The sequence below is a fragment of the Sus scrofa genome, chromosome 17, assembly GCF_054392235.1.
Source record: "Sus scrofa isolate SSC_HxYL_T2T_F1_AM1 chromosome 17, Sscrofa_HxYL_maternal_Yorkshire_Landrace_v2.0, whole genome shotgun sequence".
Taxonomy (NCBI): Eukaryota; Metazoa; Chordata; class Mammalia; order Artiodactyla; family Suidae; genus Sus; species Sus scrofa.
In genome coordinates, this window is record NC_139399.1 from 43,582,367 (window position 1) to 43,643,314 (window position 60,948).

General features: G+C 45.1%; 1 protein-coding gene across 16 annotated transcripts; it reads left to right on the forward strand.

Moving 5' to 3' along the window:
• The first annotated feature begins 7,411 nt into the window (after positions 1–7,411).
• On the forward strand, positions 7,412–58,015 carry KIF3B (kinesin family member 3B). Of its 16 annotated transcripts, XM_085003534.1 has the most exons (11): positions 7,412–7,546; positions 19,017–19,147; positions 22,897–22,969; positions 34,909–36,377; positions 39,618–39,719; positions 39,906–40,028; positions 40,134–40,252; positions 45,294–45,407; positions 46,079–46,184; positions 49,459–49,637; positions 51,225–54,694. In XM_085003534.1, exons 4-11 carry the CDS (start codon positions 34,974–34,976, stop codon positions 51,319–51,321), a joined length of 2,244 nt encoding a protein of 747 aa, XP_084859660.1. In that variant the 5' UTR covers positions 7,412–7,546; positions 19,017–19,147; positions 22,897–22,969; positions 34,909–34,973; the 3' UTR covers positions 51,322–54,694. The 16 variants fall into 16 exon arrangements, 5 of the variants coding, with proteins under 5 accessions (XP_084859660.1, XP_020933082.1, XP_020933083.1 ...); XR_014832152.1 differs by lacking the exons at positions 19,017–19,147; positions 51,225–54,694 and adding an exon at positions 57,451–58,015 and having other exon boundaries at positions 49,459–49,975; XM_021077423.2 differs by lacking the exon at positions 19,017–19,147.
• Positions 58,016–60,948: the final 2,933 nt, after the last annotated feature.

Below are 60,948 nucleotides of genomic sequence, written 5' to 3' on the forward strand. Positions count from 1 at the left end.
GGCATTACTAGCCCCATTTTGCAGATAAAGAAACTGAGTCCCAGAGAAATAATATGACTTGCACTGGCTCACTCGGCTATCTGGTGAGGGGGTGGGGCTGGGATTCAAACCCAAGACCACCTGGACCCCACAGTTAAGCTTGTCATTTTTTTGATAGCCCAGAGCTGTACTGTCCTACATGGAAACAACTAGCCACACGAGGCCACGTAAACTTAATTCAAATCAAATAAATAAAATTCGGTCCCTCAGTAGCACCAGCCACATTTCCAGTATTTAATAGCCATACATGGCTGGTGGCTGTTGTATTGCTGCCATTTGCCAACCCTTTGAGGAGTCCATCAGAAGTTATCTTACCTCGGTGAGATCAAGATACAATTATCCATAGGTTTCAGGGCTGTGTTTTGTTTTTCTCCCAGTTTGGGAGGAGACTGCAAGCTTGATCCCCTCAGTCCCACCCATCACAGGTGACACATTGCTTTTCTTCCCTCCTGCCCCAAACCCCTCTGTGCCCAGTGCCCTCCTCCATCACAGGGAATTTGCGATGTTCCTGACTGTTAAAATGGGATGTCTTCACAGGATAAGTGAGATGGGGACTGAGCAAAATTTCATGACACAGTAGGCTTTGTTCCAACTTCTTGGTCACTGGGTGACATGTTTACTGCTGAGGAGAGGTGTCTTCACTGAGTGACAAAAGATGAGGAGGACTGATGGAGCTCCTTGACAAAGGGATGTCTGGTTTTAGTGGGATTTTTTTCCCCTCCCTGTCTAATAATAGAACCCCCTTCCTTGGGAGTTCTCTGTTAGTCTGGTGGTTAGGACTTGGTGCTTTCACTGCTGCACCTGGGTTTGGTCCCTTGTCTGATCCCACATCTGAGTTCCAAATAAATGAAAAACTCCTTTTCTCTCTTCAAAGAATTATCTCTCTCTCCTTTTTTTTTTTAAGCTTTTTAGGGCTGCCCCCGCAGCATATGGAAGTTTCCAGGCTAGGGGTCAAACTGGAGCTATAGCTGCTGGCTGCTATAGCAACACAGGATCTGAGCCACGTCTGTGACATACATCACAGCTCACGGCAATGCCAGATCCTTAACCCACTGAACGAAGCCAGGGATCATACCTGCATCTTTATGATCCTAGTCAGTTTCGTTACCACTGAGCCATGACAGGAACTCCTGGAATTCTCAGTTTGTATTTTTCTGGCTTTTTTTTTTTTTTTTTTTTTTTTTTGCCACACCCGCAGCATGTGGAAGTTCCTGGGTCAGAGATCGAACCTGTGCCACAGCATCAACCCAAGCCACTGCAGTGACAACACTTGATTCTTAACCTGCTGCACCACAAGCGAACTCCAGAATTCTCATTTTGTAAATGAAGGCAGAGTCTTCCTCCCACTTTAGAAGCCAAAAATGTTTGCCTTGATAGCTCCCACTGCAGGTATGAGATGGGCATGTAATCAAGACTCGACCAATCAGAGCTTGGGTTGTGAAGAAGCTGGGACTGCTGGGAAGCCTCCTGGGAAGGATGGGTGAGGATGGTGTTGAGACGGTGCTCATGGCCAGATGTCCATGGCGGAAAGCTGGACATCCTCACTAGACAGGCTCAGCAGTACATGGTCTCACACGACCTGGTCTCCCTCATTTCTGGCCACTTCCAGAAACTTTCTGATGATTTTTGAACTTCCCATTACCCTTTTAATAAATTCTGTTTCTGCTATCAACAGTCAGAGTTGGTTACTATCACTTATGATCAGCTGACACTATGGTGCTCACTGGAATTAGACCAGATCATTTCTAGGCTGGAGTTTGCTCTGGGGAAGCTGGAGGGGAGGGCTCTCTGCTGTGGGACCACATGGTCTCTCCATATTGGGACCCCTTGTCCCAACTCCAGTGGCCTCTTTCCCCACTGTTGCATTCTCATCCTCTCTCATCTCCCTCAATCTTAGTGAATCTCCAGAATCAGGAGGTTGGAAGCCCTGCTCTGACTTGTCAAGACTTCTTCCATGCCCTGGGTCCTCTCTCTCTAAAATTTTAAAACTCAGAAAATCCCAACTCAGAAAGTTGTTTCAGTCCAACAACTCTTTCTTGGGCAATAAATGTCTCAAGGTCTAAGTTGGGTGGGAAAAGGGTCACAGTGTGATAAGGAAATGGAAATATACTAGTATTAGATCAAAATACTACGCCACCATGCTAGGGTGGCCAAGCATGACATTTTGCCCAGCTGAGGGTTTCCTTGGGAGATGGGATTTTTGATGCTCACACAGGGAATGTTTTGTGCAAACAAGGATGAGATGGTCACATTACACTTTAGTACTACTTCTACTAATCCTGGCTCTCCACAGTGTCATATAGCTTACCGGGGACGGGTCAAGACCAGACTTTCATCGACAGTAACTTATCGAAGTTTTTTCCTTCCTGCTAAGTGAAAAAAATCTCAATGTTATTTCAATTTTCATTTCTTCTTCTTCTTCTTTTTTTTTTTTTTTTTTGGTCTTTTCTAGGGCCTCACCCGTGGCATATGGAGAGTCCCAGGCTAGGGATCTAATCGGAGCCATAGCCACTGGCCTAAGCCACAGCTCACAGGCAACACTGGATCCTTAACCCACTGAGCGAGGCCAGGGGTCAAACCCTCAACTTCATGGTTCCTAGTCAGACTTGTTAACCCCTGAGCCACGATGGGAACTTCACTTCTTCTAATCTGAGTAAACAGAGCATCTTCTCATGTGTTTTTATTTTATTTTGTCTTTTTTTTTTAGGGCCACACCTGGGACATATGGAGTTTCCTAGGCCAGGGGTTGAATCAGAGCTGCAGCTGCCAGCCTATACCACAGCCACAGCAATGCCAGATCTGAGCCACGTCTGCGACCTACACCACAGCTCATGGTAACGCCAGATCCTTAACCCACTGAGTGAGGCCAGGGATCGAACCTGTGTCCTCATGACTACTACTCAGATTTGTTTCCGCTGTGCCTTGACAGGAACTCCTCCTCATATGTTTAAAAGCCATGTTTTCCAGGAGTTCCCGTCGTGGTGCAGTGATTAATGAATCCCACTAGGAAGGAAGCATGAGGTTTCAGGTTCCATCCCTGGCCTTGCTCAGTGGGTTAAGGATCCGGTGTTGCTGTGAGCTGTGGTGTAGGTTGCAGATGCAGAGGATCTGCGTTGCTGTGGCTCTGGCGTAGGCCGGTGGCCACAGCTCCGATTAGACCCCTAGCCTGGGAATCTCCATATGCCTCGGTAGCGGCCCTAGAAGAGGCAAAAAGACAAAAAAAAAAAAAAAAAAGCCATGTTTTCTAAAGTTTCCCTCGTGGCTCTTTGGGTTAAGCATCCAGTGTTCTTGTTATTGTGGATCCAGTTACAGCTGTGGCATTAGTTTGATCTCTGGTTTGGGAACTTCTGCATGCTGCAGACATGGCCAAAAAAAAAAAAAGCCACATTTTCTATACTTTTCTCTAAACTAGTTATTTATACTCCTTTATCTACCTGTTTAAAAAAATTATAAAGTAATAAAAACATCTAGTTAAACATGGTTATTGATTGACCTGGAAGATGTGATATGTATTTATTTTTTTTCCTTGAATCCTGCTTATATGTTAGTAAGGAATAAAAAATGCATTAGCCCACAATGCAGATAGAACAGGAGGGAGACATTAGTGATCCAGAAATTTCAGCAAACTTTTGGCAGATGGAGACAGAAGGGGAGGTAGTAACTGACTTACCAAGAGGAGGGACTCAGGACCTAACATCTGCAGAGAGGAATAGTGATCCCTGAGAGGTGAGCCTAGAAGAAATGAGTGCTAATGTTGAGGAAATCTCTCAGAGAGTAGAACAAAAAAGCCAAAAAGAGGGCAGATAAGGAAAAACAACGAGAAAATTAGCTTGGTCGATGAAGTACAATTTCTTTTTTTCTTTTTTCTTTTTCTGTCTATCTTTTCTAGTGCCACAACTGCGGCATGTGGAGGTTCCCAGGCTAGGAGAATAATCGGAGCTGTAGCCACTGGCCTTCGCCAGAGCCACAGCAACACAGGATCTGAGCCGCATCTGCGACCTACACCACAGCTCATGGCAACGCCGGATCCTTAACCCACTGAGCAAGGGCAGGGATAGAACCTGCAACCTCATGGTTCCTAGTCAGATTCGTTAACCACTGAGCCATGACGGGAACTCCCATGAAGTACAATTTCTAAAAGAAGTTCAAGACAGAATGATTTATTGACCATATAGAAAAAAAAATAGCTACAAAGAAAACTCTAATGAGAATGAAAAAAAAAAAAATGAAGCAATCATTAACCTGCAAAACTACCAAAAGGAGAGTTCCTGTTGTGGCTCAGTGGGTAAAGAACCAGACACAGTATCCCTGAGAATTTGGGTTCAATCCCTGGCCTCACTCAGTGAGTTAAGGATCTGGTGTTTCCACAAGCTGGGAGTAGGTAAAAAATGTGACTCTGATTCGGCATAGCTGTGGCTGTGGCATAGGCCGGCAGCTGTGGCTCCAATTCAACCCCTAGCCTGGAAACTTCCATATGCCACAGGTGCGACTGTAAAAAAAAAGGAAAAAAAAAAGTGTGGAAGAAGTGAAGCAGAAATACACATGATTTTGTTCAGTTAGAAAACAATATTTGTAGTCATTACAGGATAAACATGATTCACTGTCTTGACTGTATTGAATAACACTGGGTAGGGAAGTGGGGCGGGTTAACCAGGTGAAGGGAAGTAAGTTAGGACCCAAGGGATGTTTCAGATTCAGGTATCAGAGTTGGGACCAGCTAACTGCTATAACAAAAAGCCTCCTCATCTCAGTAGCAGAATTCAATAAAAGTTTATTCTCTTGTCCAGCTTGGACAGCTGTCCTCTAGGGGGTGCCTCATTGATCCTGGCTCCTTTTGTGTTGCAACTCAACCGACCCCTAGGGCCTTGGAGTCCTTCACTTTATTTTCTATTTATTTATTTCTTTCGTGATCCTATGTCAGTTTTTTTTTTTTAATGTATAGTTGATTTACAATATTAATATCAGATTTAAAACGTAGTGTTTCAAAATTTTTGTGTTGGAGTTCCCGTCATGGCTCAGTGGTTAACAAATGCAACTAGGAACCATGAGGTTTCGAGTTTGATCCCTGGCCTTGCTTAGTGGGTTAAGGATCCAGCGTTGCCGTGAACTGTGGTTTAGGTTGCAGACGCGGCTCGGATCCCGCGTTGCTGTGGCTCTGGTGTAGGCCAGTGGCTACAGCTCCGATTCGACCCCTAGCCTAGGAACCTCCATATGCTGTGGGAGTGGCCCAAGAAAATGGCGAAAAGACAAAAAAAAAAAATTTGTGTTATATTCCATTTATAGTTATTATTAGACTATTAACTATATTCATGATGCTCTAAGCTATCCTTGTAGCTTATTTATTTTACTGTATTTTTTTATGAAAGTGTACTTGATTTACAGTGTTGGGCCAGTTTGTGCCCATTAAATTCCTTCACATTAAAGTAGAGAAAGGATGAACAATTGGATGGGAGGTTTCTACCAGCCAGGCCTGAGAATGGTACCTCTCATATTCAGTTGGCCAGAACTTGGTCTGAGCCATGGAGAAGGCTGGAGAATATAGTCCAGTTGTGTGTTAAGGAGCCAGGAAAAAAATGCAGGGGAAGTAAGTAGCAATACCTCCCACGCTAGGGTATGGGGTGCGGAAGAGTATCCCAGACATTCATTCTTTCATTCAATATTCAATGTATATTTACTACTATGGACCAAGCAGGCATGGTTTTAGGCAAAACAGATATAACAGTGAATGAAGGAGTTCCTGTTGTGGCTCAGTGGTTAACGAATCTGACTAGCATCCATGAGGACCCAGGTTCGATCCTGGCCTTGCTCAGTGCGTTAAGGATCCGGCGTTGCCGTGAGCTGTGGTGTAAGTCGAATATGAGGCTTGGATCCTGCATTGCTGTGGTATAAGCCAGGAGCTACAGTTCCAATTTGACCCCTAGCCTGGGAACCTCCATATGTGGCAGGTGCAGCCCTAAAAAGCAAAAAACAAAACAAAACAGTGAATGAAGGGACCCTGCTCTCAGGAGCTTCTACAGAGTGTGTAACAGCAGGTTGAGTTCCTGCAGAAAAGGAATATGGAACTGGCCTTCCAGGCCATTCTAGCTGGAACAGAGTTGTATCGATTTTAAAAGCAGTGGGAGTACATGAATGATGTTAAGTGGAATGTGCCATGCTGTGTTTCATGTTTGTTTTTATTATTATTGTTATTGTCTTTTCTAGGGCCCCACCCACAGCATATGGAGGTTCCCAGGCTAGGGGTCTAATCGGAGCTGTAGCTGCCAGCCTACACCAGAGCCACAGCAACGCAGATCCTCTGCGTCTGCAACCTACACCACAGCTCACAGCAACGCTGGATCTTTAACCCACTGATCGAGGCCAGGGATGGAACCCGAAAACTCATGGTTCCTAGTGGGATTCGTTAACCACTGCGCCACGATGAGAACTCCTTCATGTTTTAAAATGATCACTTGGGGAGTTGGGCAACTCCCACTGTGGCTCAGCAGATTAATTATAGGACTAGTATCCATGAGGATTTGGGTTTGATTCCTGGCCTCACTCAGAGGATTAAGGATCCAGTGTTGCCGTGAGCTGTGGTGTAGGTTGCAGATGCAGCTCAGATCTGGCATTGCAGTGACTGTGGGTAGGCTGGCAGCTGCAGCTCTGATTCGACCCCTTAGCCTGGGAACTTCCATAAGCTGCAGGTGTGGCCCTAAAAAGACACCCCCCCCAAAAAAAAATCACCTTGGCCACCTTGTGGAAAATAATTGTCAGGTCAGGACTAGACAAAAAAGTAGAAGAAGAGATCAGATATGGCAGGCACACTAGACACAGGAAGAACTCCACCTGGCCTGGTGGGGTGGCACTGAGATGGAGAACGGTGGAGGCAGAAATATTTGAGAGGTACACTAAGGGACGTGGTGACTGGATGTGGGGGAGAGTGAAGGATAAGGAAGAGATAAGAATGATTCCTAAATTTTTGGCTTGAGTGACCGGCCAGACCCTAAATATGAACTATCTCAGTAGCCGTTTGAGATGCAAGGCAGATAATGGATGCGAAAGCGCTTTAGGAAAGGTCAAATGGAGAGATCAAGCCATTGCGTTCCATTTTACAGATGGGCAAACTGAGGCACGAGATACTAGCAAGTAGAGTTAGGCCATGTCGCGCCCTCTCACACCCTTTAAATGCGTGAAAAGTCTCAAGGATGTTGAGACAAGGTACCTACAAAGAGCCGGTACCTTGCCGCCCCAGCCCTCCTCTCCCTGTCTCGCCCCGCCCCACCTCGCCAGACAAGCTTTCCATGTCCGCCACTCGTGTCCCAATAAAGTTATTGAAATTGACACTGGTTGCTAAGGAAGTGGGTCGCCTTGCCGGGTTGCTAAGGAAGTGAGCGGCCGCCGTCTCTCCCCATCCGGGGCAGCGGGGAATGGCTGAGCCTCACGGTTCGCCACCGCCCCCGCCGCCGCCGCCGCCACTACTGCCGCCGCCGCAGCCGCCGCCGCTGCCCGCTTTCGGCTCGGGCCGCAGGTGAGTCAGGGGAGATGTTCGATCAACTGCCGGGCAGGGCCAATCCTTCCGCCGCCTGGGATCTTCCGGGAGTACCGCGGGGCAGCAACACCGACTATGCTGCTCCGGGAACGGGAGCATCCTCAGCCCTGCCTCCCGGGCATCTTCTGGCAGTGCGGGCGGTCTCGCCCCTCCTCCTCCGGGCGGAGGTGTGCTGCCTGACCCCAAACCCGGCCGCGAGGGGTCGAGGTCACGGACCCAGCTCTAGAGGGAGGCGGGCAAGCGAAAGCCTGGGGTCAGAACCTAGGCGCTGCCCCTGGCTCACCTGTGACCTTGGGCAAGTACCTTCCCATCTTGGTCTCAGTTGACCTGTTTGTCCAATGAGGTCCTAACAGTTGCGGCTCAGAGTGGTTAAGATGAGAATTCTTAGGGCACCCTGGCTTGGGGGCCAAGAGTCCAGCTTGAAGTCTGAGTGTCTGGATTTGTGACTCTGCATCTCCACTGAGTAACTTTGTGGCCTTGGGCACATTAATCTCTGTGAGCCTTTTCTTTATTTGTAAAATGCATTAATGAACCACTGTGAGAGTCCATTGAGACAGGTATATCAGGTAGCTTGGCATAGTAAGTGCTCAGCAAGCTGTTCTGAGGCATGTGGGGTGGTTTGGGCAAGGCTTCCTGGAGGCCATGACTTTGAGACAGGTAGGCTTTAGGTGTGTAGTGCACCAGCTCATGTGGATATCCGCCCCCCACTTCTTACCGTTTGACATCCCTCCACTCTCAGCTTTACTTCTCCATTCTGCTCAGAGCAAGAGAGGTGGTGTGGACCAAGTAGCCCTGGTGGGGGACCAAGTCCTTGTAGATTCCTGGGGTTATGGTTTTATTTTCTACTTATACCTTTTTGACTCTTACAAAAGAAAAAGTTATCTTTGGGGAGTTCCCATCGTGGCTCGGTGAAACGAATCTGACTAGTATCCATGAGGATGCATGTTCAATCCCTGGCCTCGCTCAGTGGGTTAAGGATCTGACATTGCCTCGAGCTGTGGCGTAGGCCAGTAGCTGCAGCTCCAAGTGGACCCTTAGCCTGGGAACCTCCATATGCCTTGGGCGTGGCCCTAAAAAGACGAAGGAAAGAAAAAAGAAAGGAAGGAAGAAAAAAAAGTTATCTTCATGTCTTTTGAGAAGTGCTTGAAACAGTAATAGCTATTTACAGGTGTGATTGGCCCTTAGCCTGGGTTTGAACCGCATCAGTCTACGGGATACATGGGTTTTTTCAATGAAGATACACCTACTTCACCTTTATATATAAGGGACTTGAGCATCTGTGGATTTGGTATGCATGGGGGTTCCTGCAACCATTCCCCCACAAGTATTGAGAATGAACTATATATGATTAAGAAGTACTTTTCAGGTGTATTATCTCACTTAATCTTCACATAGACTTTGCCAGGTAGGTGGTGATGTCATCCCTATTTTGAAGATAAGAAAACTGAGGCTAAGAAAAGTGAATGACTTGCCTAAAAATCTTATACATATTAAATGGTGGAGCTGAACATGTTTCCAGGTAAATCCTGTATTTTCTCCCCCTCACCAGGATGTCTCTGATTTCTCAGCTGTAGCTGTTACAAAGCCACAAGGGTATTCTTTTGTTGCTTCTGACTGCTATGGTTAGAGGCTTTTCCTCCACTGGCAAGGAAACAAGATCTTACATAAAGCTTCATTTAAATAGATACCATCCATAGTGTGGACTTCAAAAAAGAGCTGGAATGTTTAAAAGAGGCTTCTCTCTCCTCTAGTTCCCTCCTCTTTCAAGTGGGAGGAGTATTTTGTAGGCCCTTTCAGTGGTACCATGCAATTCCAATTGTGGGCTAGTGTTTTAAGCATGGAATCAGGCTGCCTGGATTCAAAACTTGGCTCTGCCACTTCCAAGTTATGTGCTGCTGAGCAGTATACTTTACCTCTTTGTGCTACAGTTTCATCATCTGTAAAAGGGGGATGATAATTGTATCCACCATATATCACTGTTGTGAGGATTTATTGGTGCCTGATACATGTAAAGTGCCTGGTGTGTTTGGTAAACATTAGCTATTGTTATTTGGGCTTAACATAGCACTGATATTGTTCTTTATATTCTATTTATGGTTGGTGAATGAATAAATTAAAGCATGTGCTGATGATACCAGGTCGGTCAACCTTACAAAGTCATTGCATGCATGAAACAGTCACTGTCATAGTATTATATAAATGTCAGGTGGCACAGTAGGTTAAGGATTTGGCTTTTTCACTGCTGTGGCTTGGGTTCCATCCCTGGCCCCAGAACTTCTGCATACTGTGGGTGAGGCCTAAAAAAATGTCATTATTACAGGGTTGCCCCAGGAACCTGCAATTCCATGCCAGAATGGGTTGCAAAGAAAGATGCCAGGTTTAGTAGCCTGCATCCCAATTCAGTCAATGTTTACTAAATCTCTTTATGCCAAGTGCAATGGCGCAATCCCAACTCTACATTCTTTAAGGACCTCAGAGCTTACTTTGCATATTGCTGACATTTAAAATGAATTTGACGTCTTTAAATGAATTTATATCTTGTGTTTGCCCCTCCTCAGAGTAAAGCTGTGGATTCATATTGCTCGTGTCCTTATGCTTCTTTTGGGTGCCTAGGCTAAGCCTCGGCTTGCTCTCTAAGCCCTTTCATCCACTGATTTATGGGTCCCTGAGAAAGAGCCTTCTCTTGTGCTGGTTAATAATACAGTGCTCTCTTTATGGTGCCTAATAGTTTGCAAAAATGATTAAGCATTCACTGCTTCACTGCTTTGGTCTATCAGTAACCCCGTGAGGAAGGGAAGGTGCAGATTGAGATTTCTATTTTACAGTCGAGGAACCTGAGGTCCAGAAGCCAGGCTGCTGGTAAGTGACCCATTTCACCCTGGCATCCACACCTTCTGATTCCCAAGTTCAGTGCTCTTGCTCCAATTGCCTCAGTTTCAGGCACCCAACATTTACGGAACACCGCTGTGTGTCAGGCCCAGTTCTGTCCTAAGGACGTGATAGTAGAGAGGTAGGTGGTGTCCTTGCTCTCATGCAACTTCCATTCTAGTGGTAGCAGCAGAAAAAGAAACCAATAAATGAACGAGATCATTCGAATGGAAGTGAGTGCTGTGAAAGTAATAAAAGAGTGATGTCATGCAAAGTATCTTCTCCACGGCGGGGGGGGGGGGGCCTGCCACTTTGATTGGGTGGTCAGAGAAGACCACTCTAAGGTGGTGACATTTTGCTGCCAGAAAGGGGCCAACATTTTGAAAATGTAGCAGAAGGAACTGCAAGGATAAAGGGTCTGAGGTGGGAATAAGCTTGGTGAGTTCTGGGAACAGAAAGAAGGCTTAGAGTGGCTGGAGCAGGTAGGCTGGGGTGGGGAGAGGGGAGAATGTGGGGGGGGGTGCGTGTGGAGGCTGCGGGTGAGGCCTCAGGTCACCTAAGTCCTGTAGGCTAGAGGAAGGAGTTGGGGTTTTATCCTAAAAGCAATGGGAAGGCATTGAAGGCTTTAAGAACGGGAAACACATGATCTGTTTTTTTGTTTTAAAAACAATCACTTTGGCCTCTCTGTGGCAAATGAATTTTAAGGGGTGTAAGAATGGCAGCTAGGGGAGTTGCCGTTGTGGCTTGACAGGTTAAGAACCCAACTAGTATCCATGAGGATGCAGATTAGATCGCTGGCTTCGCTCAGGGGGTTGAAGATCCAGCATTGCCACAAGCTGTGGCATAGGTCCCAGATGCAGCTCAAATCGGCTGTGGCTGTGGTGTAGGCTGGCAGCTGCAGCTCCAATTCAACCCCTAGCCCAGGAACTTCGATATGGTGCAGGTGCGGCCTTAAAAAAAAAAAAAAGAATGGCAGTCGGAGGCCAGGCAAGAGGTGACGGTAGCTTTCTAGAGTGATCAGAGTGGGGATGGTACAAGAGGTCGAATTAGGGTCCTGGAGGTGAAACTGACAGATTGGTGGTTGAGAGGAAGAGCTAAAGGAATCAGAGATGACTCCTGGGTTTTTGGCCTCAGCAATTAAGTAGATGTTGGTGGTGCCATCTGCCTCTAAAACGATGAGAGATCTTTTTGGTTAGGTGCCCTGGGAGGAAAAATTAGCTATGGTTCCTCTGAACCCTTAGAGGAGAGGCACAAGGTATAAACACCTTGTGGTCTCTGGAAGGACATCCCAGCTTATCCTGCAGGAAGACAGCTAGGTGCATCTCCTCGAAGCTTCCACCTTGGATATCTGTGAGCCCTGCTGTTCTCAAAATGTGGTTCTTTACCAGCTTGTGGAGTGGCAGCGTGGGCTTTCCAGGGCAGTGCCCATCTGTCTCATGCTGTTAGTATTGCTCTTCTGACTCGAGATCTTGGCTGATGAAGGCTGGAAGAGGCTGGCCAGCTCGGGAAGACAGAATGGACTCACTAGTGAAGCTTAGTGCCTCAAATGGCCACACTCTCCCTGCCAAAGTGGTTCTTTCTTGGCCATCGAATGACATTTCTAAAGTTGCAGAGCTTTTGATTTGGGAATCCCTTGAGAAGTGGTTGTATTCTGCTAGAATTCCTAGAGGACCTTTGAATGGAGTATCTTTTCCAAACAAGGGAATTCAAACCTTCTTTTCGTATAGGCTAACAATTGTACCTGTAAATTTAGGCTTCACCATGTTGTAAGTTCAGCACTGTGACTAGTCAGACTAATAATCCTGTGACCTCCACTTGTCTAGCTTTGTTTGCTATTTAGAATGCTCTCTCCTGTGCATTCTCATTTACTAATGTTCAGTCAGTTGAGATCATGTGGAATATATATTATCCCCAGTTTACAGATGAAGCGTTGAGCTCCCGAGAGGTCTCTCATTTTGGTCAGTATTATTAAGCACTCAGTATAGGTCCTGGGTTAGGTGGGTTCTTGTTGTGTGTTCTGTATGACTGGGGCACCCATGTGCCCTAGGAGCTTGTTAGAAATGCAGAATCTGGATTTTGTGGCTCAGCATTGTAGCTCCACAGAAATGAATCTGACTAGCATCTGTGAGGACGCAGGTTCTATCCCTGGCGCTGCTCAGTGGGTTAATGATCTGGCATTGCCGTGAGCTGTGGAGTAGGTCGCTGACTCAGCTTGGATCCCATGTTGCTGTGGCTGTGGTGTAGACCAGTAGCTGCAGCTCGAATTTGACCTCTAGCCTGGGAACTCCCGTATGCCACAGGTGCAATCCTAAAAGCGAAAAAAACAACAACAACAACAACAAAAAAAAAACACATGTACTTTCTTTCTGTACATAATACTCTTGCACATTTAATGGACTACAGTTTAGTGTAAACATAACTTTTATATTCACCAGGAGACCAAAAAAATTGTGTGACTTGCTTTATTACAAGAATTCGTTGTATTGTGGTGGACTGGAACTGATCCTTCACTCTCTCCCAGGTATGCCTGTAATAGGAATAGCTAACATTTATTGACCCAAGCACTAGTCTCAGCACTTTACACGTGTTGTCTCATTCAGTCCTCACAGCAATCGTGTAACATGAGTATTGTTTTTCATTTTCCAGAAGAGGAAAGTAGAGGCACAGAAAAGTCAACTAGCTTAACCAGGTCTGCTGACTTCAGCTCCATTGCACTTTCTACCACTCATTCGTTCATCTGTTTTTTAGGAGGGCAGTGCATCCCTGATGTCTTGTCAAAGGTCTTTTCTTTCCCTTCTGTTCCTGGGTGACTAATTTTGAATGCTGATGAAAGTGACTTCATAGGAGTCCCCATTGTAGCTCAGCCGAAAGGGACCTGCCTAGTAACCGAGAGGTTGCGGGTTCAATCCCTGGCCTTGCTCAGTGGGTTAAGGATCCAGTGTTGCCCAGAGCTGCAGTGTAGGTCGAAGACACGGTTTGGATCCCGCATTCCTATGACTGTGGCATAGGCCAGCAGCTGTAGCTCTGATTTGACCACTAGCCTGGGAATTTCCACATGCCACACCTGTGGCCCTTAAAAAAAAAAAAAAGAAAGAAAAAGAGGAGTTTTGTCGTGGCTCGGTGGTTAATGAACGTGAGGATGTGGGTTTGATCCCTGGCCTTGCTCAGTGGGTTAAGGATCCGGTGTTGCTGTGGCTGTGGTGTAGGCCAGCAGCTGCAGTTCTAATTGGACCCCTAGACTGGGAACTTCCATATGTCACAGGTGTGGCCCTAAAAAGACAAAAAAAAAAAAAGTAAGAAGAATATGATTTCATAGAATGTTTGACGAAATCAGGGGAAGAACCTGTGAGGTATTTCTAACGTAACTGTGGGGTCAGTTACTTGACTGATAGGCAACAAACAGATACCTGATTTGTGAGGTAGGTTGCCTCTCACCCTTCTTGGCTCTAACACAGGCCTGAAACATCTGAAGCAGATAGGAACTGTGAGCTTGTGTTCTGAGTCATTTAGCCCTGAGCTGTTGCTTCTTGATTCTGGTGATAGTATCTACACCAGGGAGGAGAGGTTGGCTAAAACTCTATACCATCTGCTGGCTGGTTGCAGAAGATTCAGTTTTGTAGAGGCTCAGTTTTCCCTGTCTGCAGTGTGGGATCATTATTTTCCTTTCAACATCTCTTTATCTCTGCAAAGTCTTGGAAAGATTTCTTGGTCAAGGCCTGTGCCATCACAGGAAATTCTGGTGTGAAAAGGTAGTGGAGTCTGCATGGAGACATGAATTCTAACAGCAATCCTGCCCTTTGCAGTGTGACCTGGGGCAAGCAACTCAGCCTCTCTGGCCTTCCGTGTTCTGTTTAGGCAAAATAAGAACATGGGCTAGTCTTCCAAGGCTCTGCCAGCCCTGCCTGAAACACAATTTGAGTTGGGTGCTGTTTTCCTCTCCTTGGTGACTTCATGCTGGGCTTTTCCCCACACCTTCTGGGGTGGGGCTTTTAAAGTGTATTTCTTGGCAGTCAGAGATCATTACAATGAACCCATCTTATCAGCATCACACATCTGCGCTGCACCTCGGAATGTTTGTTTAAGGCTCAGTTAATCATGGTGACACACTGTGTCTCCTCACTTTGTCACGTTGATAGCAGACATGGAGCTCTTCACACACAGGCAGATCTATCTTTAGTATGCTGATTTATTTCAATCATAGTTTGTATTAGCACCAGTGATAATCATGGTGGGTGTGGTTTTATTTATTTATTTTTGGCCAGATATTTGCAGCACTTGCATTTTGTCATATTTGAACATAGTATATAGATGGAAGTGGGTCCAAATGAAATACAGATTGTAATAGATCACTGGGAGCTGAGATCAGACATGCTGTTACTCACCCTGGGGTCCTCAACATTGCCTTCAGCCATTTCAGGAAGGGTTTGATTTGGGGCTTTTGTGTGTGACATATATTAAGCAGAAACTAAAGCTCATAGCACTGTCTCCAGCAGCTTAGTGGATTGCAGCAATCATTACTTTATAACTCATTTCAGTAACCTAAGCAAAAAATCTAGCTGGTAAATCATAAAAGATTCCATGCAGGTAAGATAAAATGTCAGCTCAAGTTACTTAAGGTAACCACAAGAAGATAGTTCTTAATGGAAATAGTTACTGGTTTTGCACCATCTGCAATAGCAGGTCAGATTCTAGCCTAAGAAATAGATAGTATTTTTCCCTACTTATTTCTTCAATTGCCAGCAATTTTTTTTCTTTTTTTTTTAGAGCCACACCCATGGCACATGGTGTTCAGCTGCCAGCCCACACCACAGCCACAGCAACTCCAGATCTGAGCTGCATCTGCGACATACACTACAACTCATGGCAATGCTGGCTCCTTAACCCTCTCAGCACGGCCAGGGACTGAACCTGCGTCCTCATGGATGCTAGTAGGGTTCATTACTGCTGAGCCACAATGGAAACTCCACCGGCAGTTTTTTAATAGAACTTTTTTTTCCTGATTATAAATATAATGAATTTCCATTAAGGAAAAATGAGGAAAGTCCTAAAAAGATTAAATAAGAAATAACTACTGTTAACATCTCACTGTCCAAAGGAAAATACATTCCTAAATTATGCTCCCTCATGGATGTGCGATTCTTATTTCCTTCATCATGGTAACTAGGCTGGTTTCAGTATTTAAATGCTGTAAACATTGCTACAGGGACCATCTTAAAGATTATCATTATATACACTTTTGTCTACATTTCGGATTATTTCTTGAAACTAGATCCTTTCATTTTTAAAAAATTTTAATTATAAAGTCCGCCTCCTTAGATAGCGTTTTTAAAAGGGTAGTGTCTAAATGAGGTTGTAAAGGCAGATGTTATTATAGTTTGGTGGGAAGGGATTTTCCTTGAAAATGGTTACCTAGCTCAGTTGCATTTTGTCCACTTGCAGACATCTTTTTAGATGCACTCAAAGTGCATCTCCCATTCTGCATTTGGAAATGTTTGCTTCATATTTTATAATCATTTCCCCATGTTTTCATGTTTAGTAATTATGAGGGGGTGAACTTTCCCTAGTGTTGGGCATTGAAGTTGTTTCTGACTTCTTTTAATCACATGTAGTGCTGTAGTGAACGTCTTTGCTTCTCTGTCAGCCTCATAAGAGAACAAAACTAAATAAATTAGTTCGGGGAAACTGAGAACTTTAAAATGTTCAGGAGTTCCCTGGTGGCTCAGCCAGTGAAGGATCCGGCATTGTTGCTGCTGTGCTTGGGTTTAATCCCTGGCCCAGGAACCTCTGCCTGCCGTGGGCACAGCCAAAAAAAAAAAAAAAAGTTCAGAAGGAGAACTGTACATTTTCCTTCTTAAAATTTGCTTAGGGGGCAGAGCCTCCTTGCCTGCCCACTTGCATCTCTCACAAGCATCCTATCTTATTTTTTATTTTTTTGCTTTTTAGGGCCACACGCATAGCACATGGAGGTTCCCAGGCTAGGGATCTAATCAGAGCTGTTGCCGCCGGCTTACGCCAGAGTCACAGCAACGTGGGATCTGAGCCTCGTCTGCAACCTACACCACAGCTCACGGCAACGCTGGATCCTTAACCCCAGGGATCCAGCCCGCAACCTCATGGTTCCTAGTCAGATTCGTTTCTGCTGCACCAAGATGGGAACTCCCACAAGCGTCCTATCTTAATAAATCTATTTCTTGCTTAAAAAAGAAAAAATTGATTAGGATCTTCAAAGAGTGTCTTTAAAAAAAAAAAAGGAACTTTATTGAGATATAATTCACATACCATAAAGTATCTTTTAAGAGTTTTTGTCAGCCTTCTTTGCTGCTTTTCTTTAATTTGTTTTCCTTTGTTTTTTTATTTTTGTTTTTGTTTTTTCCTTTTTATGGCTGCACCTACAGCACATGAAAGTTCCCAGGCTAGGGGTTGAATTGAAGTTGCAGCTGTCAGCTTTGCCGTAGCCACAGCAAAGTGGGATCCAGGCTGAATCTGTGACATCACCACAGCTTATAGCAACCAATGGATCCATAACCCACTGAGCGAGGCCAGGGATCAAACCTGTATCCTCACAGACACTATGTCAGGCTCTTAACCCACTGAGCCACAATGGGAACTCCAAATTTTTCTACTTTTTAAAATAATTTTTGGGAGTTTCCATCATGGATCAGCAGTTAACGAATCTGACTAGTATCCATGAGGATGCAGATTCGGTCCCTGGCCTTGTTCAGTGGGTTAAGGATCCAGCATTGCCATGAGCTGTGTTATAGGTCAGAGACAAGGCGCAGATCCTTTGTTGCTGTGGCTGTGGTGTAGGCCAGCAGCTACAGCTCCGATTTGACCCCTAGACTGGGAACCTGCATACGCCACAGGTGTGGCCCTAAAAAGCAAATAATAATGATAATAATTTTTGGCCACACTCATGGCATGCAGAAATTACTGGGGCAGAAATCAAACCTTCGACATAGCAGCAACCTGAGCCCCTGCAATGACAATGTCAGGTCCTTAAACTTCTGAGCTACATGGGAACTCCTGTTTTCCCGTGATACAGAACTCTTTGTGAGTAGGAACCAGAAGAAGAGCCTTTAACATTTAAACCCTTCAGTCTCTGAACAGACTGTTGGCTGGTGACACTAACCAGAAATATTGTATATACATTATCAGTTCTGCACACTGGAGGAGCTGTGAGAGCACACGTATCATTATGGAATTGAACAGTGAACCATGATAGTTCTGGTAGAGGGGGATTTGAAAAATATATTTAACTCATTGTATTACTAAAACAAATCCTGTGATTTATAGGAAATTTTGCCTGATCATCTTTGGGAACTATTTACCACAAAGGTGGCATGTGTTCTTGATAAAATGGGACCCTGATTTGGGGTCATCTGGATGGGGTTAGATTCTGGAGCTAATCCAGGTGGAAGAGAAGATTTTAGGTGACACTCAAACAGGGCATCCTAAATTATGCTGAATGACACTTCGAGAGTTAATTTCTTTGAAACTGTTTTGGTTCTTCTAAGGATATTAGGTTCCAGTCTTTTTTTTTTTTTTTTTTCTTTTTAGGGCTGCATTCGCAGCATATGAAAGAGGTCTAGTCAGAGCTACAGCTGCCGGCCTACACCACAGCCACAGCAATGTGGGACCTACACCACAGCTCAATGGCAACGCTGAATCTTTAACCCACTGAGTGAGGTCAGGGATTGAACCCTCATCCTCATGGATACTAGTCAGATTCATTTCCGCTTTGTGCCAAAACAGGAACTCCTTTCAGTGTTTCTTTCTCTCTTTTTCTTTTCTTTTTTTTTTGTCTTTTTGCCTTTTCCAGGGCTTCTCCCGCAGCATATGGAGATTCCCAGGCTAGGGGTCGAATCAGAGCTGTAGCCACCGGCCTACACCAGGGCCACAGCAATGCAGGATCCGAGCCGCGTCTGCAACCTATACCACAGGTCACGGCAACGCCGAATCGTTAACCCGCTGAGCGAGGGCAGGGACCGAACCCGCAACCTCATGGTTCCTAGTCGGATTCGTTAACCACTGCGCCATGACGGGAACTCCCCCTTCAGTCTTTAATACTTGCTTTCTAACCACCAAAGAGAGCTCCCACCCTTGGGCCTTAGGTAAGCTACAGTATCTAGTTAGAACATAGTAACATTGTTGTGTGTCCTTATACTGATTTTCACAGTTGTCTTTTGTTTGCAAGTGATACTGGTTTTCCATTTATGGCAGTGATATAAAGTTTCTTCTAAAAAATAAATTGTGGGAGTTCCCATTGTGGCTCATTGGTAGTAAACCCCACTAGTAACCATAAAGTCGCAGGTTCCATCCCTGGCCTTGTTCAGTGGGTTAAGGAACCGGCATTGCCGTGAGCCAACATTGCCGTGAGCCATGCTGTAGGTCGCAGGTGCAGCTCAGATCTGGCATTACTGTGGCTGTGGAGTAGGCCAGCAGCTATTGCTACGAATCTCATATGCAGCAGGTGCAGTCCTAAAAAGGCAAATAAATAAATAAATAAAACTAAATTTGGTTAAAGTAGATTGAAAGCAAAAACCTTAGCTATGGGAGAATGAGCCAATTCTCTCTGTGACAGGGAGAATGCCGGATTATTTGATGGAAAGAAAGAGATTGCAGCAGGCACTCCACAATTCTCATTTCCCTCTGGGCGCACAGAAGACTGTTTCCTAGACCTCTTGCTTTTGGAAAAGACATGGCTTCTGAACAGTGGGTATCACTATGAGTCAAAGAATAAAGGAGGATTGTAATATCCCTATGTTCTTATTCTCTTCTTCCATGGCAGTCGAAGAAACAATGGATTTCACATGGTGTACCAGCAAGACCAGGTGTCTCCATCAGTCCTGGGTGGCTTGGGAAGACAATGTTCTCTCACACCAGGAACCAATGTTTCGTGTGAACTCTGTGAATAAATAAATATTGTCTCATTAAAAAACAGGAGTTCCCATCGTGGCTCAGTGGTTAACGAATCCAACTGGGAACCGTGAGCTTGCAGGTTCGATCCCTGGCCTTGCTCAGTGGGATAAGGATCTGGCGTTGCCGTGAGCTGTGATGTAGGTCACAGACTCGGCTGGATCCTGCGTGGCTGTGGCTTTGGCGTAGAGCGGTGGCTACAGCTCCGATTAGACCCCTAGCCTGGGAACCTCCCTATGCTGCAGGAGCGGCCCTAGAAAAGGCAAAAAGACAAAAAACAAACAAATGAAAAAACACAAATTTCAAATAATAGTACAAGTGGTATAAGGAAATGGCAAAAATTGTGAAGAGACAGTTGTGTGACGGACATTTAGGACATGCTGGTGCGGAAAAAAGCCATGAACTTTGGAGCCAGGTAGACCTGGTTTCTGCTTACTTTGCCACTGATTAACTCAGTGTCCCATGTTACTTCTCTCTCCCAGTCTCAGGTTTTTTCTCCTGTAAATTGGGTCAGCACCTCCTGTGAGCCAGGCATTGTAATGCCTGTCCTGCTCGCATCCTCACACAGCCCCCAGGAGCTGGTTCCTTTTACAGAGGGGGATATAGGTTCAGCGAGGTGAAGGAACTCCAATGGAGTCTCAGAGTTGGGAATGGTTGGACTGGGTTTCCCTCCCAGGTGTGTCTGATCTCTTTTTCGTTATCCAGGCCACCTGCCTCTTTTAAAATGTAGAATTTGGAGTTCCTGTCGTGGCTCAGTGGTTAACAAATCCGACGAGGAACCATGAGGTTGTTGTGGGTTCAATCCCTGGCCTTGCTCAGTGGGTTAAGGATCCAGCGTTGCTGTGAGCTGTGGGTGTAGGTTGCAGATGCAGCTTGGATCCCACCTTGCTGCGGCTTTTGGCTCCGATTTGACCCCTAGCCTGGGAACCTCCATATGCCTCAGGAGCGGCCCAAGAAAATGGCAAAAAGATGGAAAAAAAAAAAAAGTGGAATTTTCTGTGGCTTTTTACCCAGCTGCATAGCAGTCTTGATTAAAAGGACAAGTCACTGAGCACACCCCTGGTCACTACAGCATACCTCACAATAGCCAAGAGATGGAAGTAGCCCAAATGTCCATGGACAGATCCATGGATAAAGAAAATGTGGTCTTGGAGTTCCCGTTGTGGTGCAGCGGAAACAAATCCGACTAGGAACCATGAGGTTGTGGGTTCAATCTCTGGTCTCACTTAGTGGGTTAAGCATTGCTGTGGCTCTGGTGTAGGCTGGCAACTGTAGCTCCAATTAGACCCCTAGCCTGGGAATCTCCATATGCCGTGAGTGCCGCCCTAAAAAGCAAAAAAAAAAAAAAAGATGTGGTCTATACATACAGTGGGATGTTATTTAGCCTCATAAAAGGAGATCTTGTTACGTGCTACAACATGAGTGAACCTTGAGGTAGGATGGTGGTTTCCAGGGGCAGGGGAAATGGGGAAATGGGGAGCCACTGTTTGATAGGTATAGAGAGCTTCAGTTTGGCAAGATGAAAAGTTCTAGAGACCTGTTACACAATAATGTATACACGTAAGATGGTTACTGTATGCTTAAAAAATAGTTAAGGTACATTTTATATTATGTGGGGTTTTTTTAAAACCACAATGAAAATTTTCTTAAAAGTTTTAAAAGAAAGAAAGAAAAGAAAAGCAATTGGTCAGAGGGCATTTTTTTTTTTCTTTCCATTTTGGAAACTCTGAAGCATGCATAAAAATAGAACAGTATAATGAACCATGAACCCATTACCCAGCTCCAGCATTTATCAGCATATGGCAATTCTGTTTCACCTGTAACCTCCTATCCACCCAACCCCACCTCACCCCTGATTATTTTGGTCTCAGACAGCATATAACTTTATCTGAAAATGCTTTCGTGTGTTTAAGAATCTTAGTTTAAAAATACCATTTTCACACCTGAGAAAGTAACAATAATTCCTTAACATCATCTCATGTCCCATGTTCAAATTTCATTGATCATCTCCTACATTTTTAACAGTTTGTTTTACTTATATTTTTGTCTTTTTTTTTTTTTTTTTTTTTTGGTCTTTTTAGAGCCGCACCCACGGCATATGGAGGTTCCCTGGCTAGGGGTCCATTCGAAGCTGTTGCTGCCGTCCTACGCCGCAGCCACAGCAGTGCCAGATCCAAGCTGCATCTGCGACCTACACCACAGCTCACGGCAATGCTGGATCCTTAACCCACTGAGCGAGGCCAGGGATCAAACCCGCAACCTCATGGTTCCTAGTCGGATTCGTTTCCACTGCACCATGATGGGAAATCCAACATTAGTTTGTTTTCATCAAGATCCAAAAAGGGACCCTGGTCAAGGGCCAAATGTTGTATTTCGATTAAGTGTCTGACATCAGAGTGTAAATTTTTAGGAGAGAAACAGTTTCATTTCTCTCCGGAACAGTACATGGAGCAAGAAGTTCCTGGCACAGAGGCTCTTCCAGCTTCATAGCTTAGTGGTGGGTCAGTGTGTGAGCTCGGAATATTAGGGTCATGTGGGCAGTGTTGGTGGGCAGATAAATGGTACAGCCTGGGAAGTGGGTAAGACAGTGCCCTCTGTCAAAAAGGAACATGCATAGTGTTGACACCTCTAGGAATAGCTCTTAACTACTAACCCCCATGTGTACCTAAAGGTAGGTGTTCGAGATATTCATTGCAGCATTATTTGCACTAGCAAAGACCAGTAACTATCAGAGGGTCCCTCAGCAGGAGACTAATCAAATACATTGTAAGACAACTGTACCATGGCATCTAGGCAGCTACTTAAAGAGTGGGGATGGAGGGTGGGGTTGTTTCCAAGATCTGTAAAGTAAGATGGAGAATGGTAGACACTATACTTATGCTTGAATTAAAAAATAAAGTGGAGAAGCAATATAGATATATTAATGCTTGTAGGTGTTTCAGGTGTCTCCCCAGGGGTAGCGGGAAGATTTTACTTATTTACTGGGTACTCACACGTGCAACTTGAATTGTTTTAATCTATACTTATATTGATATACATGTGTATATGTGTGTGTGTGTGTGTGTTTAAAATAAGTTTAAAATAGGATTTTTAGGAGTTACCGTTGTGGCTCAGCAGGTTAAGAATCTGTGTCTGTGAGGATATGGGTTCAATCCTTGGCCTTGCTGAATGGGTTAAGGATCTGGTGTTGCCACAAGCAGCAGTATAGGTCACAGATGCAACTCAGCTCCTGTGTTACTGTGACCGTGGCATAGACCGGCAGCTGCGGCTCTGATTTGACCTCTGACCCAGGAACCCATATGCTACAGGTGTGGTCCTAAAAAAAAGAAAAAAAAAAAAATAGGGCTCATACCTATTCCCCATAAGGTGGTTTTGAAAATTAGAAGAGGAATACACATTAAACTCTTACTATACTGTGAGTTGTGACTATTGAATATGACAACACCCCAGACGTGCGTTGATTCTGAATTAGTGTTCTAGAGACTTGAATATATTTTTTATGAATGTTTCACAAAATAGGATTTCTTTGCCTCTTTTTTCCCTAGATAAATGCTTTCTTTGTTTGCCTGTTGGGGTCATCAAATGACAGAGAGTGCATGGCGCCAATCTGAATTAAGGGTAGGCATTTATTTGTTCATGTTTCTTTCCTGTGACCTTTCTACATTTCTTTCTAGATAAGTAGCCTGTCTTCCTAAGATACGTAAGCTGAAACCAAGGTACTAGACATTTTTCCCCAAAGAAAAAAATAGCTTTATGACCATCCTCACTGCTTGGTTATAAGAAAAAAATAATTGCACCCATCAAGAAGGCCAAAGAAAACAGGAGTTCCCGTCGTGGCGCAGTGGTTAACGAATCCAACTAGGAACCATGAGGTTGCGGGTTTGGTCCCTGAGTTTGCTCAGTGGGTTAACGATCCGGCGTTGCCATGAGCTGTGGTGTAGGTTGCAGACGCGACTCGGATCCCGCGTTGCTGTGGCTCTGGCGTAGGCCGGTGGCTACAGCTCCGATTCAACCCCTGGCCTGGGAACCTCCATATGCCTCGGGAGCGGCCCAAGAAATAGCAACAACAACACCACCAAAAAGACAAAAGACAAAAAAAAAAAAAAGGCCAAAGAAAACAAAACATAGTCACTTGCAAGCTCACCCCCAGAGATCAATATCACTCGCCTTTTTCAAGATTCTCTAGCTAAGTGGCACAGCAGAAATTAAAATCCTGACCCGCTGAATACTAAAGTTCATGATTTTAACCATGACTTTACACTGTCTCCTTCATATTTCTCCTCCTTTTCTCTGCACATGTACATGTACACATATAAACATAAATTGCATCATAGTAACTGTTCTCTTTGGCAGCCTGCTTTTTTTTCACTCAACGAAATGTCATGAGCATTTTCCCATAAGTAAATGCCTAGCAGTTTATCGCCTTTCTTTTTCTTTCTTTCTTTTCTCTCTCTCTCCCTTCCTTCCTCTCTCCCTCCCTCCCTCCCTCCCTGTCTCTCTCTCTCTCTCTCTCTCTCTCTCTCTCTCTCTCTCTCTCTCTTTCTTTCTTTCTTTCTTGTCTTCAACATATGGAAGTTCCCAGGCTAGGGGTCAAATCAGAGCTGCAGCTGCTGGCCTACACCACAGCCACAGCAACACCAGATCCAAGCCGAGTCTGTGACCTACACCACAGCTCACAGTAATGCTGGATCCTTAACCCACTGAGTGAGGCCAGGGGTCTGACCCATACCCTCATGGATAGTAGTCGGATTCGTTACTGCTGAGTCATGACAGGAACTCCCTATTGCCATTCTTGATGACTGCTTCATTTCCCATTATAGAGCTGTGTCATAATCTAACCAATCCCTCATCAGTGAGTATTAAAGTGGTTTAGAGATATTGCTGAGATAAACCTAAGTATATACTTATATCTTACACATGTATTCAGTTATTCAATGATGGCCTTAAAATAATTCCAAGAAATGGAGTTACTGTTTTAAGAGAGTGTTACTTGTCAAGAATTGTATTTCAGTGTTTTGATATTGATTGCTCTGCAGCCCTCAAATAATTTGTGCTAGTTTGAGATGCTGTGGTTCTTGTATGTACTTTTAAGAGATAGTTTGAAAATATTCAGACAGTTCACACAATAGTTTGGCTTACAAAAAAGTGATCTCGGAGTTCCCGTCGTGGCGCAGTGGTTAACGAATCTGACTAGGAACCATGAGGTTGCGGGTTCGATCCCTGCCCTTGCTCAGTGGGTTGACGATCCGGGGTGTTGCCGTGAGCTGTGGTGTGGGTCGCAGACGCGGCTCAGATCCCACATTGCTGTGGCTCTGGCGTAGGCTGGCAGCTACAGCTCTGATTGGACCCCTAGCCTGGGAACCTCCATATGCAGCGAGAGCGGCCCAAGAAATGGCAAAAAGACAAAAAAAAAAAAAAAAAAAAAAATTATCTCATGTTTATAAATTGTGCCTGTAATAAAAAAACACACACACACACATACACACACACACACACACACACACACACATATATATATATATATATATATATTTTTTTTTTTTTTTTGCCACACCTGTGGCATGTGGCCTGAACCTAGGCCAGGGATTGAACTCTTGCTATTAGTCTGTTATTTTGACATCTTTCCTCTGAATGCTCTTGTGGCTGAGGCTACATGGTATGTTACATTGACATTAGAAAGTTAAAGATTCCACTGCGATAGATCTCATAGAAGCTTTTTTTTTATTATTATTTTTATTTTTTCCATTATAGTTGGTTTACAGTGTTCTATCAATTTCTACTGTACAGCAAAGTGACCCAGTCATACATGTATATATTCTTTTTCTCACATTATCCTCCATCATGTTCCATCACAAGGGACTAGATATAGTTCTCATTGCTTATTCACTCCAAATGCAATAGTTTGCATCCATTAACCCCAGGTTCCCATCCATCCCACTCCCTCCCCCTCCCCCTTGGCAACCACAAGTCTGTTCTCCAAGTCCATGAGTTTCTTTTCTGTGGAAAGATTCATTTGTTCCATATGTTAGATTCCAGGTATAAGTGATATCATAGGGTAATTGGCTTTCTCTTTCTGACTTCATTTAGTATGAGAGTCTCTGGTTCCATCCATGTTGCTGCAAATGGCATTATTTCATTCTTTTTTATGGTTGAGTAATATTCCATTGTGTATATGTACCACATTTTCTTTATCCATTTCTCCGTTAATGGACATCTAGGTTGTTTCCATGTCTTGGCTATTGTGAATAGTGCTGCAATGAACATAAGGGTGCATGTGTCTTTTTCAAGGAAAGTTTTGTCCAGATGCATACCCAGGAGTGGAATTGCTGGGTCATATGGTAGTTCTATATTTAGTTTTCTGAGTTACCTCCATACTGTTCTCCATAGTGGTTGTACCAATTTACATTCCCACCAACAGTGTAGGAGGGTACCCTTTTCTCCACACCCTCTCCAGCATTTGTTTTTTGTTGACTTGTTAATGATGGCCATTCTGAGAGGTATGAGGTAGTACCTCATAGTGGTTTTGATTTGTGTTTCTCAAATAATTAGTGATGTTGAACATTTTTTTCATGTGTTTGTTGGCCATCTGCATATCTTTGGAGAAATGTTTATTCAGGTCTTTTGCCCATTTTTCAGTTGGGTTGTTGGCTTTTTTGCTGTTGAATTATATAAGTTGTTTGTACATTTTAGAGATTAAGTCCTTGTCAGTTGCATCATTTGAAACTATTTTCTCCCATTCCATAGGTTGTCTTTTTTTTTTTTTCTTTTGCAGTTTCCATTGCTGTGCAAAAACTTGTCAGTTTAAGTCCCATTAGTTTATTTTCACTTTTGTTTTTGTTGCCTTGGGAGACCTAAGAAAACATTTGTATGGTTGATGTCAGAGAATGTTTTGCCTATGTTCTCTTGAAGGAGTTTGATGGTGTCTTGTCTAATGTTTAAGTCTTTAAGCCATTTTGAGTTTATTTTTGTGCATGGTGTGAGGGTGTGTTCCAATTTCATTGATTTACATGCTAGGAGCTTTTTAAATCAAACTTCACAATGAAGTTGAGACAAATAGTTCTATTGCTAGGGCCCTTAGTTCATCAGCCAAAACATTATTCATGGTGATTAGTAAAAATGAATAGATGAAAAGAGGAAACACCTGAGTTTTAACACCTGAAATTATTTGGTTAATTTCACAAAATTTTTCCATCTTTTTTCTCCCCTAATTTCATTTTTTTCCAATTAAGTGATATATTCACAGAATTAAAAACTCAAGAGGAATAATAAGATATACAATGAAAAGCCTCCCTTACACTCCTGGCCCTCAGCCACCCAGCTCTTTTCCCTACAGGCAACCAGTGTCATTACTAGGCTCTGGCTTATCTCTCCAGATATATTTTTTGTATGTGTAAGCAAATATAGAACTATTCCCTCAACACAAATTCTACAGACAGTGATGTTATTTTTCAACTGGAAATATATAATCTTGTTTTGAAAATTTGTATAATTCCCATTCTGATAACTGGCCAACATGGGAACCAGAGGCCTGGAATTGGACTTGCTTTGTTGACATGGTTCAGGGATTGTGAACAAGGAGTCCTGATATTTCAAAACAATTAGCAACTGTTGTGAGAGAAAGTAGTGTTGATGGTGATAAGGTGGAAACAGAGTAGAAACAGCCACTTCCCCTGAGAGAAACCCTCACAGGGGCTACTTGGTTTGGGCCGGTTATTAGAGAATCATCGCTGTCTTCTTGCCTGAATGTTGTAGTACTTTTCTGATGGCCCCTGTGGTCTGTCACTTGGGCTGCCTTTCTGTGTCCTTGAACTGCAGGCCAGGCAGTCGGCAGGTGGTTGTCTGGTCTGATCTTAGAGGACATTGCAGTGGAACACATTGATTCAAGATGCATTAATATGCACTGTGTGCCCGCAGATTGCTCCTCCTTGCAGGGCTGCTTCTGGTGAATTGCCAGACTTTTATTTTTTTCCTATTTGAAGATACCACATGCTCGTGAAAGAAAATTTGGAAAATACAGAAATGTTGAAGGAGCAGGGGAAATCACTTGTATGTAATCCCATCACCCAGAGTGGGCCAGCATTGATGTTTTGATGTGTGTCTTATTTTTATGTAATTGTGATTGCTTGCATTGAGTTTTATAAATTGCATTTTCCATTTATGCTAAGCATTTTTCATGTCATAACAGAGCTGTGGCAAATGTCATTTAAAAAGATGGACTAGGAATTCCTGCTGTGACACAGTGGGTTAGTGATCCAGCTTGTCTCTTTTTTTTTTTTTTTGTCTTTTTGTGTTTTTCTTGAGCCACTCCTGTGGCATATGGAGGTTGCTAGGCTAGGGGTCGAATCGGCCTACACCAGAGCCACAGCACCGCGGGATCCGAGCCGAGTCTGCAACCTACACCACAGCTCACAGCAACACCAGATCCTTTAACCCACTGAGCAAGGGCAGGGGTCGAACCTGCAACCTCATGGTTCCTAGTCGGATTCGTTAACCACTGCGCCACGACGGGAACTCCCAGCTTGTCTCTATGAAGGCACCAGTTCGATCCCTAGCCTGGTGCAGTAGGTTAAGGTCACAGTTAGGGCTCGGAGTCAATCGCTGGCCCAGGAACTTCCATATGCCATGGGGGAAGCTAAAAAAGGAAAAAAATGTAGCAAGGTGGACTAGCATGGCAGGCCTTTCTTAAGTGAGCCTAGGGATCGAACCTGCGTCCTCATGGATGCTAGTCGGGTTCGTTCACCACTGAGCCACAACAGGAACTCCCCATTTCATTTTTTTTTTTTTAAGAAAAATGATAAAATATTACAGATATGGGAGTTCCCATCATGGCGCAGCAGAAATGAATTTGACTAGGAAACATGAGTTTTCAGGTTCGATCCCTGGCTTAACCCTGGCTTAACCTAGGCACCCGGCATTGCCATGAGCTGTGATGTATGTCGCAGACACGGCTCGGATCTGGTGTTGCTGTGGTGTGGTGTAGGCCAGCAGCTGTAGATTTAACCCCTAGTCTGGGAACCTCCATATGCCATGAGTTTGGCTCTAAAAAGCAAAAAAAAAAAAAAAAAAAAAAAAAAAAGGAAAAAAGAAAAAAATTACAGCTAAAATTGAAAAATTCTTCATATTTTTTGTTCCATTCTCTACAGTTTACCCTGCCCTGTTTGGGCTGCCACTATCATAAATTGTTGTATCCCCTTCTATACCATTTTAAAAATAATTATGTGTATATAAATGCAAGTCCGTGAGCACCATATTGTTTTCTAGGTTTTTATATTTATTTATTTTTATTTTTATTATTTTTTCTTTTTAGGGCCACACCTGCAGCATATGGAAATTCCCAGGCTAGGGGTTGAATTGGAGCTGTCGTTGCAGGCTTACGCCACAGCTACAGCAGCACTGGATCTGAGCTGCGTCCTCAGCATACACCATGGCTTGCAGCAATGCCAGATTCTTAACCCACTGAGCAAGACCAGGGATCAAACCCACATCCTCATGGACACCATGTCAGGTTCTTAACCTGCTGAGCCAGAATAAGAACTGTTTTCTAGGTTTTCAGGCATAATCATCACTCTGTAGCTTGCTTTTTCTCTCAACCTGTTTATTAATCCATGTAAATATATATAACTCTAATTCAGGATTGGCACAAGTTTTCTGTGAAAGATCAGGTAGTAAATATTTTAGGTATATTTAGCTTTCGTGGGCCATAGCTATCACAGCCATAGGTAATACATAAACAAAGAGATATGCTGTGTTCTAATAAAACGTTATTTATAGGAGTTCCCGTGGTGGCGCAGTGGAAGTGAATCCAATGAGGAACCATGAGGCCGCAAGTTTGATCCCTGGCCTCGCACAGTGGGTTAAGAATCTGGTGTTGCTGTGAACTGTGGTGTAGGTTGCAGTTGTGGCTCAGATGCTACGTTGCTGTGGCTGTGGTGTAGGCTGGCAGCTGTAGCTCCGATTAGACCCCTAGCCTCGGGACCTCCATATGCCACAGGTGCAGCCCTAAAGAGCAAAAAAAAAAAAAAAAAAAAAAAAAGCTTGAGCCAAATTTGCTGACCCTTGCTCTAATTTATTGCTTTACACTACTGAACAGTATATTATCTGTAATATAGATATACCGTATTTTATTTTCCAGTTCCTCCATAAATAGGTGGTTAGGTTATTTCCGGTTTTCTACTATTTTAACAATGTTGCAAGAGGCATCCTTGTGTGTGTTTCCTCCTGCATGCACATGTGCAAAAGTTTCTTTTGTTGCTGGTTTTTTTACTTTTTAGGGCCACAGGTGGCATATGGCGGTTCCCAAGCTAGGGGTTGAATCGAAAGCTGTAGCTGCTGGCCTGCACCACAGCCATAGCAACGTGGGATCGGAGCTGCATCTGTGATGCACACCACAGCTCATGGCAATGCCAAATCCTTAACCCACTGAGCAAGGCCAGGGATCAAACCTGTGTCCTCATGGGTACTAGTTAGATTTGTTTCTGCTCAGCCATGACGGGAACACTGGGTTTTTTTGTTGTTGTTGTTCTTGTTGTTTTTTTACCATTCACACATATAAAGGTGGAATTGCTAAGGGGTTTATTTTGTTTTAATTAATTAATTAATTAATTTTTGGCTGCACCCACAGCATATGAAAATTTCCAGGCTAGGGATTCAACCCATGCCAAAGCAGCAACCCAAGCCATTGCAGTGACAATGCTGGATCTGTAACCCATTGCACCACAAGAGAACTCTTTGTTTTGTTTTTTAAACAAGAGTTGGGGGAGTTCCCGTCGTGGCACAGTGGTTAACGAACCCGACTAGGAACCGTGAGCTGTGGTGTAGGTTGCAGACGCGGCTCGGATCCCGCGTTGCTGTGGCTCTGGTGTAGGCCGGTGGCTACAGCTCCGATTCGACCCCTAGTCTGGGAACCTCCATATGCGGCCCAAGAAAATGGCAAAAAAAGACAAAAATAAATAAATAAATAAAAAGTAAACAAGAGTTGGGTCAAATAAAGTGCTTCAGGTAGAATGTGACCAGTTTCTGACATCTGTCCTAGAATCTCAACAGGAAACCAATAGTTACTCAGAATCCAGTCCACATCTAGTTCTAGAATTTGCGGTGGACTCCATGACAGCTCAGCAAGGTGAGGGTGTGTGAATCCGAACATGGAAGATTCTAGAAGAGAGTGGCTCCTGTGAGAAATGTGCACCTGATAGCTCAGTGGACAAAAGAGATGAAGTTTTTCACATGTAGTAGCCATTCAGATAGTGGTTGTTAACATTGCAATGACAAGTTTTAGCAGAAAAGGTATTTAGGATGAAGGTGCTGAGCTGCTGACCAGTGGTTCCTTCTTTCCTGGCAATGCTGTGAGTTCCTCTAAAGATTTATTGCTGCAATTAGACTGGCCAGAAGAAGGAGGAAGGTAATAAAGTAAAGAAAGAGTATCAGGGCATCCTTCCAAGAAAACCCTCTCCTTTGAGGAGGACCCACAGCAAGATTTTAACCCCTGGTGACAGGAAATTAAATTAGTCCATCTTCCTGAAATAATATGTCAACAGTACATGACCAGTTTAGTCAAGCTCAGTGAGTTCAGAAAAGAAATGGTGTTCTGTGTCCCGAGTCAAGAAGATTTAATTAATGGGACTCAGGCTATGGGAATTCCTTATTTTTAAAAGATGTTTTAAGATTATCGTAGATCGTTATCATCCCTTTTTTATTGTTTTGGAGAGCTCAAACATATATGGGGTGATAACAGAAGCAGCTGAACATCAAGATCTGTAAGCAGGTCTACTGTGGGAGTGCCTGTCATGGCTCAGCAGTAGCAAATCCAACTAGTATCCATGAGGACTCAGGTTCGATCCCTGGCCTCGGTCAGTGGGTTAAGGATCTGCTCTTGCTGTGAGCTATGATGTAGGTCACAGACGCAGCTCCAATCCGCTGTTGCTGTGGCTGTGGTGTAGGCAAGCAGCTACAGCTTCGATTCAACTCCTAGCCTGGGAACCTCCATATGCCACAAGTGTGGCCCTAAAAAGCCAACAAAAAACCCCCACAAAGCCTACTTCAGTCTTTTTTTTTTTTTTTTTTTTTAAATTAAACAGGCTTGGGGCCACATTGTTTTGATAGGTAAAAACTGGGCAGCTCAGCCTTTTCCCGGGTATATAATGCAGAAGAATCGATCGTCACCAACGATCTGTTTCCCACCCACTCTCTTTCTTACTCCTTCAAGTCAAGGGTCTTGTCTGTCCCATGCACTGCAGCAGAGGCCTCCCCAAATGAGGCTATAGGGCATGGCACCTTCACAGCTTTCATAGGCCTCTGTTGAAACAGAGGGAGCAACAGGCAAAGGATCAGCAACAGCTGTAGTTCCCGGGCCATTCCCCTGGGAAAGAAAAGGAGATATAGTAAACAAGCCATTCTGACATCTGGTTTGAAACATCTGGCAAAATTCTAGTAGCATCTAGAGGGTGATGAATGAAAGGCTGCCTTTTTTTTTTTTTTTTAGGGCCACACCTGCGGCATATGGAGGTTCCCAGGCTAGGGGTCGAATCAGAGCTGTAGCTGCCAGCCTACACCACAGCCACAGCAACTCGGGATCTGATCCACATCTACCACCTACACCACTGCTCACGGCAACACCACATTCTTGACCCACTGAACGAGGCCAGGGATCGAACCTGAGACCTCATGTTTCCTAGTCAGATTCATTTCCACTGCACTATGATGGGAACTCCTAAAGGACTGTCTTTTACATGGTTTTCTTTAAATGGCTTGAGATTTACTTCTAATTGAACATTGATTAGATGTTTGGATCTCAATGACCTCTTTTTTTTTTTTTTTACGGATGATGAGTACAAATTGAACAGCAGAGAATGTTAATAGAGTGATATATATTACATAAAATCAGGGCTCTCAGTAATCTCTGGAATGACCCTTTGATCTTTCAAAGGGTTTTGGATGAAACTGTAGTAATTAATTTTAATCCACCTTTCTGTAAGGTCACAAAGTACTTCCACCTTTGAAAGTGTCTTGGAGTCTCACAGTCATCCCAAATGAAGGCGAATGCTCCCTATTTTACAGATTTTACAGACAGCGAGTTCAGAGAAGATAAGAAGTCTTCTGGTTCTTCATTCTTGACATTATTTTATTGCATGTAACAACTAGAAGAAGTATGAAAAATAAATTTTCATGTATCATGTGCTTAGAGGCAGAACAATTTTTTATGAGAGATCAGTGGGGGAACATATTGACTCTATTTGTATTAATCTGCAGCATATATGCCTAGAGTGTCCCATCACTGCTTCACATTTTCCTACCTTTTGTTGGCAGGGAATAGCTCATTCTCGCAACTGAAAAGAATGCTGTCATCACCGTTCTAAGTATCTATTGAAATTACAGATGCATATAGCCTGTGCTCCAGCAATTGCACTTCTAGAAATTTATCCTTACAGATTGGTTTTCTCACACATGAAAGGATGTGATCCTAGGTTTCTCACAGTAAAATCTCAGAAACAGCTTAAGTGCCAGGGTAGTGGTTGAATAAATTATGATGCTTCCATGCAGGGGGATATTTTCTTGCTGTCATAAATAAGGCAGCTCTGCATTTACTGAGGGGAACAAACTCCAAGATAGTTTGTTTAGTGAAAAAAAGCGAGATGCAGGACACTGCATGTTACTGTGTGTGACAGAGTGTGCTTGTGTGAAAAGAGAGAGGGTAAGTATTAATACATCTTTGCTTGTTATGCATAAACTCGTTCAGGAAGATTAAAAATCTAATAACACTTGCCTTATAAGCAGGGAACTAGGTGGCTAGAGAACAGGTAAAGGAGAGAGACCTGTCACCAAAGGACCTTTTGAACCCAAGAACCGGGTGTATGTCCTATTGTTTAAAAAAACCCTTGCACTGAGGTTTTTAGGAGTTTAAGGTCCTCATATGTCCCTCTTTGCTCTGATCTGCTTGGTCGCTGCTCCTTCTCAAAGGACCCATTTAATCATCCTTTCTTTTGCTTTCTGAATTTTTCAGCACCAAATGAAGTTTTCTTTTTTGTTTTTCCTTAAAAATATCTTAAATCTGGAGTTCCCTGGTGGCCTAGTGGTTAAGGATTTGACATTGCCACTGCTGTGGCTTGGGTTTGATCCCTGGCCAGGGAACTACCTCGTTTGAGGTAGTTTGAGACGCATGCTGCAATGTTAGACGTATATATGTAAACATGAGAACTGGCAGCCTTAGCATTCGCCCCCCCTTCTTACAGACTGTGAATTATACCACACACTCTGTTCCTCATCTTTGTTATTCGCTTAGCAACATATCTTGGGGTAGGATTACATTTATTTTTTATTTTCCTTTTTTGGCTGCCCCACAGCACATGGAGTTCCCTTAACCTACCAGATCAAACCCGCGTCCCAGTGCAGCAGAGATGCCACCCATCCTGTGGGAACTCCATGTCTAGGATTACATTTTTTTTATAACTTTAATTTTTTTATCTTTTTTTTTTTTTTGTCTTTTTAGGGCCACACCTGTGGCATATGTAGGTTCCCAGGCTAGGGGTCAAATCAGAGCTATAGCTGCTGGCCTACACCACAGCCAGAGCAACGTGGGATCTGAGCCGCATCTGCGACCTACGCCACAGCTCAAGGCAACACTAGATCCTTAACCCACTGAGCAAGGCCAGGGATTGAACCTGCAACCTCATGGTTCCTGGTTGGATTCGTTAACCACTGAGCCATGATGGGAATTCCTATTTTTTTATCTTTTTTTTTTTTGTCTTTTTGTCTTTTTAGGGCCACACCAGAGGCATATGGAAGTTCCCAGGCTAGGGGTCCAATCAGAGCTGTAACTGCCAGCCTACACCACAGCCACAGCAACGCCGGATCCAAGCCTTGTCTTCCACCTATACCACAGCTCATGGCAACACCAGATCCCTCACCCACTGAGCGAGGCCAGGGATTGAACCTGGGTCCTCATGAATACTAGTCGGGTTCATTAACCACTGAGCCACAATGGGAACTCCTAGGATTATGTTTAGATTAGCACATTCTTTTTAGTAACTGCACAGGATTCCACTGTATATGTTAAGGATATTAAATGTATTTAATCAGCCCCTCTTGATGGGGATTAGGGATTGCCCACAATTTATCACTACCACAAGTGATGCCACAACACAGATATCCTTCTCTCTGTAGGATAAGTTCTTAGAAACACAACTGATAGATCAAAAGGGATGTGTATTTTAAATTTAGATAGATTGTTCCAAATTGCTCTATGCAGAGGTTGTAGTAGTTCAGCAGCATATAAGATCACCTAGGCATTCATAAAATTTCCAGCTACCTCAACCTGTAGTAGAAGATAAAACACTGGTAGAAGGGAGGACAGGCTAGTTAACACTGTTGATGGACTAGAGTTGTTATTTTTACCCTTCAAGTTGGTTGGGATCCCATGAGGAAATACCCAGTGTAATAAGGTTATTAAGTGCAGCCGTCATCAGAAGGTGAGCAAGATGGAGGTGACTTGGGTGTGTCAGCTGCTATTCGCAGCCCCCAGGGACAACTCTACTATCGTTGCTTACTTTTTTTTCTCTCCCTAGGACCCTAGGATCCTGAATAATTTTTGGATTCGTAGCCCTTAAGATTGACTTGGTCAAAGCTCATCATGTCCAAGTTGAAAAGTTCAGAGTCAGTCCGGGTGGTGGTTCGCTGTCGGCCCATGAATGGCAAGGAGAAGGCTGCTTCGTACGACAAAGTGGTGGATGTGGACGTGAAGCTGGGGCAGGTATCTGTGAAGAACCCCAGGGGAGTGGCCCATGAAATGCCCAAGACCTTCACCTTTGACGCCGTCTACGACTGGAACGCCAAGCAGTTTGAACTTTATGATGAGACGTTCCGACCGCTGGTGGACTCTGTCCTGCAGGGTTTCAATGGGACAATCTTTGCCTATGGACAGACTGGGACTGGGAAAACCTACACGATGGAAGGAGTCCGGGGCGACCCTGAAAAAAGAGGGGTCATCCCTAACTCGTTTGATCACATCTTCACCCATATCTCTCGATCCCAGAATCAACAGTACCTGGTCAGGGCTTCTTACTTAGAGATCTACCAAGAGGAGATCCGAGATCTGCTCTCAAAGGATCAGACCAAAAGACTTGAGCTCAAAGAGCGGCCTGACACTGGAGTGTACGTGAAGGACCTGTCTTCCTTTGTCACCAAGAGCGTGAAGGAAATAGAGCACGTGATGAATGTGGGGAACCAGAACCGTTCTGTTGGTGCGACCAACATGAACGAGCACAGTTCCCGTTCTCATGCAATTTTTGTCATCACCATCGAGTGCAGTGAGGTGGGCCTCGATGGAGAAAACCATATCCGGGTTGGGAAATTGAACCTTGTAGATCTTGCCGGCAGTGAACGGCAGGCCAAGACCGGTGCTCAAGGGGAAAGATTGAAGGAAGCGACCAAGATCAACCTGTCCCTTTCAGCCTTGGGTAATGTCATCTCTGCCCTGGTGGATGGCAAAAGCACACACATTCCATACCGGGACTCAAAGCTTACCAGGCTCCTCCAGGATTCTCTTGGTGGCAACGCCAAAACGGTGATGGTAGCCAATGTGGGGCCTGCCTCTTACAATGTAGAAGAGACTCTGACCACTCTGAGATATGCCAACCGTGCCAAAAACATTAAGAACAAACCAAGGGTCAACGAGGACCCTAAGGATGCCCTCCTTCGAGAATTCCAGGAAGAGATTGCTCGGCTCAAGGCCCAGCTCGAAAAACGGTCCATTGGCAGAAGGAAGAGGCGGGAGAAGCGGAGGGAAGGTGGTGGTGGCAGTGGGGGTGGGGAAGAGGAGGAGGAGGAGGGAGAAGAGGGTGAGGAAGAAGGGGACGATAAGGACGATTACTGGCGGGAACAGCAAGAGAAACTGGAGATCGAGAAGCGGGCCATTGTCGAGGACCACAGCCTGGTTGCAGAGGAGAAGATGAGGCTGCTGAAGGAGAAGGAGAAAAAGATGGAGGATCTGAGGCGAGAGAAGGATGCCGCCGAGATGCTGGGTGCCAAAATCAAGGTGCTGTACCCTGCCTCAGGCCCGTGCTTATTTTCCTCTCAAATTCTTTTGTTTGATCAAAGAAATGGTAAGAGGGATGACATCTCTGTAGGTTTTGTGCTATCCAGTGCCCAAGAATCATTTGCTGAGATGAACTGCATGAAGAAAAACAGCATTTCTTCAATAGCAGTAAAATCAATACCCACGTACCCCCACCCCCGCCCCCAGCATAAGAAATAGAACGGCATCCATATCTTTACAAGCCCTTTGTGGCCCTCCCCTCTCCCAGAGGTAACCATTATCTTGGATTTGGTGTTTATTATTTCCTTGCTTTTCTTTATAACTTTCCCAATTGCATATATATCTCTGATAGAAGATAATTTTAGTTGCACATAATTTTTGCTTTTATATAAGTGGAATCCCACGGCTGTGATCTGCTTTTATTTGCTCCATGTTATGTTAATGAGCTTTTTCCATATTGACGTCTGGAGCTGTGATTCACTCATTGTTACTGTTCTGAGAATTCCATGTATTCCATTTTCCTGATAGTGTAAGTTGTTTCCTTTTTTTGGGGGGCGGCGTGAACGTCCTTGTACTTGGCTCTGGAAAAACAATTGTGTACACGAGAGTTTCTTGTGTGACTCCATCAGGTCCTAGGGTGTGTGTAGCTTCAACTTCACTAGACGATGACAGGTCACTTTCTAATGTGACCGTGTGAATTAGAGGGTGTAAGTCCCGGTTGTTCCTCATCTGTAACAACACTTGTGAATTTTTGTCTGCCCGATAGGTGGAAAATGGTATCTCATTGTGGTTTTAATATGCGGTGTCCCCGATTATAAAAGATACAGAACAATTCCATCGGCCTCTCTAGATGCTCTCTTGCAGTCAATCCCTTTCCCCAGCCTCCGACCCCCATTTGCTGATGGCTGAGTATATTCTAGAGCATGGAGGCGCCCCTTGTGTCAAGTCTTCTTTCTGGTGGTAGGTTACTGTTCCACTGGGGAGCCTGGGCTCTGGGCAAAGGAGAGTGCAGAGCTGGCCCTGGAAATCTGAGGATGACCACTGCTTGGGCACAGTCCAGAATTCCTTTGAAGTGTTGGGCTCTAGCTTATTGAATTTACGCAAATGTTGATTTCTACTCTAAAACGTATCTATGTTTGTTCACGTAAAAGTGACAAGTGATCTCTTTCTTACCTCCCCATCCCCCACTGTATGAAGCCGTGCTTTGTTTACCTGTGGCATCACAGTAGCCCTTTCACAGAGCTGGGTCCTATTTTACTTCAGAGGCAGGGAGGGGTCCTTTCTGGGACTTTCAAGACCTGCTGCGAAAATGGAGTCATACACAACACATTTAGGAGGTGACGTGTTCCAGGGAGAGGCTTAACTATGGGCTGTGTCACTTCACCCCTCCTCACCCCTGCCCTTGTGTAACTGGCTGTGCCCAGGTTTGATATTCATGTTCTCTAAGATCACATCTGTTATTCAAGCCCAGGAACACCTAGACTCTCTAAACAACTTGGGGCATTTGGGCAACTCTCAGAAGCTGAGTGTGGCAAGACTCAGCATCACTTCAAGGTCACTGAATCTCTTATATGTTTTATTTAGGGGAGAATAACATTACATTTGTCTTTCTCAGTCCCTCGGTGCTGTAAAAATCATAGGACAAAAGGAATTTAGAGCTGGAAGGGAGTGTGTATGTGGGAGGGTTAGTAATCAGTTCTGCCCTTTGTTTTGAGACAAGAGGCAAATCTCTGGGGCTTCCCGAAACATGGCAGCAGGGGTAGGAGTTTCTTAAAAGTAAGGTGGCTTTTAAAAAGTTTCTTGAAAGCAAGGTGAGCAGCTCCCATTGTGGCGCAGCGGTAACGAATCCAACTAGTATCCAGGAGGAGGTGGGTTTGATCCCTGGCCTCAGTCAGTGGGTTAAGGATCCGGCATTGCTGTGAGTAGACACAGCAGGTCGCAGATGCGGCAGGTCGCAGATGCAGCTCGGATCTGGCATGGCTGTGGTTGTAGTGTAGGCTGATTCGCCCCCTAGCCTGGGAACCTCCGTACGCTGTGGGTGTGGCCCTAAATAAATAAATAAACCATAAAAATAAAGGCAAAGTGAGTTTTGGGATTCCATGCTTTTCAGGTGCAAATCTTTCCCCTGGCTTTTAGCCACCGTCTAAATGCTGAAGGCTTTCGGTCTTTATGCTCAGCCCAGAGCTACCTCCTAACATACAAGCCCAACAGCTTCTGCCTATCAGACATTTCCAGAGAGATGCCCGTGGCCACCCCGAGCCTGCTCCTGCCTTCTTTTTCTCAGTCTCGCCAGACTCCTAGAAGTTAGCGTCGCCAGCTGCCACTCCCTCTCCCTTTGGGCCCGTCAGACCCAAGGCCTCTGAGTCCTGCCTCATCAGGCCCTCTGGGTCCCAGCCGCTTTGCTCTCCCCAACCTCTGCTGCCCTAGCCCAGGCCTGGACCCTTAGAACCTTGAAACGGCCTCCTGGCTGCTTCCCCTCCAGCAGCTTGCCCTTTGCAGGGGAGTTATGTTTCTACCACACAAATCTGATTGTGTACCCTAACGCTCAGAGGACACGTCAGCGGCTCCTGTGGCTCTCAGGAGCAAGCTTAGTCTGCCTTTGGAGCTTTGAGGGTTTTGCACTGACTCCTGATGGCTTTGCCAGCTTTCTCGTGTCACTACTCCCTACCTTACCCTCTCAAACATTCTTTCTTAGCTAATTCCTATTTTTCCGTCCATACTCTGCATAGCTGTCCCTTGAGACAATCGCTTTCCCTGACTCCCTCCAAAAGCCTGGCTTCTCTCCCTCCTGTGTGCCTCTCTCCTCATGACTCTGTCTTTTCCTCATGTGGGACCCGATTCCACATGGTAAGAGTCTGCTTACTTGCCCATGTCCCTTCGTGGACTCTCAGCTTTGTGATGTGTTTTCACAGTTGCATCCCCGGTACCTGGCATGCAGAAGGTGCTTAGTAGGTTCTAAGCGGGGTCAATACTTGGTACAAAGCCCCCATTTTTTGTTTAAAAGAAAGCTGAAATTCATATAAGTCTGGAGAAGCTGTATGTTCAGTGTTTCTTTAGGTAAAGCCCCCCCGGAAGCTGTCTCAGCCCCACCCCAGGGTCGAGAAGGGCACAGCTGAACACAGTATAATTTCTCCCAGGGTTCAAACCCTTTTGCTCAGTCCCAGGTTCCTTCTTTCACAAGCTTCCCCGTGTTCTGAGGGAGACCGTTCACAAGATGGATTTGACTTTTTTCTCCCAAAGGCCATGGAGAGTAAGCTGCTTGTCGGAGGAAAAAATATAGTAGATCATACAAACGAACAGCAGAAAATCCTGGAGCAGAAACGGCAGGAAATTGCAGAGCAGGTAACTTTTCCTTCCTTTGGGGAGAGAATGGGGTGGGGGGAGGTGCGTTAACATGACACAGCCAGTATCTCTTGTATTAGACTCTTCAAAGGGAACAGAAGCAGGTGTGTCAGCCCCTCCTGGCCCCATGGCCTCGTGTAGACATTGTCCACTAGGCACAATGATCCATTTTGTGATGTTGCTCAGAAACGTCGAGAAAGAGAAATCCAGCAACAGATGGAAAGCCGAGATGAGGAGACCCTGGAACTGAAAGAGACCTACAGCTCACTGCAGCAAGAGGTGGACATCAAGACCAAGAAACTCAAAAAGGTATGAAAGGAATGAGGCCAGGCAGAGGTGCCTTGAGGCTTGGGGCAAAGGGAGAAACTGCTGTCTAGGGGCCCGCCCTCCTCACCCACCTCTTGTTGGTTCCAGCTCTTCTCCAAGCTTCAGGCAGTGAAGGCAGAAATCCACGACCTCCAGGAAGAGCACATCAAGGAGCGGCAGGAGCTGGAACAGACGCAGAATGAGCTCACAAGGGAGCTGAAACTCAAGTGAGTTCTAGGCTTTCCATGCCACCCCTAGCTACTTGCTGGATTGTTGTTGGTTAAGTAAGAAACATGCCCATGAGGACAGGGCCCCTGCCTGCTTCTCTCCAGCCCATCTCTTGCCACCCTGTCTGTCTTTTGTTTATTCCTAAGAAAGTTATTTTCTATTTCTGGATCCCATCTGTTAACTAAGTATCTTCACCAGATGACTTTCAGGTTTCCTTCCACTCTTGTCTTCTGGAATTCTTTAAAGAAGGCTTCTATCTATGGATAAAAGGGAATCTTTTATTAACTAGAATTTTCTGAATGGTATAATGAACACCCAAATACCTATTACCCAGTTTCTTTCTTTCTTTCCTTTTTTTTTTCTTTTTTTTTGCATTTTTTTTTTTAGGGCTACACCCACAGCATATGGAGGTTCCCAGGCTAGGGGTCAAATGGAAGCCACAGCAACACCAGATCCAAGCCGCATCTGCAACCTACACCACAGCTCACAGCAACGCCAGATCCTTAATCCACTGAGCAAGGCCAGGGATCAAACCTGCAACCTCATGATTTCTAGTCAGATTTGTTTTGCTGCACCACGACAGGAACTCCCTGTCACCCAGTTTCAATGATAAACAATCTTTTGTCCTCTACCTCATGAAAATATTTTAAAGTAAATCTTACCTCATGTTATCTCACTCCTGTATACTTACATACATGACCACAATGCTGTTGTTAAAAAGCTTAATTAGAGTTCCCTTATGGCTCAGAGGGTTTAGGATCTGGCATTGTCCCTGCTGTGGCTCTGGTTACTGCAGTGGTGAGGATTTGATCCCTGTCTCAGGAACTTGCACGTGCCACTGGTGTGCCCCCCCCCAAAAAAAAGCTTTATTGAGATATAATTCATACACTATACCATTCACCTATTTTAAAGTCATAGATATATATTTATTTATAGCATTTTAAAACCATCACCACAATCTAATTTTAGAACATTCGTGCATCCTCTCTCATCATCACCCACAGAAACCCTGTACCAATCAGCAGTCACTTCTCCCCCAGCCTAAATAACTACTAAATCTATTTTCTGTCTCCTTAAATTTGCCTATTCTGGACATTTCACATAAATGGAATTAGCAATATGTGATCTTTTGTTATTGGTTTCTCTCAATTAATATGATGTTTTCAGGGGTCAGCCACGTTATAGCATATTAGCACTTCATTTTTTTTTTTTTTAATGGTGAACAGTATTGTTTTGTGTGGATAGTTCACATTTTAGTTATCCATTCATCAGTGATGGACACGTGGGTTGTTTCTACTTTTTAGCTATTGTGACTAATGCTGCTGTGAACACTTGCCTACAAGATTTATTGTAGACTGACATTTTCAATTCTCTTAGGTCATCTAAGAGTCTGATAGTTTTAGGTCTTGCATTTAGGTCTATGATCCATTTTAAGTTAATTTCTTAAGTGGTTCCAAATGCATTCTTTTGCATGTGAATATCCAGTTGTCTCAGAACCATTTGTTGAAAAGGTTCTTCTCTTATTGTTTTTGTATCCTTGTTGAAAATCATAAATGTTGACCATAAATGCAAGGGTTTATTTCTGAACTCTCAGTACTGTTCCATCGAGCTACATGGCTATCCTTATCCAGGTACCACAGTGTCTTGATTGCTGTAGCTTTGTAGTAAGTTTTGAAATGAGTAAGTGTGAGGCCTCCAACTTTGTTCTTCAAGAGTCTTTCTAGCAGGAGTTCCTTGATGGCTCAGTAGGTCAAGGATCTGGTGTTGTTACTGCTGTGGTACAGGTTCAGTCCCCAGCCCAGGAACTTCTGCATGCCTTGGGTGCAGATAAAAAAAAAAATAAGACTCTTTCTGGCTATTTAAGGTCCCTTGCATTTCCACAAAAAGGTGGTTTTTTTTGTTTTTTGGTCTTTTTTAGTGCCACACCATGGCATATGGAGGTTCCCAGACTAGGGGTCTAATCGGAGCTACAGCTGCCAGCCTATGCCACAGCCACAGCCACACCAGATGGGAGCCACGTCTGCAATCTACACCACAGCTCACGGCAATGCTGGATCCTTAACCCACTGAGCAAGGCCAGGGATCGAACCGGTAACCTCATGGTTCTGGTCGGATTCGTTTCCGCTATGTCATGACAGGAACTCCTTTTTTTATTTTTATTTTTTTGTCCGTATAAAGATTGGCTTGTCAGTTCCTGCAAAAAGCCAGTTGGAATTTTGATAGGACTGTCTTGACTCTATAGAGCAATTTGGAGAGTTTTGTCATGAAGTATTCTGGTAGTTCCTGTCATGGCTCAGTGGAAATGAATCTTACTTGCATCCATGAGGATGCAGTTTCCATCCTGGCCTCGCTCAGTGGATTAAAGATCCAGCATTGCCATGAGCTGTTGTGGAGGTCACAGATGAGGCTTGGCTCCTGCCTTGCTATGGCTGTGGTGTAGGCCACTGGCTACAGCTCCAATTCGACCCCTAGCCTGGGAACCTCCATATGCCTTGGGTTTGGCCTTAAAAAGACAAAAAAAAAACAACCAAAAGCAGTGTTAAGTATTCTGATTAGTGAGCATGGGATGTCTTTCCTTTTATTTATATCTTCTTTATTTTCTTTCAAGAATGTTGATGGTTTTCAATGCACAGTCTCTGTAGCTCTTTTGTTAGATTTATACCTAAGTTGAGGGTTTTTTGGTTGTGTTTTTGTTTTTGTCTTTTTAGGACTGCACCTGTAGCTCTTTTGTTAGATTTATACATAATTGGGGTTTTTTGGTTTTTTAGGGTTTTTTTTTTTTGTCTTTTTAGGATTGCACCTTTTTTTGATTTTTGGGGTTTTCTTTTTTCTTTTTTTTTTTTTCTTCTTTTTAGGCCTGCACTTTTTAGGAAGTTTCCAGACCAGGGGTCCATCAGAGCTGTAGCTGCCAGCCTACACCACAGCTCACGGCAACGTTGGATCCTTAACCCATTGAATGAGGCCAGGGATCGAACCCTCATCTTCATGGATACTAGTGGGGTTCGTTACTGCTGAACCACAATGGGAACTCCTTAAGTATTTTTTTATGCGATTGTATATGAACTTGTTTTCTTTATTTTCAGGATGTTTATTGCTAGTATATAAAAAATAAAATTGATTTTTTTGTCTATATAATAATATCTTTCCATTTAACAAAATTAAGTTTCTTAGTATTATCTCATACTCTCTCCAGATTCAGATTTTTCTTGGTTTATTCATATGAAGATCTACATCAGACCCACATATTGCATTTGGTTATTATGTCTCTTAAGGTTATTTTATTTTTCTTTTCTTTTTAACAAAAAGTTATTGAAGGATAGTCGATTTACAATGTTGTATTAATTTTTGATGTACATATATATATTCTTTTTCTTTCTTCTTTTTTTTTTAGGGCCAAACCCATGGCATATGGAAGTTCCCAGGCTAGGGGTCAAATCAGAGCTACAACTGCCAGCCTACACTACAGCCACAGCGACACAGGATCCGAGCCACGTCTCCGAACTACACCACAGCTCACGGCAACACTGGATCCTTAACCCACTGAGCGAGGCCCGGGATTGAACTCACAACTTCATGGTTGCTAGTCAGATTCGTTTCCGCTGCACCATGATGGAAACTCCTATATGTTCTTTTTTACATTCTTTTCCATTATGGTGTATCACAGGATATTGAATATAGTTCCCTGAGCTCTATGGTAAGACCTTGTTTATCCATCCTATAGATAATAATTTACCTTTGCTAACCCCAAACTCCCAATCCTTCCCTACCTCAATCCCTTCTTAAGCTTATTTTAATCTGGAGCAATCCCTTTTCCTTTTAAAAACTTTTTTTTATAGTTGACTTGTTGAAAAGGTAGGGAAGATAGCCTATAGAAATATCCCATGTGAAGGTCCCGTTGTGGCTCAGCAGGTTAAGAACCCAACATAAGATCCATGAGGATGCAGGTTGATCCCTGGCCTCACTCAGCGGGTTAAGGATCCAGCATTGCCTCAGGCTGTGGCGTGGGTTGCAGATGTGGCTCTAACCTGGCGTTGCTGTGGCTGTGGCGTAGGCCTGCAGCTACAGCTCCAATTTGATCCCTAGCCCAGGAATTTCCATGTACCTCACTTGCAGCTCTAAAAAGCAAAAAAAAGAAAAAAAGAAAAAAGGAAGGAAGAGGAAGAAAGAAAAGAAAAAAGTCAAAGAGGCAGTTTCATCTCTCCAAAATATTTTTTCTTTAAGGAAGCCATTTTCATTGTATGCCTCTTACTTATATCTTTTGAATAAACAGTGAGTCAGCCTGTTTCAAAGAGTGCCCTACGCCTCTATGATGTTTGTTTTGTGTCTCTCCCACATTAGCACCCCTTTGGCATTGTTCTGTCCGGAGGTTTTGAAAGAGCGAACATAGAGGGGTGGCAGGAGCTAGTCATCACCATGGAGAGACACAACCCCGTGTGTTCCAATTTCATTGTCTGCCGTGTTCCCTGGGCACTGCCCAGGCTGATTCTCTTCTCAGGAGTGGTTTGCAATCTCAGTGGTCTAAGGGCCTGAAATCTCTCTTGTACTGCTCTTTATTCTGATGATTAGAATGTGACGTTTTCTACCTTGGGCAACAATACATAGGATTGGAGGAAGGCAGTTTAATTTCTGATCTGTTTGCAACATTCTGGAAGTTAATGAGCTGGGTTAGCGGCAGCAGCGGCCTCCAGAAGACACTTCAATTAGCACATGTACTCTCCATCACGGCCCAGGCATTGCCTCCCTCTACAGTCCTTTCATCGCCTCAGGTTGCTTCTCCTTGGGCCCAAGTGACCTTTCCATATTCCTAGGACACACCACTGTCAGCTTACCCAAGAGTGTCTCTGTCTCGCGGAGGGACCAAGTGCCGTTTGTGTCTGTCTCCCAGCTCTTTGTAGGATAGTAGGCCCGTAGTACCTGCTCAGTAAATGTCTACTGAGTGACAACTCTTACCTGTTACTTAACTACACGTGGGACCAGAGAGCCAACACTCCATTCATATTCTTTCTCTATCTATTCACCCACGTATGTGTGCTCTTACAGGCATCTTATCATAGAAAACTTCATCCCTCTGGAAGAGAAAAGTAAAATTATGAATAGATCCTTCTTTGATGAAGAGGAAGATCATTGGAAATTACATCCTATAACCAGACTGGAGTAAGTCACTCTGGACTTTAAGGTGGGGAAGAGGAAAAGAATATTGATAAGCTAGACTTGGCCAGGGGGGTATGGAAAGACCACGGGTTTGATTCATTGAAAATTGGGACCACTTGCAGCTCTGACTTTGTGGCTGCCATAAATTCGTGAGGTGAAAGTTTGGTGATGAGGTACATGGTATTAGGAATTGGGAGACTTTATCCCAGTGAACTTTCCCAAGTGCTTGCTTTTCAGCTTCCCTAGCTGTCAAGTGAGACATGCTAGGGGCAGTACCTAGATGTTTTCTTATGTGTCCGTCTGACACAGCGTGGAGAAGGATTCTCAGTCTATGTCTGGGTCCTGCTCGAAAGATGGGAGACGCCAAGAATGCCTGGGTGGGGAGTGTCGACAGCAAGGCTTCGTGCCTGCTATCTAAGGACTGGGTGATAACTCAGAGCCTTTCCCACTTAAAAGCTGTGTGATGCTCACATTTGAATCAGAAAGCAACTCAAGCAGAAAATATAAGCAGCTCCCGCCCCATTTACATGTCAGCCCTCAGTCCAGGGAGTCACTAGCTTCAGGTTGTAGGTGAAGCAGGCTCAGGGGTTTCTGAGTGCTGGTTCCGCAGTACCGGTCTGGAGACTGTGGGAAACACGCTAGCCAGGGCTTTGACCACTGCAGTCCATTTCCAGGAATCAGCAGATGATGAAGCGGCCAGTCTCAGCTGTGGGATACAAGAGACCACTGAGCCAGCATGCAAGAATGTCCATGATGATTCGTCCAGAGGCACGGTACAGGGTGAGAAGATTGTGCTTGTGTTTCTCTCCTCTCTCTTTGAAAGGAGTTGGGGTTTTTGTAAACCCTTAGGTACAGATCTGCAAAGTTGCAGTTTATATCCTCTTTCCAGAGGTACCTGAGGACATTTATATGAATAACGATTAAACAAATAATAAATATAATTAGTAAATAACAAAGAACAAGAACAAATAATAAGGCAAGTGGTAAAAGAGAATGAGATATGGAAAGTCAGGACCGGAGTTCCCATTGTGGCTCAGTGGTTAGCGAATCCAACTAGGAGCCATGAGGTTGCGGGTTCGATCCCTGGCCTTGCTCAGTGGGTTAAGGATCCAGCATTGCCGTGAGCTGTGGTGTAGGTCGCAGATGTGGCTCAGATCTCCACGTTGCTGTGGCTGTGGTGTAGGCTGGTGGCTACAGCTCTGATTCAACCCCTAGCCTGGGAACCTCCATATGCCACGGGTGCGGCCCAAGAAATAGCAAAAAGACAAAAAAAAAAAAAAAAGAAGAAGAAAGTCAGGACTAGCTTAAGGAGGAGAGTACACACATGCTGTCCAAGGGGCCAGTAAATATTAAAAATGAGCTTCAGAAGGGCTTTGTGGGGAGATAGGAAAGAATGTAGGGAGTTCCCATTGTGGCTCAGTGGAAATGAATCCAGCTAGTATCCATGAGGATGCAAGTTTGGTCCCTGACCTTGCTTAGTGGGTCGGGGATCCAGCGTTGCCATGAGCTGTGGTGTAGGTCGCCTATGCGGGCTCAGATCTGGCATTGCTGTGGCTATGGCATAGGCCGGCAGCTGTAGCTCCGATTAGATCCCTAGCTTGAGAACCTCCATATGCTGGGGGTTCAGCCTTAAAAAAGAGAGAGAACATAGATAGGTTGTAATTGGAGACGTGTCAAAGAACTTACAGTACTTCCATTTAACATGATGTGTGTGAGTCATGTAGTTATTTGAAGTGACATAATTGATGGCTATTTAATGACCTAATCATATTTTACAATAAAAATACCATACAGGCTTCTGTTTCTAAGCACCTGCCATGTTCTAAGCACTCAACTCAGTGCTTTCTGCTTTCTCTGATTGACCCTCCCACCCACTCTATGCAGTCCTGTGGTTTAAAGGTCAGGTAGCTGGTAAGTGGATGAACCAGGAGACACATGTATTGTTAAGTTGTAGAACAATTGGTTCTAAAAGTCTATTATATGGGTAAAAAAAGTCTGGTGCAGTCTGTAAACTGGTTATCTCTGGTTAATGCAAATGCACTCAATTTAAATTTTCTTCTTTTTGCTTATCCATATTTCGTAGCTATCAATGGGGAACCCATATTATTGTTATAATGAAAGATTTTCATTTAAAAATTTTAAATGTTTTTGAGTCTCCCTTAGCAACCAGAGCAAAACAGATTAGGATTCATTAGCTCCTCAGGCACTGTTCTTCCTGGCATTGAGTTATTTTAAATAAAGAAAACAAAAGCAGAAGATGTATGAGGTGTGGTTTCTATAGTGCAAGACGGGTGATATGTCAGCCAGGATCCTCAGAGGCATTCTTCTAGCAGTTTCAGAGGGTGCATGTCTTGCTGGTTATTTCATGTCTTAAGCCAAAAAACATGATTTTAAAGCCTGCAAATCAAATATGTGGGTTTCCAGGGGGCTAACCCAATTCAAAGGTAGAATTTAAAGCAGTGGCTCTCAGATGATTTTCAGCAGTGGACCCGATCCATTAAGAGAAATGTTACGTAGTGTCTCAATTTATAACCCTGGCAAATGGAGGCACTGTTCTCTCCCCGCACCTTCTCCCACCTGGAGCACCTTGTGCCCTCTGTGGGGTCCAAGGACTTGAAGTCCACTGAATGGCAGGAGCTAGAAGGGAAGACGTGGAACCATGGGTGTTCTTCCCTCCTCACTCTCAGTTTGGGGTTTAGGAGCCAGGAAGAGGCTCACCAGGGGAGGAATCGATCCACAAGGCCAGTTGTGAGGCAGAGCCCAGTCTCTCTCTGTCTTTTTTTTTTTTTTTTTTTTTCCTTTTATGGTTGCTCCTGAGGCATGTGGAAGTTCCTGGGCCAGGGGTTGAATTGGAGCTGCAGCTAAAGCCAATGCCACAGCCACAGCAGCACCGGACCTGAGTTGCATCTGGACCCTCCGCCACAGCTTGCAGCAATGCCGGATACTTAACCCACTGAGCCAGGCAAGGCATCAAGGCCACATTCTCATAGGGACAACATTGGGTCCTTAACTCACTGAACCATACCAGAAACTCCCTGAGTTAATGTGGTAATAAGCACATATGCTGCCACACACCCCCCTTCACACACACACACACACACACACACCTGTGTTTTTCCCTCTGCAACCACAATATTCATCAAAGCTGCTGTAGGTGGTAAGAATTATTAGTGACTACTATTTTCTTCTGTGTATTTTTTTTAATATTTTCACATTATCTGCAATAAATCGGTTTTCCTTAATTTATTATTTATTTTCCCCTCATTATTCTCCTTAGGGTAGAATATATATTCATTGTTGGTTTTTTTGTTTGTTTGTTTGTTTGTTTTTGTCTTTTTGTCTTTTGTTGTTGTTGTTGTTGCTATTTCTTGGGCCGCTCCCGCGGCATATGGAGGTTCCCAGGCTAGGGGTTGAATCGGAGCTGTAGCCACCGGCCTACGCCAGAGCCACAGCAACGCGGGATCCGAGTCGCGTCTGCAACCTACACCACAGCTCACGGCAACACCGGATCATTAACCCACTGAGCAAGGGCAGGGACCGAACCCGCAACCTCATGGTTCCTAGTCGGATTCGTTAACCACTGCGCCACGACGGGAACTCCATTGTTGGTTTTTTTAAGGTTTTTTTGTTGTTGTCTCTTTAGGGACACACCAGCGGTATATGGAAGTTCGCAGGCTAGGGGTTGAATCAGAGCTGTAGCTGCCTGTCTACGCCACAGCCACAGCAACGCTGGATCCTTAACCCACTGAGCAAGGCCAGGGATCGAACCTGCGTCCTCATGGATACTAGTTGGGTTCGTTACTGCTGAGCCATGACGGGAACTCCCATTATTTTGTTTTTTGTTTTGTTTTTAAAGGGAAAATAGAGGAGAAAATGAAAATAATCTGTAAGTGCACCAGGGAAAATGTGATAAAACTACATCCCTTCTTCTAGGCAGGCCCTTTTGTAGCCTCTGAGGAGCAAGCAGCTTGCAGTTCTGTTCTTGGGTTTAGATTGCATGGGCTCTTTGTCTGATTGGAGGCTGTCCTAGCTAATCTTGGCTCTGCTTCTGCAGGCAGAAAACATCATGCTGTTAGAGCTGGACATGCCCAGCCGGACCACCAGAGACTACGAGGGCCCTGCCATTGCCCCCAAAGTCCAGGCCGCCTTGGATGCGGCTCTGCAGGACGAAGATGAGATCCAAGTGGATGCGTCATCCTTTGAAAGCACTGCAAATAAGAAATCCAAGGCCAGGTGAGTGGCTTTGGTGACCTTTATTTGGACAGAACATGTTTGAACAAAGACAGATGAGGACAGGGGGTGGCAAAAGTGCTTTTTTATCATGGAACACTTTACAGAATGCACCAGAGGAGTTCCCTGGTGGCTCAGCAGGTTAAGCATCTGACGTTGTCACTGCTGTGGCATAGGTCCCATCCCTGGCCTGGAATCTTTGGCGTGCTACAGGTATGGCCAAACAAAACAAAATGCAGGCGTTCCCGTGGTAGCTCAGTGGTAGCAAAGCCAACAAGTATCCATAAGGACGCAGGTTTGATCCCTGCCCTTGGTCAGTGGGTTAAGGATCCTGTGTTACCGTGAGCCATGGTGTAGGTCACAGACACAGCTCAGATCTGGGATTGCTGTGGCTGTGGCTTAGGCCAGCAGCTGAAGCTCCGATTTGACCCCTAGCCTGGGAACTTCTTTATGTAGCAGGTGCAGCCCTGAAAAAAAAAAAACTTCTTAATAATTTCCTGTAAAAATATATAGATAAAGAAATGTAAATAATATCATCATCCCCATTTTATAGATAAGAAAACTGAGACTTAGAGAATTTGAGAACATAGCCAGGTTCAAGGAAACCCAGCCATTAGGTGGCAGAGCCACTAGGTCTGTCTGAATCCGCAACCCAGGCTCTGAGGCCTCAGTTTAAGTAACCAAGTACTTAATTTGGTGCTAAATTAGAAATCCTAGGAGTTCCCGTCGTGGCGCAGTGGTTAACGAATCCAACTAGGAACCATGAGGTTGCGGGTTCAATCCCTGGCCTCACTCAGTTGGTTAAGGATCCGGCATTGCCCTGAGCTGTGGTGTAGGTCGCAGATATGGCTTGGATCCCACATTGCTGTGTCTGTGGTGTAGGCCTGCGGCTACAGCTCTGATTCGACCCCTAGCCTGGGAACCTCCATATGCCGCAGAAGTGGCCCTAGAAAAGGCAAAAAGACAAAAAAAAGAGAAAGAAATCCTACCTTATTAAATTCTGAATCAGAAGCGAAAAATAAAAAATGAAAGAAGTTCTACCTGCAAACTTGTATTTTTTACCAGTTTAGAGAAGGTAGTCAAGATTCGATTTTAATGAAAGAACAATTGCTGAGAATCCAAGTCCTTTTCCTGAGGTCTCACCCCTCCATTGGCAGGTCGTATCAGCCACATGCAGAGGGTTAGGCTGTGCCAGCCTGGTGGTTTTACAAGTGAAAGTCCACTGAGGCTAGGCTGAGATTTTTTTTTTTTTTTGCTTTTTAGGGTCACCTGCAGCATATGGAAATTCCCAGGCTAGGGGGCCCAGTCAGAGCTGCAGCTGCAGGCCTGTGTCACAGCCACAGCAACGCCAGATCTGAGCCACATCTGCCACCTACACCACAGCTCATGGCAATGCCAGATCCTTAACCCACTGAGCAAGGCCAGGGATCGAACCTGCATCCTCATGGATACTAGTCGGATTTGTTTCCGCTGCACCACGAAGAGAACTCCAAGGCTGAGATGCTAATGGCATTTGGCGGGGAGGGAGTCTGATCTGTGTTAGAGACCGAGATGGGACGTGCGATGTAAACTTGTGCTTGACTTTTGCAGGCCTAAAAGTGGAAGGAAGTCGGGATCCTCCTCCTCTTCCTCAGGAACCACTGCATCTCAGCTTTATCCACAGTCTCGGGGGCTGGTTCCAAAGTAAAGCCACTTCCTCCTCTCCCAGGGTGTAAACAGCCTTTGCCTTCTGAGAGAAGAGACAAACAAAACCCGCAGAGAGGACTTGAGCCCAAACTCAGAACCATTCCCCTGGGGAGAAGCGATGGCCTCTTTGCAGATTAACCAACTTAATCTGGCTGAAACGTGCCAGTCCTAATCTGGCACTCAGCTCCTCTGGGAAGCATCTCTTAATTAGCATCTCAGAAATGCATGGGTAAGGTGAAGCGCGATAGTTGAAGTGGAAAGCAAGAGAACGACCAGCAACCTTGCTTCCCTTCTCCCTTTCGCCTGCTCCTCCCGTCCCTTTCTTTGCCCTCCCATCCTCTCCCCTCTCCTCTTCCAGCCTGTTCTCTACACTGGGCTCCCTTCTTGTTGAACAGTGGGGCAGATCAGGAGTCACCTTAGCAGGACCAAGTCTTTGGAGCCTCAGATAAAATGACAGTGAGGTTGAAAAGCCCGAGAAGTTGAACAGGTGCTTGTTCTCATAGCTAGAAAGGAGAAATCTCATGTGGATCCGAGCCTCCGAGGGCACGGTCCATGCACCTCAGTAAGAAGTGGATCTGCCTTTGGGATCTGCCAAAGGAGCAAATGTTTTCCAAGGAAGCTACCAGTTTCTGCTCCAGAAGGATTTAATGTCAGCAGCAATAGAAATGCCATTCCCTTTGCCTCCGTGGAGAGTTTAGGGAAACAGCTTCTTTAAAACCTCAAAACCATGACCATCTTGTCAAAGACTTAAATCTGTAAGCTGATGCCATGTCCATATACGGTGTCACTTTACTCTTCATTTGTCACCGTCTTTTCCCACGCAGGCATGCTGTGAGCATCCCCGCCTGGGCCCATCTTCTGCCTCCAGAGCATGCTCTGCAGTGGGCCAGTTCTGTGGGAGAAGGGAGGCTGGCTCTGCCTTCTCTGATAGAACCAGAGCTGGGGGAGTGAGACATACAGTGGCACTTTTAACCCCCCTGCTCCGTATTTGCAGAGAGACCATGGGGTGACTAGGCAGGTGCAGAGATGGAGTCATGAGGCTCAGTGCGGTGGCAGGGGAAGACAGAGGGGTCCTGCCTGCCTTCAGCAGAAAACCCACCCAATCTTAGGCCTGTGGCTCCCCACAGGCAGAGCCCAAGGTGGTGGCGAGGCGTGGCTGTGCAGCCAAACAGGCTTAGAGGAGTGAGTTAGGAATTCCCGTTTACATATACTAGTTTGGTTTGTAAGTTTTAGTTCTCTGTATCATTGAAATTCAGAGCTTTGTTTTATGTTGGTCATTAGGTTAACGTTACTCGTTTTTTTTTCCCCCAAGAGAAGCTCATCAGTGTGTGTCGGTGTGCAAGCCTGAGATCTTTGAATGTGTTCATGTGTGTCTGAAAGAGAGAGAGAGACCAAGAACTTGCCTGACTTTAGAAATACACTAATGTGCAGGTGTTGCCTTTGTCTGTATTAAAGGCCCATTGAATGATTAATAACCAGGCTGGAAGCTCCCATGTGGGTGTCTGAGTCCACGAGCCAAGCCTGAGGGGACAGTATGAGTCCCCAGTCGGCCACACCAGCGCACCTTGCTGGCACGGTGCCTCGGGAAAGTGGCGACTCAGGTGGGCCTTGAGTTACACTTTAACTCAGCTGCTCAGTTCCCAGGGCACATTTCTGGATCGGAACCCATGGGAAAGAGGCGGTACCAAGTGCAATGTCTTAGTGTTCTACGGCTGGAGATCTGTCGTCTGGCAGCCCATCTCCTTTGTAGTAACCGTTCTTTCTGAACCCAGAGCCCTTTGCAGCAGTTCCCAGAGCATAACGGAGGCCTCCCTCATCTTTCTCGGGATCAAACCCTGCTTCTTTATTACTTCCTAAGAACTTAACTGTTTGAATAGGAGCCCACTGATGAGGTGGGAAGCCTAGGAGGTCACCTGCCAGTTACACCTTTCTCTTGCACCACATTTCCTCGAAGCTAGTCCAAATTTGGTAGACTGAACATACCCATCTTGCAAATCTGAGAGTTGAAAGCTCCAGGTAGCACTCTAGATGAATGCTGATGTCTCCAGGTGACTGTTCAGACCACGGGTGGTTGAGTGACCATAGAACTTTTCTACAAAGGCAAACAAAGAAAGCCAGGTGGACAGGCAGGGTTATGAAAACAGGCTTGCCTCATCCGTGGCCGTGTTCATCTGCTGATCTGTGAAATGAAGACGAACTCCTGGGTAGAAATGAAACTGTCCCTTGCCCCAAGCAGTCTCTGGTGCTTTTCTTCTCTCCAAATGGATCCGATGATACTTGGATAGAGAGTAAAATGTCTTGCTGCCACCAGAAAGCTGCTACCTTGGGCTCTGAATTGAGCCAAAGGTGTAGACCTACCCAGTCGACTGAAGGACCAGGTCTTCACGTCTGTAGTCATGCTAGAGTGCTCCCAGCCATCTGAAAGCCTTCGTGGGTGCAGCAGCTAATGAAGGCTGGAAGCAAGTCTGCCAGGATCTAAGAAACTCATCGGGGAGAAGGAGTTTAAGACGGTGCGTGCATGTAACCCTCTTCAGGCCCCCTTTTTTGCTCTGATTGGCAGGAATGTATCTGGCTTCAAATCTTAAAGTCACATGTCTCCCAGACCCCTGGATTCAGAACCCAAGGCCACAAACCATAGGCATGAAGCACTTTGTTAAGACAGTGACCCATCGTCGTTGGATTGTTCCCGTCAAATGCCTGCATGCTGCTTGAATTGCACCACCCACACCTCCGTGACCAAGGGCGTCAGAGAGTTCTGCAGCTCAGGCGTGGGCCACGCTCTGCTTCTCCTGTCTGACTCTTGTAAGTCCTCCGTCACTGAATGTAGAAGCGTTGCCAAGTTTCTGAGAAGTGTCGATTCCCTGTTAACCTGGGATATCAGTTCTGCCTCACATTTCCCACTTGAGGTCGAGGCTCACTGCGAACAACACCTGGGGCCATCTCAACACCATCAGTGGACAAAAATGGGGCTATTAATATACTCTCCCAAAGCCATAATCAGAAAGCTCAGAGGGAACTGGATAAGAATAGTGGGCCTGGCTATTGTCTGTCACGCAAGGTTTTGTCTTGTACTGTTCGGAAATCTGCCACCCTCCTCCCCGCCCTTGTTTCTTGAATGAAATGCTTTTTGAGGTTATTTATGAAAGGAGTGATCCTGGGGCAGCTCGGAGGCTGTGGGCTTTATGGCTCCTTGGAGTTATAATCGATCTTGACCTTCTCTTTGGCTACCTTTAGACAAAGAATATGCCAATACTTGGGGCTCTAAGTTTTACAATTGATATTTATTTGTATCATCTCTTTGTCTAGGAATGTAAAAGTGATTCTAAGCTAAGATGTGTAATAAAAATCAATCAGATTTATTGTACCTACAAAAAGCTGTCCTCATAAATGACTAACGCTTTTAAAAATGACATGCCCATGGCTGACGTGCTGCCAATTTCTTCAAACATTTGAGTTTTTCAAGTGAAGGGAGGTGACAGTGGGAAATCAAGATTGAGTTGGAAAGTTGGCATTTAAAAAATATAGCAGGAGTTCCTGTCGTGGCGCAGCGGAAATGAATCCGACTAGGAACCGGAGGTTTGCGGGTTCAATCCTGGCCTCGCTCAGTGGGTTAAGGATCTGGTGTTGCCATGAACTGTGGTGTAGGTTGCAGACGCGGCTTGGATCCCGCATTGCTGTGGCTGTGGTGTAGGCCAGTGGCTGCGGCTCCAATTAGACCCCTAGCCTGGAAACCTCCATATGCCCCAAGTGCAGCCCTAAAAATGAAAAGAAATGAGTTCCCGTCTTGGCTCAGTGGTTAACGAATCTGACTGGGAACCATGAGGTTGCAGGTTGGATCCCTAGCCTTGCTCAGTGGGTTAAGAATCCAGCGTTGCCGTGAGCTGTGGTGTAGGTTGCAGACGCGGCTCAGATCCCGAGTTGCTGTGGCTCTGGCGTAGGCTGGTGGCTACAGCTCCGATTGGACCCCTAGCCTGGGAACCTCCATATGCTGTGGCAGCGGCCCTGGAAAAGGCAAAAAGACAAAAAAAGAAAAAAAAAAAAAAAAAAAGAAAAAAAAAGTTGAAAGTCCTTTTCTAGATGCTAGGTGTATGGAGATGAAAGAGAGATGATCTGAACTCTCAAAGAATCAGTGGGAACCTCCATATGCTGCAGGTGCAGCCCTAAAAAACAAAAAGAAAAAAGAAATAAAAATAAAAAATATAGCAACAAAGTCAAGGGACATGAAATGAAAGGGTAACAAAAGAGTGCTTCTCATGTTTTTCCATGGAGGTTCCTGAGAGGTGTGGGCAATAGGCATGACATTTTGTTTAATTTCTGGGTTTTGTTTAAGTTTCTTTAAGTTTATTACATATAATACTTTAAGATATGTATCTTTTTGGAAGTTCCCTTGTGGTGCAGCTGGTTCAGGATCTAGTGTTGCTCTGTAGCTGTGGCGCAGGTCGCAGCTGTTTGATCTCTGGCTTGGGAACTTCCACATGCTGCAAGTGTGGCCAAAAAAAAAAAAAAAAAAAAAACTATCTTTTTTCAACACACACACACAAAAAAGAGAGGTTCCTGTTGTGACACAGCAGCAACAAATCTGACTTGTATCCATAAGGATGCAGGTTTGATCCCTGGCCTTATTCTGTGGGTCGAGGATCCGGCATTGCCGTGAGCTGTGGTATAGGTGGCAGGTGTGGCTTGAATCTGGTGTTGCTGTGTGTGGCATAGGCCAGCAGCTGTACCTCCGATTCCACCCCTAGCCTGGGACCCTCCATATGCCACGGGTGCGGCCCTAAAAAGACAAAAAAAAAAAAAAAAAAAACCCAGAAATGGGCCGCTCATTTCATTGGTCATGTGGTTTCTCGTATGCTCAGGCCTACTGGAGTGTATCTCTGGGGGCGGTCATGTACTCTCTTGGAAAAGCAGGGACTGAGTAGAAGGAGCTCAGACCCTGGACTCCAAGCTGGGTTTGAATTCTGGTTGTGCTTCTGCTTACCAGCTGTGTGACTGTGAGGAATTTAGTATACTTCTCTGATCCTTGGGGTCCTTGTTTGTAAAAATGGAGCCGTAACCCCTACCTTGCAGGACCACTGTGAAAGATGAGCATTGCATTTAAAGCAACAAGCACATGAGTATGTGGACCAGAGCAGACGTTTAAACATGTAGTTATTGCTGTAACAGGGCCCTGTGTGCAGAGGACACCATGAACAATTTGTATCCCAAGAAACTAGAAGCTAGTACTATGTGTATTATATTTAGGAAATCCTAGGCCTCTGTAGGAAAGCTGCTAATCACTTAAGAAATATAGGTTGAGGACTTCCTCTTGTGGCTCAGTGGGTTCAGAGCCCAACATAGTGTCCGTGAGGATGTGGGTTCAATCCCTGGCCTTGCTCAGTAGGTTAAGGATCCGGTGTTGCCACAAGCTGCGGTGTAGGTCGACAGTGTGGCTCAGATCTGGTGTTTGCTCAATTTGACCCCTACCCTGGAAACTTGCATATGCTGCAGGTGTGGTCCTTAAAAAAAAAAAAAAAGAAATACAGGGAGTTCCCGTTGTAGTGCAGCAGAAACAAATCAGACTAGTATCCATGAGGATGGGGACTCGATCCCTGGCCTCGCTTGGTGGGTGTTGCCGTGAGCTATGGTGTAGGTTGCAGACGTGACTCGGATCCCATGTTGCTGGGTCTGTGATGTAGGCCAGCAGCTGTAGCTCCGACTTGACCCTTAGCCTGGGAACTTCTATATGCCACAAGTGCAGCCCTAAAAAGAAAAAAAAAAAAAAAAGAAAGAAATACAGATTGGGTACCTACTATGTGCCACACTGTTCTGGGCAAGTAAATAAGGGAAGGGCTGAAGAAATGGCATTTGCAATGAGATCTAGAGGACAAGGAGTTATCTGGGCAAGAAAGGCAGGGAATTTGTGAGAGAGGGAGCAGCATTTGTGTTAACAGAATTTCACAGGAAGTTATCTGCAGTCCTTTTTTACCCTCACTAGGGGGAAGCATGGAGAACTATTATACAAAAGACTACAGTGAAGGACTTTAAAAAATATATAGGAGTTCCCATCATGGCTCATTGGAAACGAATCCGACTAGGAACTATGAGGTTGCAGGTTCGATCCCTAGCCTCTCTCAGTGGGTTAAGGATCCAGCATTGCCATGAGCTGTGGTATAGGTTGTAGACGTGGCTCAGATCCAGCATTGCTGTGGCTGTGGTGTAGGCCAGCAGCTGTAGCTCCAATTTGATCCCTAGCCTCGGAACTTCCACATGCCATGGGTGCGGCCCTGAAAAGACAAAAAGACTATCTATACATGTACTGTATATATATACTGGAGTTCCCATTGTGGTGCAGTGGAAATGAATCCAACATGAGGTTGCAGGTTTGATCCCTGGCCTTACTCAGTGGGTTAAGGATGCCCTCAAGCTATGCATAATGTCATTATACCCCCCCAAAAAGAGTTAAAAACTGTAAGTTAGCTTAGCGAACATAATTATTGGTTTCGAATAGTTCAAAACTCATCGACCGGAAGGCAAGTGTTCAAATATGATTTGAAGAATTATGAGTGTGTTCTTGAAAGTAATAGAATTCTGAGTGGGTCAGGGCTAAACATCAGGGGAGGTACAGGGCAGGGCAGCCGGGCAACTTGGAAATTCCTGCTGACTCACCAAGTTGTCTTCTCATCTTCTCAACTGTTAAAAAAAAAAAAAAAAAAAAATCAAGGGAGTTCCCGTCGTGACGCAGTGGTTAACGAATCCGACTAGGAACCATGAGGTTGCGGGTTCGATCCCTGCCCTTGCTCAGTGGGTTAAAGGATCTGGCGTTGCCGTGAGCTGTGGTGTAGGTCGCAGATGCGGCTCGGATCCCGCATTGCTGTGACTCTGGCGTAGGCCAATGGCGACGGCTCCGATTAGATCCCTAGCCTGGGAACCTCTATATGCCGTGGGAATGGCCCAAGAAATGGCAAAAAGACAAAAAAATAAAAAAATAAAAAAATCAAGAGACTACTCAAACCTGTGTGATACAGTAAGAAACAGAGTTTGTCCCCCCAAATCTTCTACCACCCTTGAAATTTCCTGAGTGATGGGTATCTTTTAGTATTCCTAACAAGCCCCTTTCAGCCGTACCTGAGCTTATGCTAGTAAAGTGACCCATGGACAGCTTCAGTTTGGAGGCTGGCTGCCACAGGAACCGATCCTGTGTTTAGTGTTGGAACTTTCTTTCTTTTTTTTTTTTTTTTTTGTCTTTTTGTCTTTTTGCCATTTCTTGGGCCACTCCTGTGGCATATGGATGTTCCCAGGCTAGGAGTCGAATCAGAGCCATAGCCGCCCGCCTATGCCAGAGCCACAGCAACATGGGATCTGAGCCGTGTCTGCAAACCTACACCACAGCTCACGGCCATGCTGGATCCTTAACCCACTGAGCAAGGCCAGGGATCGAACCTGCAACCTCATGGTTCCTAGTCGTTAACCACTGCGCCACAACGGGAACTCCAGTGTTGGAAATCTCTGCACCCTTCCTGACTTCCAGGCAGGGGAGGAACTGGAGATTGAGTTAATCATCAATAGGCAATGATTCCATCAATCATGCCAGCCTAATGGAGTCTCCAAAAAGCCCCTAAATGACCAGGGTTTGGAGGGTTTGGAGCGCTTTCAGGCTGGTGAACACATTGAGGCACTGTGGGCAGGGAGAGCCTAGAGAGGGCAACGAGGCTCCGAGCTCCTCCCCTGACCTTGCACTGGTGCCCTTCTTCCATTTGGGTGTTCTTGAGTGCCATCCTTTGTTGAAAATCAGTGATTGTAACCAAAGTGCTTTCCTAAGTTCTGTGAACCTTTCATTCTAGTACTTATTGACCCTGAACAGAGGGTCATGGAAACCCGCGGAGAGTTATAGCTGCTGGTCAGAGGTATAAGTGGCGACCTTGGACTTCAGCATCTGAAACAGGGGCAGTCTTACGGGACAGGGCTCTTAACTATTGGGAATTAATGTCAGTATTGAATTGAATTGTAGGACACCCAGTTGTGTCTGGAGAATCAGAGAATTTGTTGCTGGGGTGGAGGGAAAAAAAACAACGTATGTTTCATTGTCAGAAGTATTGTGAATAGAAACAGTTGACCTTGGACACTGTTTTGAACTCCACACTGATCGTTTGTCTCAGGGTGCATGATTTTGGCAGGCCCTCTTGTGCTAGAGTTGCCATCTGATTGAAGTTTACCCTGAGAATCTGGTCTCCAAGGACCATGCGGTGGTCACATCTGCCAACTGGGTTGTCAGCGGCATTTATCAAGGCCGTAACTGTAGCTCTCACAGCTGCTTCTGTTTCATCCTCTGCTTCTATCACCAGTCTGTGGTTAACCGTCCCCGGGTGCTTCAGTTAGGCGAGCCAACTGGGGACTAGCTTTGAGGGGGAACAGGCAGAGTGAGAGGTGGCTCACTCGCCTGTCTGGGGACAGCACAGCCCACAGAAACTTGCCGAACGCTTACTGTGTGCCAGGTGCCTTGCTCTGCACTGGGGACAGAGAGGTGACATGTACTCCAGCCCTTCTGCAGAGGGGAGAGACAGCCAGGGATGGTAATTCAAGAGTGTTGGAACCTCTGGGGAGGCCAGCCTCCTCTCTGCACAGCGCTCTTCCAGGTTCCTTTCGGTTTTTTTGTTTGTTTGTTTGTTTTTAGGGCCACACTGACAGCAAATGGAAGTTCCCAGGCTAGGGGTCAAATAGGAGCTATGGCTACTGGCCTAAGCCACAGCCACAGCAACGCAGGGTCCGAGCCACTTCTGCGACCTACTCCACAGCTCATGGCAACACTGGATCCTTAATCCATTGGCTGAGGCCAGGGATTGAACCTGCATCCTCTTCATGGATACCACTTGGGTTTGTAACCCACGGAGCCACAAGGAGAACTCCCCTTTTGGTTCTGAGTTACGCCAAGCGCTTTCATGTCCTGACACTGTCACATGAGCTGTGTCTTCTTTTTGGAACTTTCTTTGCATGGGATTCATCTTTCAGATACCAGTTTAATGTCATCTCTTCCAAGACGCCCTCCTCAACCATCCATTCTGGTTTCCCCCATCTCCACCTGGCCATGCGGTGTCTCTCACTAAACGTGTTTCCTTCATAGCCCTTTCCCCAATGTGCAGCGAATGTATTTCTTTGGTCCCCCTCCCTCCCACCAGGCAGTAAGTTCCCCAAGAGCGTGTCCTGTTGTTTGCTCTTTTTTTTTTTTTTTTTTTTTTTTGTCTTTTTTTTTTGCTATTTCTTGGGCCGCTCCCGCGGCATATGGAGGTTCCCAGGCTAGGGCTCTAATCGGAGCTGTAGCTGCCAGCCTATGCCAGAGCCACAGCAACGCGGGATCCGAGCCGTGTCTGCGACCTACACCACAGCTCACGGCAACGCCGGATCGTTAACCCACTGAGCAAGGGCAGGGACCGAACCCGCAACCTCATGGTTCCTAGTCGGATTCGTTAACCACTGCGCCACGACGGGAACTCCATCCTGTTGTTTTTTCTAAGGGTGACCCTCAGGTGGATGGTTGGGTCAGTGCTGACACCTGCAGCTCCGAACAGAGTGTTTTCTGTCAGAGGAAGGAGCCCTAGGACTTTGCAGAGGAGGAGCAATTTCACCCACTTGGGAGGAGGAAGGGACTTGCCCG

Bases quoted from the DNA above. Each gene is read 5' to 3' on its own strand.
- KIF3B (XM_085003534.1), top strand. From the start codon at position 34,974: ATGTCCAAGTTGAAAAGTTCAGAGTCAGTCCGGGTGGTGGTTCGCTGT. The intron at 46,185-49,458 runs GTGAGAAGATTG...CTGCTTCTGCAG, and splicing joins GTCCAGAGGCACGGTACAGG to GCAGAAAACATCATGCTGTT. The intron at 49,638-51,224 runs GTGAGTGGCTTT...TGACTTTTGCAG, and splicing joins AATAAGAAATCCAAGGCCAG to GCCTAAAAGTGGAAGGAAGT.